The sequence below is a fragment of the Hippopotamus amphibius genome, chromosome 5 (assembly GCF_030028045.1).
Source record: "Hippopotamus amphibius kiboko isolate mHipAmp2 chromosome 5, mHipAmp2.hap2, whole genome shotgun sequence".
NCBI classification, from domain to species: Eukaryota; Metazoa; Chordata; class Mammalia; order Artiodactyla; family Hippopotamidae; genus Hippopotamus; species Hippopotamus amphibius.
Genome location: NC_080190.1, coordinates 47,921,609 through 47,993,697, shown reverse-complemented (window position 1 = coordinate 47,993,697; position 72,089 = coordinate 47,921,609). Strand labels below are relative to the sequence as shown.

General features: G+C 41.8%; 1 long non-coding RNA gene across 1 annotated transcript; it reads right to left on the bottom strand.

Annotated features, from left to right (window-relative positions):
• Positions 1-58,746: 58,746 nt before the first annotated feature.
• LOC130853719 (uncharacterized) lies at positions 58,747-61,204 on the bottom strand. The gene is made up of 3 exons (XR_009053863.1): positions 61,069-61,204; positions 59,338-59,516; positions 58,747-58,857 (listed from the first exon to the last, which is right to left on the bottom strand). It is a non-coding gene; the product is annotated as an uncharacterized LOC130853719 (long non-coding RNA).
• Between the last annotated feature and the right edge of the window lie 10,885 nt (positions 61,205-72,089).

Below are 72,089 nucleotides of genomic sequence, written 5' to 3'. Positions count from 1 at the left end.
GTAGGCTAGTCTGGTGGAAAGCCTCCACATGGTTCAGCTTAGGAAGCTACAGACCTCTGCCTCTACCCCTCCCAATCCCACTCTTCACTTTGGGGCATCACCAAGGACAGGCAAGACGGGACAGGGGCTCCTGGATGGTGGGAGCTCTGTCTGCTCCAGCTGCTCCAGGCAGACCCTCCTCTTCCAGCCCCTTCCCACACAGCGTCCACACACAGTCTTATTGTAGAAGACAAGACTACAGACTCAGACAAAAGCACCCGCTCCTGAGGGCTGGGAAACAAAAGATAGAACGTGTCTCCGGGAATGTACTCTTCAGAGGGAAAGCCAGAGAGATGCAAAAAGTGCTAAGTTCATGATCGGCAGGGGCCATTAGCTCGTCACAGTTTCTCTAAACTTCTTACAAGCATCCACCACCCGTTTTTGTCTTTCAGATCAAGAGATGAGCTGATTTCATAGCTGAGGCAATGAGATAGCAAGTCAAGATGGTTTGGTATCTGTTTGATTTGGAATCAGTGTAATTTGTCAATCCAGAAAATTCAGTCCACAATGGAAGCGGTGAATTTGATTGTACTGTCTCAACAACCAGGTATTGTAAATGCCCCTCATACTTTTTGAATTCTACTATCGAGGAACTGGGAAGGCCCATAAGGCCGCAGAATCCAACAAATATGGGAGAGCTCATAGGGGGTTTCCAATGGAAAAGACACGACCACACTGGGAGCCCAGACTCCTGGGTCCTGGCCATGCTCTTCCTTTAACCCCCATATGACTCTGTCCTGGTCCCGGACACCTCTGCACCTGTGACAGTGCACATTTATACTCGATTACTCTCAGGGTTAATTTCAGCTTTAGGATTTTGCAGTCAGGATTTGTAGTTATAATCAGCTCCATTTCCTTGGTTAGCTTTTCTTTGACAATCCTGTCTAAATTAGCTCCCCATCTTACCCTCTGTCACTGCACCCTACTTGTTTCCACCAGGCACTTATCCCAACCTACCTTGAACATTTGCTTCATGCTTTCCTTCTCTGGCCCCCACATCACATTCTCAGTTCAAAGGTGAAAGGGACCCTGGTGTTCTCTTTCACTGTTATAGCCCAAGGGACATAACACAAAGTAGGTACTCAAATTTGGTAAATTATTTAATTATAGTAACTACCTCTGATTGAAGAGTTGTGGCATAGGGCAGTTAATTCTTCACAAGGCTGACAGTACTCCAAGTGAACAACTACGATCGCTGCAACATCCAGACTGAGCCCAAATCTGCTTCACTATAGTTTCTAGCTCTTAGTCCCAGTTCTAACCCTCCTCAATTCTTGTTAACAGTTGTTCAAAGCATAACGTTTCTTTGGAACCCTGCTTTAAAACCCTTCCAGTTGGTAGCCTGGAAAATGAGGGAAAGGGCAACACCTGGCAGTGGCTGTCTAAACCATGACTCTTCCCCAGGGGAGAGGACAGAATGTACATGGAGATACAGCTCTGCGTGCCAAGGCTCTGAGTGTAGAAACAGCAGAACTGAGAAGGAAGTAGGCCACTCTTGCTGCTGTTTCTACGCTCCAGCCACTGTCCTGGGAAAATAAGCTTTGAGATAAGGCTTCAGTGAAAAGCGGGCATAGCTTGGATTTCCCCAGACCTTCCGTTACCTCTGCATCGTATACCACAGGGCAGCCTGAACAGACCGAGAACATCTCAGAAAAACAGGGCTTTCCTGGACAAGTGCACATTTTTGTGTGTATTGAAGCGTTTGGTTTACATATTTCAGATAAGTTAAAGTCATACTCCTCCCTCCTATCCTCCTAGCCTGTCCTTTATAGAAACCACAATGGCCCCACAGGACCTAAGTATGAAGAGATGGGGCTGTATAGGCAGGATATTACCTGCCAGCAACCCTACCTGCTGGGTGAACACAGGACCCAGTGTCCATAGTGCCCTGTGGCACAGCCCTCCACGGCACTGAGTGACCACAGGGTGTTCTCCTCCTGCTACGAGGCCAGCCTTGAACCTCTCCTCTCAACTCTGAGGCCGGTAAAGGAAGGGAGTCCACTTCAGCGGGAATGCTGAGGGCGTGGCCCTTGGGGAAGTCAAGGAAGGTCAGCCGAGTACACAGAGCAGCAAGTCTCCAGCGGGGCCATCAGGCAATTGGCAGGCTCCAGGCAGCACTGGCCGAGCCCTCATCCTCTGTGATCGCAAAGCACGTTCGCCTCACATGGCAAGCACGGCTTCTTTTGTTCTCTTAGGTCTCTACAGGGGGCTGAGCCTTTGGGAATGAAAATGCACAATAACAAGTTGCAAAGTCCTGAAGATTGTTCCTGTCAACAGTCCCCAACTGCATCTTTACAAAGTCTTTTAGATACAGACATAGATAAGTAATTGCCCTGTAGTGAAAGGGACATGAAAACAAAATGAGCCAAGCTAAAACTGTCATCACCATTCACCATCCCCTCTTGGAAGATGCTTTATGTTCTCAGTCCTCCGACGAGTCTCTGTGGAAATTTGTCCATTTGCATAAGTCACCCTCCTCCTGTCATGGGGTGGAGGGGAGGCACAGATGGCATCATGTGAAAGCAAAATCCAACTTTTAACAAAGCCCTTATTTCTACCACAATGGACTCTGCCTCAGAATGGGTATGGTAGATCATGATTACAAGTCCCCATATCTGGTTCTCAATCTAAAACTGTAAGGTTAGCAATCTACAGAGTAGCCTTTCCAAGCATTACCTATAAGCAAAGAAGGTGTCTAAAACCAAGATAAAAATGCAGCAGCCACATGGGTCAAGGTCCTCACCAGTCACGTTAAAAATCTGAACAGCTGTAGCAGCTCCGAGACCTGTGCCCCAGCCCAGGCTAACGAAAGCAGGATATCTCTAGGGAGGGAGTCACCTTTATTTTTTTGAACTCCCCAGATGAGTTTAATAGGCAGCCAGGGTTGAAAACCCTGGGTCAAGCCTTAAAGAGATACTTTGACTGAAGTGTGTTGCTCTTCCCACAGCCTGTCTGCAATTCTCTCCACACAGGTAGCATTACTGTCCTGCAGACATATCACAGGATGCCATATTATCTAGTCAGTGTTTCTGGGACTTTGACATGCTGTGAACCACCTGGGAGACCACAGAGCCCCCAGCTCCTTGGAGAAGGCTGAGATGTGAGCCTTGGGGCTTCACAAAGCTCTCCAGGCGATTCTGATGCCCCCAGAGTTCCTCCAGCACTGGCCTCGTCCTTCCCGAACATAAGATAGGTCATAAGCAAACACAAGTATTCCCATTCACGTTAGTAGCCGTTGGGAGAGTGCCTGTTGCCTATATAATAGTAATATTAGGTATGAGTCAATTGGCCCTCCTGTGGATCTGAGCCAAGTTCAAATCCCCTCTTTAAATTCCCCCTTCCCCACACACCAGATGCCATTCTGGAGAAGCATCCTGGCGCAGAAATTGGACTGCGGACCAGGGAGAGTCTTCTGTCCTCTCTACTCACCAACAGGGGAACACTGTCATGTGTGACACTGCCTGATTTGCCTGTGCCCTGTATGTTCATGAAATGCCAGGTCCCCAGCCCCTCTGTACATGAAACAAACAAAATAGGGTGAGTCTATGTGGTCAAACAAGAAAACCCTAACAAGAGTCACTTTCCCAAACCCACAGGTTGGCACTTTCCCACCAGGACCACTGCCATCTCCATTATCTACGAGGAGAGGGGCTTATGGATGGAGCTTTCTCCCTGGAAACCAAGCTTCTGTCCACAGCCTGTTAAGGGCTCCAAGACTGGTTTAAGTGCCAAGGAGAGAGCCAAGAATGGCTGGTTCACTGGAGAAAGAAAGAAGGACTGGACTCTTTGGCCCTCTTGAAGGTGTCTTTCTTAGCTGCAGTTCCCCTGACTGAACAAACTGAGAACAGGGAGGATGTGGTGTGGAACCATTACCCACTCAGCCTATCTCAAATCCAGCTGGCAGCCCCTCCCAGCACCTGAGATGTAGTAATGCCTGAATCCGGCCTGAATCCCAGGATGGAGGCTAGGGGAGAAGACAGGTATGAACCGGCCCACGTTGTCCAGACAGGCACAGGGCCCTGAAGAGCCAGCCCCATCCAGGTGCACAAACTGGGACTCTGTGTAAGGGCCCATCCTCTGCATCGACCTCACTTGCCTGCCTGCCCTGTCCACTCTGTGCCACCACCCTTGGCCTGCCTCTCCTTCCCTCTGCTGGATTCCTGCCTCTGCCCCTTACCCCTGCAGCTTTACTTTGTCTAGATGCAGTCCTTGTCTTTTATCTTCAGAACTTAAGCCACCCTGCAAACAACATTTATTTCTGTGTTTGGCTGCATACATTTATGACTGCCCTAGAAAATTTCTCTCCTGGTAACACCAAGCCACCAAGGGGCTGTTAGCAGGGCCATCCTCATCTCTCCAGGGCTCTCTGCAGCCAGGAGCCCGGCATTGTCTGGTCTGGAGGAGAGGGGTTTCAGGACAGAGAAAGAAGGGCTGGCTGCCCTGAGGACTATTTTCCAGAGAGGTACTAGGTCAGCACCTACAGGGGTGGAGTTTGAAATAAGAGCAAGGTAGGACTTCCTAGCTGGCACAGTGGTTAAGAATCCACCTGCCAATGCAGGGGACACAGGTTCGATGCCTGCTCCAGGAAGATCCCACATGCCACAGAGCAACAAAGCCCGTGTGCCACAGTTACTGAGCCTGTGCTCTAGAGCCCGTGAGACACAACTAGTGAGCCCACGTGCCACAACTACTGAAGCCCGCAGGCCTAGACCCCATGCTCCACAACAAGAGAAGTGACCAAAATGAGGAGCCAATGCACCACAATGAAGAGTAGCCCCTGCTAGCTGCAACTAGAGAAAGCCCGTGTGCAGCAATGAAGACCCAACACAGCCAATAAATAAATTAATTAATTAATTTTTTAAAAAAAGAAGCAAGCTAAGGCCAGGATTGTGGAAATGGGGCTTGGATCCTAAAAACTTAATGCAGAGACAGCTGTTTTCAAACCTTATTGTGTACCCGGAAGAAATGAAAATTCAGATTTCAAGGCCCCTACCCCCAGAGACTCTGCCTCAGCACAGAAGCTGAGGAAGCTGCATTTTAGCAAGCCCTGCTGGGCCCATGGACACACATGGTCTGAGGAAAGATGCTGAGAGACACGATTATAAAGCAAAAGCAGCATCCAAGGATGGCCTGAGGCCAAATGACCAGAGCCAGCGCGCAGCATATCAATCTGAGAGAAGCTGAGGTCCAAACCGGCAGGATGGGAGGGAGAAGCAAGAAGTATGTTGGTTCAGCGCCTGGTGCAAAATTTCCTTTTATTCTGGAAGTTTTTTAGTCCAACCCTAGTGCAGCACTTGAAATATGAGCAGGTCGTAAGGAATCTCGGGGACTATGAAATCTTCCTCCTTAGAAATAGACTCCTAATTTATAGAGTTGAGAGTCCACCCGAGAGCAAAAGCCTGGATTTATTGCTGGTAAAATATAAAGGATGTAACATGATAGCTCTTCAAATCTCCTTATATATTTTCATGGCCCAGGCGGTAATTGCCTCCAGAGGTGAGCCCCCGATGGGTCAGGGGAGGAATTTCCGCCAGGAGGGGGGCATCTGAGGCCAGGCAGGGCTGCAGGAGGGCTACAGAGTAGAACAGAGTAGCCCAGGCAGAAGACAGACATGGGTGGGTCCACCCAAGGCTGAGGGATCAGAAAATAAGGAAGCCACAGGGACAGACAGGTAGTGAGCAGGGTAGAGAGGAGCCAGGAACTTGCTCACTACAAATGCAGGAGCCCTGCTCCCCTTCCAGATGGTGCTGAAATCGTTCTGGAGGATAACTGTTCAGGCACAGCTTCCTCTTGGTGAAACAGGCCCAATGAAGGGCTGCCGGATGAGTCACCCTCACCACTGCCTTGCCTTTTGTCCACCTAGGCTGCACTTAGACAGAAAACTGTAGCCAAATTAGGACACTGCAAGCACCTAAAGGCTTGGTGGCCCTGTTGGCTTGAGACCCAAAGCCTCCAGATTTTCTACATAATTTGTGATGCTCCTTAAATCATTGAGCCTCAGGTTCTTCATCCATGAAGGATGTTTAGCAAAGCCATGATGGCTTGTGCGGGGGACCACTAAATGCTGTCTATATGATGCCAGAGCTAGGCTGGAGAAAGAAAGTGTTATTCTCTTAACTAGTGGTTAAGGAGAAAGAGGCATGACAGCATTGGGAAGACCTCTATTTATCGGGCATCGCACAAGTAAATATCATGCAGCAACTGTAGGAGGTGTAGGAAGACGACTCAGTACACCATGAGGCTATAGGTCCTGCTGCTCCAAGCCTCAGTCCAAGCTTCTCTAAGGAGCCACACTTGGACTGAGATTTGGAGGACAAGTGTGTGTGAACAGGCCAAAGAGCAGGGAAACAAAGTAACACAAGGAAGCCCAAAAAATAGAGTGGCTGGGCCAAGAGCACAGCGGTCCTGGTATGAGAACATCCTCAAGAGAGAAGCAGAGACCCAGCTACAAAGAGTTTTCAGTCTAGTTAAGGATTCTGCTCTTTGTTCTGAAAAAAGAAAAGAAAAGGAAAGGAAGAAAAATGAATGTAGAGCTACTGAAGGGTTTAGGCAGGGAAGTATCATGAAGAGCTTTGAAAAATATCACACGGTCCAGATGCAGTTGTAGGAAATGGATTGCAAGTAACAAGAGCAGATGCAGAAAACGTTTCGAGGCTATTTCACTGATGCAAGAAAGAGACACTGCAGCTAGGACTAAGTTTAGTGCTGGCTATGGATAAAGGTGGATGTGTCTGAGAATATCTGTCAGGCAAAATCAGCAGGGGGCAGACTGCATTTGGGGTAGTTGAGAGCACAGTGTCAGCCTGGTGACTTCCTAGCATGAAGGACACAGGAACAAGGGGTGACTTGGGACTCAAGATTCAGATTCTGTTTTTATTATGTCAAAACTGAGATAGCATTTACAGAGAAGTTTCAAGAAGGCAGTTCGATATGTATTTCTGGAACTAAGAAAGTTCTAGAAGATTCCCATGTCCATGTCAGCTCTCCACAGGAGCTCACTGAAGCATGGTCCTGAGTGAGGGCCCAGGACGTGAGCCTGGTGGAATGCCACTATTTAATGCCTCAGACAATGAACCTGCAAAACACCTGCCCAGAGAGATAGGAAGGAAACCAGGAGAGAGTGGATCCTGGTTATATTTAGGTAGCTTGAAATGGGGGGTGCGGAAATAGCTAGATATTCCAAGAGCTGGGTAATGCTACAGTCTTATAAGAACTAAGGAGGCCCAGAATGGGGAAGCAGGGACCACAGGGAATGGAAAGCTGATCAAGTTGTGGTCATTGAGTTCATGGTAATTGAATTAAGGGGTGACCACACAGAGTTGGAAAAGGGAAATTTAGCGGGACTTATTGGTTACGTAGGCTGCTACAAGGTGAAGGCACAAATAACTAGGAGGTTAACGGGAAAGAGAAGCACATTCCCCACTTTCCACATCAGAGGCTAGACCACCAGGAATTAGTTGGCTGCTGTTTTTGATCCCATTAGAATGTCACATGGAGATGTTCACTAGTCATGTGACTTGCAGAACTGGCACTCAGGAGGACTCGGGACAAGCAGATATGGGATCACCAGCAGGGACTGAAGAAGGTGGAACCTAAGGAAGAGAGAGAAGTGGACAGCAAGGAGTCATTTGGAGAGGGGCACAAGTGAAGCCCAGGAATGTCCCTGCAGAAGGACGGTGAGCCTGGTCAGCACTGTGGGACACAAGGGTCAGGGTGCAGGATGAGGCTCCAAGATCCTCTTGGTGTGGAGGCCATAGTTTCCACACATTGGTAAGAGCAGGAGCCAGATGGAAGGGGCAGGAGATGAAAGGAGGAGGTCAGAAGAAGCAGCAGCTGGTACGGGACCATCTGAAGGAGAATGCTGCCAAGAGGGTGTGGGAAGATAAATAGCCTGAGGGTTCAGTAGAGCCCAAGGAAGGGAATTTTGCACTTGTCTTGGTTGTGGATTCCAAGCAAGGAAATTTTTGCAATTGTTTTGTCCTGTAGTATGTTTTTAATAAAGAAGACTCGGGTATTAAAGAAACAGAAATAGCCAATAAATATGTGGAAAAAAGAGAAAGATCAAACACACTAGTTAGCCAAGATGCTAATTAAGACAATGAGACGTTTTTGATGAATATAACCAGTTTCTCTAGGCACACACTGGGAATTTAAATCAGGGTCAGATGTCACAGGACAGCAGTTTTTCTTTGCACCCTTAGGCCTCCTGGCCCTCGTTCTCGGCACACCCGGGTGCATTGTCTGGGCCCCAGGTATGGCCTGGTCTTCTGGTTTTCCCTGCAGGGCTGGCTGTTTCCCTGGCTTGGGCTGCAGTTGCATTTGTGCAGTGATCTGCTGAGGAGACCCTTGAAGGGCCTCCGGGCTCCAAGATTCTATGTCAGCACCTGCTCTTATGCCAGGCAGGAGGACAGGCACACCATGGTGTACTGGAGATTGCCTTTAGTGTCACAAAAAGAAAAGGGACCAACAGAGCCATATTCAAGGTGCAAAACCAAAGCAAAGTGAGCAGAGGAAGTTAGTATCTGAGTTAACTGACCTGACCCACTAACACACAGCTGGTAAGTGGCAGAACCAGGAGGTTACCCAGGCTGTCAGATCTCAAACCCAGGCCCCATCCACCGTGCTCCCCTCTCTCCCTAGGTCTATCAGTGCTCCCCGCCATTCCAAAGCCAGAAGGCAGTAGGAGGAAGTCAGCTGAGGGAGAGAGCGGGGGCAAACATAGCACAGCTGTGGCACAGACCTGTCCCGCTCGATCCCATCAGGTGTAACACATCCTGAGCATCAACCTTGTGTGTCAGCAATTGGACGTCCAGAGCATGCCACAGGCAACTGGTCATCAGAGCAAGGATGGACGGGCAAGATGAGTCGCAGGTGAGACGCCCGCCCAGGGTCAAGGCCTTGCCACCAGCCAGGCCACCTTTCTGACCTCACTCTCCTCCTTTGTACACGGAGGGGAGGGGGAGGGTAGAAGGAAAGAGATTTTTAGTCCTCTCTAGGCTCCAAATCCAAGTTATTAGGTGACAGTAAATTCTAGGTGGCATCATTTATTCTAAATTACAGGTGTCCTTAGAGGCTCTGTTGCTCAAGAGTAAAATGTGAAAATAAGTACGGGTCCATCAAACCACAGGACATGAAAGAAATACAGAGAATAAGCAAAGCAACATCTGCCTCGCTCAGAATGAGCCAGGTTTTCAAATGGGGAGATGAGCGAACAACTCCTGAGCCTTCCCCTCACTATATACAGGCTCTGAGGCTAAGGATCACGCCTGTGAAGGGAATAAGTACTAACAGCCTCCTATGAGGGCCATGATTACAATCCCCAGAGAAAGCAGGTAAAAGTGCTTCACCTTACCTGTACTGAAAGCATGTCACTACAGCAACCCCAAAGTTGTTATTCTGCATGACACGGAATAGGCCAGCAGATAGAAACTCCCTTCTGCCCAGAATTGGCTTATTTCCAGGTCTCTAGTTTTTTTTAAGCAAAAACAATGACAATTTTCTGTCTGTTGTCATTTCCTAAGAACACTATGAGACAACGTCTGTGCTGTAGTAAACAACCTGGGAAGCCAAATGTCTCTGCTCCAGCAAGCATGTTCGGCATGATTCATCTGGTGAAAATTCTCTCTCTAAAGAGGGAAAACCAGGTTAAACAAGGGTCTGCACAAAGTTGTCTTCCTGTGAGAAACAAAAGCCGTGGCCAGCCCAGCCTGTCAAGCCACGCTCAGGAGAGTTCGTCAACCAAGCCCATGTGTGGCGTACATGCACCTCTCCCTGATCAGACTCTTGGGGATAAGGTGGTGGTGGTGATGGTGATGGTGATGGTGATGATGGTAGTGATGGTGGTGGTGGAGGTGATGGTGGTGATGATGACATAGCATTCTTCCAGAAATGCCCAAACCTTCCCAGTACAGAATCTTCTCTGGGATGCAATATTATCCTGGCAAAGCAATGGGACCAGGAGGCCTTTCAGTCCCTCTAGGGCTGGCAGAGAAGGAAAAGGTAGCTTCAAGATTAACAAAGTACGATGAGCTCCAGAGGGAGCTGAATTTGAAATCACGGCCTGAAGAAGAACCTGAGGGTGTGGGAGTGTCCAGAACCACCGAGAGGACACACAGAGCAGATAGTGGAAGGGTGGGCAGCCTCATGATTTCAACATCCAGGGCAGCAATATCTGTGCATGACAGTTTCACTGAGGGCCAAGATCAGCGCTGAGCAAAGAGTTTATGTGTGGGGTCTGAAGAAGCCATCATTATCCTGCCTGCTCTCATAAGTCAGGTCTACCTGCCCTGACCATCCCACCCAAAACCACGATCACACCCTTCCCAGGGCACTCTAAGCCCTCTTAGTCCACTCAACACTTTCTTTGCCATGGTCCACATCACTTTCTGACTTGCTCTATAATTTATGGATTACATCAGTTATTTGTTGTCTACCCTCCACACATCCCCCAATTACAATATGCATCAGCTCCAGGAGGACGGGGAACTTGGTCTTACTCACTGATCGACCTCAAGCACCTAGAATAGTGTCCAGCACATAATAGGTGTTGACAATATTAGTGAACAAATGGGAGCTATAGAGTTACCTGCCTTACAGGGACCTGAACTGGCCCAGCTGGTGGTCCACTCCATCAACTACACCATTGTCTGGGTAATTTTTCAGCTGCAGCTCTGCATGCAGCTTTTCCTGCATAGACACAGACCCAGCCCTTCTGTCTAGGCATGGTGCTTCCTCTGCCATTGATTGGAACCAGATGGGGTCTCGCCTGCAACATGACTGAGCACTGATTTCAGTAAAGTAAGTGAATTACCAAAATGTAGTCATTACAATCTATCTTCATCTTGGTGACACATTTGGCCAGCTGTTATAAACCAAGACTTGAAAAGTAAATGCAAATTTATAGACCTCTCAACTCTGCCCACAGGACTCAAATCTGGCAGAATCGTCATCTCTATTGAGCTATTACAACTGGATGAGAGCCTTCTGCCCACAGATTTTTCTCTGAATACAACGGTAACCCAGCTAATAGAAGCTGCCTGATCATTCACCTTAGGACCTCAGATTTGGAAAGACCTTTAACATCACCTAAACAAATTCCATCTGCTTAAACCAATGGCAGTAAATCACCATCACTACTCTTTCTCACCATGCCAAGGCCCTGCACAAAGAACTCACCCCATTCCAACAACGGTCCCGTAAACAAAATAGATCATCTGCTTCTCAAAGCTCAGTAAGCCTTAAAAAATCTGAGAGACTGGGCAACTTAGTGCCCAGGCGGGACAAGTAACTGGCAGAACCAATACTTGAAACCAAATGTTTCTGACTCCAACCCATTGCCCCTGAATCCTGGAGCAAATTAACAATAGAAATGTAGGCAACTGGTGACTCCCAGGTCCACAACACCTGAACTCATCAATCAATCTTAATAACATAAAAGTGACATGAACAGACATTATTGTTTCCCAATATGATGCAATAGGAAGTACATAGCATTCATATCAAGTATTCTTGCCAAAAAAAAAAAAAAAAGCCTGAATTTAATTGAGCCTTGGATATAATCACCAATATGCAGGAAGCATGGAAGATAAAAAGCTTGTTCAATGAGAAGGCAAGTAGCTAAATCCAGAGCATAGTACACTCTACAGGACGACTCATGACCCAGCTTCTTTTTTTTTTAAGCTCTTTATTGGAATATAATTGCTTTACACTCTTGTACCAGTTTTTGAGGTACACCAAAGTCAATCAGCTGTATTTATACATATATCCCTATATCCCCTCCCTCCCACGACTCCCTCTCAACCTCCCTAACCTGGCCCTCTAAGGCATCACCCATCATCCAGTTGCTCTCCCTTTGTTATACAGCAACTTCCCACTATCTATTTTACATTTGGTAGTGTATATATGTCAATGCTACTCTCTCACTTCGTCCCAGCTTCCCCTTCGCACCCTCCCCAGCCCCATGTCCTCAAGTCCGTTCTCCACATCTACATCTTTATTCTTGCCCTGTCACTGGGTTCATCAGTACCATTTTTTTAGATTCCATATATATGAGTTAGCATATGTTATTTGTTTTTCTCTTTCTGGCTTATTTTGCTCTGTATGACAGACTCTAGATCTATCCACCTCATTACTTACAGTTCAATTTCATTCCTTTTTATGACTGAGTAATATTCCATTGTATATATGTGCCACATCTTCTTTATCCATTCATCTGTTGATGGGCATTTAGGTTGCTTCCATGTCCTGGCTATTGTAAATAGTGCTGCAATGAACATTATGGTACATGTTTTTTCTTGCATTATGGTTTTCTCTGGGTATATGCCCCGTAGTGGGATTGCTGGGTCATATGGTAGTTCCATTTTTAGTTTTTTAAGGAAACTCCAAACTGTTTTCCATAGTGGCTGTACCAACTTACATTCCCACCAACAGTGCAGGAGGGTTCCCTTTTCTCCTCTCCAACATTTATTATTTCTAGATTTTTTTGATGATGGCCATTTTGACTGGTGTGAGGTGATACCTCATTGACCCAGCTTCTTCAACAAATAAATGCATGAAAAAGAGAGGGGGTTTCCCTGGTGGCACAGTGGTTAAGAATCTGCCTGCCAATGTAGGGGATTGAGCCTTGGTCCAGGAAGATCCCACATATCATGGAGCAACTAAGCCCATGTGCCACAACTACTGAGCCCATGTGCTGCAACTACTGAAGCCCATGCTCTGCAACAAGAAAAGGCACTGCAATGAGAAGCCCACGTACCACAATGCAGAGTGTCCCCAGCTCTCCACAACTACAGAAAGCCCACGCACAGCAACAAAGACCCAGTGCATCCAATAAGATAAGATAAGGTAAATTTAAAAACAAAAAGAAAAGAAAAAGGGAGGGAGAACCATTACAGATTAAAAGAGACCTGAAAGACACATCACTGAAGTAAAATGTGGGGACTCTGTCTGGACCCTGAATCCAGCAAAGCATCTGAAAAAAATAGTTTGATGTAAATTTTTATGTGAATACCTATTAAAGTATTAATGATTGTTGTATGAGGTATGAAAATAATATGACGTGTGTTCTTAAAAAATCATTTTCTGTTAGAGAGGTATACTGAAGTATTTATGGATGAAATTATAGGATATTTAGAATTTGCTTCAAAGGAAAAAAGCAGATTAAGGGGTAGATGAAGTAAGAATGGCTAAGTTGATCATAATTTAAGCTGGGAGATGAATAAATCAGGTTTCATTATACTATTTGTTCTGCTTCTGTGTATGTTTAATATTTTCCACAATAAAGTTAAATTTGAAAAGAAGTGATGATGTTGAGGAATCAAATTTTTAATCCAAAAACAACAACTTGCTCCATGAGAAAATGGTCAAGATTTTCCTTCGAAAACCTTCCCATTATAGGAGATAAAGTTACTGACTTAGAAAAAAACCCAAGAGTTTTCAACACAGTGAGGAACTCCCCAAGAATGTACCACAGAAACCAAAAAAAATTGATTAAGAGATAAAACCATGTAAAAATTAAGAAAATATGTATGTTTAAAATTATTAGTTAAAACATTTAAATGCATGTGATGAACTGGAAAATATTTGTAAAGTACATGTCAGAAAAAACCTAGCATTATTATTAAATTAAGACTCTCATAAATCAATAAGAAAAAAATAAAATACTCCATCCAAATGGGCAAAAGATAGCAGAAAGTTTGAGGGGAAAAAGGAAAGAAAGGTATACAGATGGTGGATCTGTATAAGGGAAAAACTAGAGCACAGGTTCACTTGTCATAAAATCAGCACATATTTTAAAAGCATGCCAAGATCTACACATTACTGACAAAATTAACCTGTTAAAGAACAACCCATAACCCCCTTGTGAACAATGAGCTCAGGGAGACCATCCTTCCTCTTCACCTGCCGACGGGCCTGGAAATTGGTTCACACTTCCTATGTATATGTAGCAAAACTGCATTAATGCCCTCTGTCCCAGCAATTTCTCTTGCTGGTATTTATTCATCAAAAGTAAGAATCAGAAAGAGATTATGTTATCTACAGTGTTGGGTACAGTTTTCTCGGGTACTGCTCAGAACTTCAAGAAATGGCTAGAAGGCTTGGATCCTAGTGCTGACTCTACTCTGATAGTTTGGTTTTCTTTCTATCTCATGGGCTAAAAGTTTGCACTGAAGTCCATAGCTACGGAAAAACTGGAATGAATCTGAAAGACAAAGTGTTTATTTTTGCTAATATATATGTCACCTATTATAAACCTACTTATTCACTGTGTATCATTTTGTACATAACAAAACTAAATAAGAAGGTAAAAAATAAGAAAATTTTAATATGAAATAAATGTATAAAAATATATTTAAAATGTTTAAATAAAAATAGTTGTCTTTGGTCACATCACCTCTTGAGTCTCAGAATCTTAATCAGTTCGGTTTGGGGAGCCCAGTTTTAGACAACACACCCACCCACTGGTCAGTATTCCAGTTCTCGACCAGAGTAGAAAATGTTCCCTTGTATGATCCTACACCCAAAGGTAGAGCTAAATTCCCTAAGATGTATTCATGGACTTCTCCAGAAAACTGATTTTCTTGAGCCTCAGACTGCTACTGATAGACCTCATAGGTTAACAGCCGTAAGAGGGAAATTTACCAGTAGCTGAGAACCCATGAAACTGAGGGGCACAATGCCCAGCTGGCTTCCATTGCATGTCCCCTGAGAAGAGTGAGTCTGTGTGGGAGGGAGTTGCCCAAGGCTGCAGTTCTAGAGTGCCAGTGCTCTTTCGAGTGCAGTAAGAGGCCAGTTCCAGTGGAAAGAAGGTCAGTCCCACACCTCCATGGAAACCGCAGCCTGAAAACCTAAAGCTCTTGGTCCCTGGAAAAGTAGATCCATGGACAGAACAACAGACTGGGCAGCCCATCCCGTAAAATCAATGGGACGTGTGAAATAGATTAAGGAAGAGCGGCAGTAAACAGAATGACTGAGTCTGTGAGCTGATCCCAATGGTGAATTTTGAGGAAACGCTTTGGCTTATCTAAACGCAAATCTGAATGGAATGCTGCACTATTTCCAGAAACATGAGGCAGTGATTCGTCACCAGAATAGGAAAGACCGATGTTGACTTTTACGATGGGAACAGAGATTCCTGCCCCCACCCCACCCTCCTTTCTTAGAATGACACTTAGAAAATCTGGCATTAAAATAAAAGGCAAACCAAGAAGAAATGGAGGGTGACGGCTGGGGAAAAAATCTTGTCAATAAAATCTTGGATGCAGTTCTGAGCCCTATTCCTCAGGATGCATTCCAAATTTGGCACAATCAGTAATATCAGGGATGAATTAATAATCAATGAATATTTAGGGAAAGAAGGTACTTGATCCAGAGAGCCAGTTCTCAATCTGCACTACACGGTGGAATCACTGGCGAGGTCTAGCAGACACTGATCCTGATCGAACCCCCCAGAAATTCTGACTTATTTGGACTGGTGTGCAGCCTGGGTGGTGGGATTTTTAAAACTCCAGTGATTCTAATAGGCATCCTGGGCTGAGCATCACTGATCCAGTGTGACAGCCAGATGCGTGTGATCAGAGGGAGTGCTATTGGATATTTACTCAATCTCTCCATTCCTCAGATTCTCATTGGTATAAATGAGGATATTGACAGGCAGTAGCTCACATAATTGTCAGCCAGGTGAAACAGGATTATCTATGTAAAAGCACTTTGAAAATTTCTAAGCACTATATAAGTAGTTTAGGATATAGAAAAATTCTCAGTCCACATCTACTGAATAAGCTATTAACCGGGCACCAGCCAAATTATAGTAAAAGAAATGAGGCCAAAATTGGAGGTCTAAACACATGCTGCTTTATGAAATTGATAATTAAGGGAAAATCATGTAAAATATATGCTGAAAATCATGTAAAATATCCTCCAATTTGTGTGACATTTTTTAAGCTCTTTATTGGAATATAATTGCTTTACACTTTTGTACCAACTTTTGAGGTACACCAAAGTGAATCAGCTGTATTTATACATATATCCCCATATCCCCTCCCTCCTGCAACTCCCTCCTACCCTCCCTACCCTGGCCCTCTAAGGCATCACCCATCATCGAGTTGATCTCCCTTTGTTATACAGCAACTTCCCACTAGCTATCTATTTTACATTTGGTAGTGTATCTAAGTCTATGCTACTTTCTCACTTCGTCCCAGCTTCCCCTTCACCCCCTGCGCTCCCAACCCCTTGTGTGACATTTTTTCCAAAAGCATGAAAGTGAGGTGCATCTAATGGGATGTCCTGGGTATGTAACTGAGCAACTATTAAGAAGCTGCTCTCAAGGGCAGATGTGGATGCTGAGGGAAGGTAGGAAGAGGGAGCGGGGAGAAGAGGGGAGGGAAAGAGAGACACAGGACTAGAATTGAAGTCTTGATTACATTTGCTTACGTGGGTTATCCTTCTTCAGGTTAGTAAATACCTAATAGAATGCTGAAGTTTTTTTTTCTAATTTTCAATTCAGAGGCCAATTTAAAAAATATACTCTCTACTGATTTTTGCACACAGTTGATTTTATTAATGTATTGTGAATCTATGCCTAAAAGAGCTAAAAGTTTGCACTTAAGTATATAACTCCTGTAGAACAGGCATACATATGGCATAAACCTTTTTTCAAATATACAAATATGTCATATTTAAAACCCTGTATGTTCACTAAGCACCATTCGGCACCAAAAAAAAGCTTAAAAATAACCATTTATTAATATTAAAAGATCAGACTTATAGCCAACGAACGGAGCAAAATCAGAACCTATTTTCCAGAGCTAACTAGACGATCATTCTTTTTTTTTTTTTTTTTAACTTTTTTTTTTTTTTTTTTTGGCACACGGGCTTAGTTACTCCGCGGCATGTGGGATCTTCCTGCAGCAGGGATTGAACCCATGTCCTCTGCATTGGCAGGCAGATTCTTAACCACTGCCCCACCTAGGAAGCCCATAGACGATCATTCTTAAAAAGATTCTGCCGGGGGGAGTGTGGGGGAGAAGTATTTTATACATATATATATATACATATATATATGTATAAAATATATATATTTCTATATAAAGATTCTCCCCTGAGAAATTTCTCAGAAATGTGGTTCTCGTCCCTGAACACAATGCTTTGTGTGCTGCCTGATTTGACTCCAACTCTTCCCCACCACATTGGTGCTTTGGGGGTTTTGCTCTCATGATACAGAAAAGTTCTTATTTATTAAATGTGTTCAAAATAATATACAAACAGAAAATTTTGATTCTTTTCTTTCAAACTGATTGTCATGTTTCTCAGTTTCTGTCTAAGCTATATTTTCACAAAATCTTCAAAATCATCTGCAAAGAACTGAAGTGATGATCCCTTCAAAGTTTGTTTCCCAAAATCCCTGCTTTGTTTTCTCTTTGAAATTCAAAATTACCATTACCATACTATAGCTATATAGTGCCTTTCTCCAGAAAGTTCTAGTGGCCAAGCAGAAATGTTTCCTTTCAGATCTAGGAAATGGTATTTTATGACTAAATTATTTTGAGCAACACAGCTCTGTGTGTTTTATATTGCAGCGCAGTGATTTTCTAGTACTGTAGATGGCTGTGACATTCCTATACTGAGACCAGTTTTAGTTTTCCAACTTCAGTTAAAATCTTTAAAATGTTTGCTTCGGAAGGAATTTCTATACAAGGGAGAAAGAACCATAGGCAATACCTTATCATTCAGGGAAAATATTCCATAAAGAAACTGGATTTCATTATGGCCTGTTTTGTGTAACCAGGCTACAGGTTTGGTTGCTACACACATCGTTAGGATATTGCAAGTGTCTGCTTTTCGTTACCCTGGCTGCACAGCCCAGCCCCCTGCATCTGTGTGCATTCATGCTGTGATTCATTACAATAACAGGAATTTGCTGCTGTTATGATTGAGATAAATCAACTTTGTGGTCTGGGCAGCCTTTTTGATAACCACGGCTCCACCTCAAATTTGCTGCCTGGTCTTAAATCATCTATAATATAGTCTGACTGAAGAAGCAAACACATACTGCACTACCTAAAAAAAAAAATTTTAAGTAGTTACTGTGGGCCAGGAATTTAACTAATGCTTTTCCTATATTAGTTCATTTAATCCTCACAATAGCCTTAGGGGATTTAGCCATCTCTTATCTGCTTTACATAGATCAAGAGATTGCTATCCTCAGTTCAATAACTTGCCCAAGGCACCCCAGCTGGTATAAAGCTCAGGTTGGCCGCAGGGCCCTGTCTCTGAACAGCTTTTCTGATACACTGCTCCCTAGTCCTGCTGAACTTAGGGTGAAGGCTGGGATCCTCCGCTGTTCATTTCTGCAGTGGGTCCTAAAAGTGGGAAGGACAAGGCCTAGTCATCCACACTTTCCCCCACTCAATTGCCTATCTGCACTTTGGGCTGCATTCATCACTGGCCATGGGATAGACTGGTCTCTTCAAGGCTGAGGGGAGGCCAGGCAACCCAGAGGTTTCTACCTAGTCACCTCCCTCTAACTAGGAATGGTGTCTGTGACTTCTCTCTCTCCTTTCTTCTATCCATTTTTGTATCTACTTCCATGACAGAGAATTTTAATGTTTTCTGTGGGACATACTTATATTAAAAAAAATTATTTTTTGTTTATCTGAAATTCAAATTTAACTGGGTGTCTTATATTTTTATTTGCTGAGTCTGGTCCTCCTAACTAGGTGCTAACCAATAAAGAATGCCATTGGACTCCTCAGATAACGAGAAAAGGGCACAAATGTGGAGGGTCTAGAGACTGCTGTTCTTTCTCTTCTCCCTGGTGCACTTTTCCTTGGAGTCCAGCATCAGGGCCAGTTCATGACCCCCTGCTTATAACCTTGGACTGTGCTGCTCCCCTTGCTGTCATCTGGTCTCAACTCAGATGTCACCTCTTCATGCGCCTTTCCCCAACCAGCCATGTCTTGCCTATCCTATAATGCTACTTTGTGGTCTCCAAGGGCTCACCATATTTATTTAATTTGTATATTTGGTTATGCTCAATCCCACCCCATTAGAAAGCAGAGATCTAGACTCTTGGGCATTGGGACAGCCCCCCCTCCAGAATAGTGCACAAAGTGAAGTTCCTATTAGCAACTGAATAAACAAATGAATGAATCCCCCAAGGGGAACTTGTGCAGTCCTTGACACAATAAGGAGTCTCTAACACACCTTGCCTAGTAAGACTATGTGCCAGTCATCTTACCAACTACCCCTTCTGGTGTAAAATGCCTCTAGCCATGTCAAGGACTCTTGGACAGCACACTAACACTTCACGTTACTCTTGCTTCCACTCCAGGGCCAATTTGCACCATTCCTCTGTCACCACAACTTGCCTTGGGATTCCTTGTATATCTATATTATCTTCCTAGGCAGACAGAGTTCACACCAGGCAGAGACCACTTGCCCTAGCAGCATGAAGGGAGCAACCAAAAGTCGCCACCTCCAGAGCCTTGGGATGTGTTGTACAGGCACTCATGCATTCAAATGCTCCCTAGTGTCTCTGTCTAGGCCAGGCTGACTGGGATCAGGCCATGGGGGATGAGGTCCTTAGGCAGACACTACACAGTCACATGTGCAGGCATGGCCAATCAGGACAGAGCACTAATGCCTTGTAATACTCGGATGTTGTAAGCCAGACACGACAGCAGGAAGTAGGAGCTCTAGGTGCCACCCGAAGTGACACAGAAAGTCCCAGAGTTTGACATGGGACATAATAATCAGAGAAGAGCAAGGTAGTTGACGCATTTATCAACTCTTCCAAATATATCTAAGGATTGCCTACTTTGTGCCAGCTGCTCTACCAGTCACTAAAAATACAGGTGAATAGGATGTGTCCCTAACCTTGGGGAGATTTTCTCCCTTTCTCTGCTCAATCATGATGTTCTTGAGGAAAAGGACATGAGTTAGTTGGCCTTAGTAAGGAAAGATTCTGCTTGCTTCATGTTTCTCTAAGAGAACAAACTAGAACAAAAGGGAGAAAGACTTAGAGCAAAGGAATTTGTCACAATAATATAAGTGAGATACTTTTAACAGCCTCAATTCTCCAGAAACAGAATGGTTGAAAGGTTGCGTTTCCTTTTTCTGGACATGGTCAAGTATAGGCTGGGCTACCTCATAACAAGAAACCTCTGAAGGAAGTTCATCCCTGTTTGACATGACTGTCAGCTCTCTTTTGTCCTAGGATTTGCAATGCTCACTTGGTAATGATAGTGCTGTTTTCAGACTCTCTTTTCAGGGATTGGTATGGAGATACAAGGTGATTCTCTTAACATTTATCAATTAATTTGTGAAAGAAGGCAGGAGCATGGAATTGTTTTTTCTAGGTAATCAAAGTCTTTATTCATTGATACTGTACCTGGAAAGAAAACATCATCCAGCCATCTTTCCCTCCACTGGCTCAACTTCTTTCCTTTCCCTGCTCTCCCTTTGCCATCTAGCATCTATACAGTGGGACTCCAGCACCTTACAAGTCATAGCCATGCAACAGAAAACTCCACAGGAGCAGAAGACAGGGCTAGAACTTCTCCCTCTAGGAAGCAGAGCCTCATCACAGGCTGTGGTCGCATTCCATGCTGGTGACATGTGTATTTGGAAAGACATGTTCTTTTAGGCACAATAAAATTGAATCTCATCTCCACATCTGGAGCTAAGAAGGAAAATTACCTTAATTAAACACAGCAGAATCCAGATTTATTGCTCAACACATGAAGTCCTCTCAGTCTCTGAGGACCAAACCTAATATTCCAAAAAAACCATTTTCCACTGGCACTTGTACACTTGTCCATCTATGGCCTTCAGATGCATGGAACCAAAGAGAAGAAATGTGTTCCTCAATTTTTAGTATGGTAAAGAGATTTACAGTGTAATGAAAAACATAAGGCCAATACAACTAGTTGAAAAGTGAATACAAAGTCAAATAGTTGTTTAGGCCACATTTCCTTCCAAGCAAGTAGGTGAACTATTTGTCCCCCTCTCCTCTCACTGGAAGCATAGATGATTTTCTTTAACTTGTGCTTTGGTATCCTGCAGGTTGTTTTTAGTTTCAGGTAGTAAAAACTATTGGCTGTGGGAAAGAGATTAGAGAAATAAAGTAACATATCAACAGTACATAAAACTGAAGCCCTGAGAAATGAATTGTTTTCCCTAGCAAATAGGTCTAATCCGGAAAGGAGGAAACACAGAGTGCCCGGAACAGAGTGAATGGCCCAATTGTACCACAAGCAATTCAGAAGGGCAGGCAACAAGGCCTGCCCATCCAGCAGTTGTCATGTTGAGCTATATTTCCCTCTGAGTCATTTCTTTTAAACACCGCTAATAATAAAATGCTGGCATTTTCACTGAACATTATATAAAAAGCCCTTTTATAGATAAAGAAATACCTCAAGTGTGCACTAGATCCTTATTGTACTGGCCTGGACTGTGATCTTCCTTGGCTTGTTTTCTTTGTTTCAGCCTGAGCAATCTCACAGATTCCCATCACCACCAGAACCATCTCTTAGGCAAGGACCCAATTCCTGATTCCTCTTCAAGGCTCCAGTGCCCCATTTTTAGTGCTTGACTGGATGTCCCCACTTCTCTACCGGACATCCCTAAGAGGGGTCTCACAGTCACCTCAAATTCCACATGCCCCCAACTCAACTCAGTATCTTTTCTCCTAAGTGTACCCCTCCTCCTCTCTTCTCCATTCTGGTCACCTCTCCCCATGACTTCAGACAGAGAACTCAGCCATGACCATCATTCTTGGCCCTGGATCACCTCGGCACCAGAGCCGTGATGCTCCCTGTCACTGACCATTCTCCCGGCAGTGTCCCCGGCTCCCCCGCTCAGTGCTTTACCCTGCTTCTCCACTCATCCAGCCCACATCCTCCTGAACACAGGTGAGCTCCTTTGACCAGGATTCTGACCAGGCTCATCCAGGCTGGAGCCCATCTTGCCCTGCAGTGCTCTCCCAGCCTAAGCTCAGCTCTGAGAAAGGGGTCCAACAGCTCACAGGATGCCTCCTGTCAGTCAGCTTGTCTGAGTAGTGCCACCTCACAGCACTGTCTTTGCCCCTGAGGTGTATTCCTATATGTGTCCCAAATAGCCGATGTCTGTCCTCCTTTGCACACACTGGCACCTAATACGCCTCTGCAATCATGCTGCTGCCCTCCTGAGAGCGTTACATCATTCCCCATTGCCTGTTACACACAATCCAACTATTTCAGCAAGTAAGGCTCTTAAATACCTGGATCCACCCCCTCAGCTTGCTCAACAGCATACCCCAACACCTCCTTATATTCCAGTCACAGAAGACTTCTTTCCTCAAATGAACCCTGCACTTCCTGCCTCTGTGCCATTTGTCACAAATACTGACACCTTCATGACTTCCCAATTCCCTTCTTCCTCTGCTGTGTTGCTGCAAGACCAGGAGTATGACTATTAGCTTTTATTATCCTCTGCCTGGAAGCAACTGTCCCCCACAAGCCCCCACACTCCCAGGTTAAACACTGGTCCAGAGGAGATCCCACTGTGAATCGGCAGAATTGGCTTGGTGCTGAGCAGAAAAGAGAGAATTTTCTTACAAGTTTATCTGAGTAGGAATCCTGAAACACTCCACGTGGTGGATGAATTAAAACCCAGCAAACTCTTAAATCTACATTCTTAGAGCCTCATGGATTTTTTTTTAAATTCTAACTTTGGAATCTCTGGCTTAGCCCTCCTGTTGTGGCCAGCAAATTGGAAAGGGAAAAAGTATGAATCGGTGTCTGTTGCTATATTATCTCCCAACGAAGTCTATATGCAGATTTCTGACCCCAGTGGCAAAGTAGGACACATGTTTACTTCTTCCCTCCCCCAATCCTATTGAAATAAGCGAAAAAAATTAGGAAAATAATAGCAGATGTTTAAAAGCATAAAGCAGGAAATGTTCCCATCAGAGGACCAGAAACTCCAGGGAATTTCTGACTCCAGGTCAAGGAAGAAGTACAGAGGGGAGGTCTCAGAAGGCACTGGACCAAACAAAGGAGCATGGCAGTACCCTGGGAACATCACCCTGCCCTCATGGATACAGGAAAAAAGGGAAAGCAACATCTACCTGGGATAGTATTAACATCTCCCAATGCTCTCTGCCCCCAGACCAACACCTTCACTGCTGTCCCAATAGGAGGGGGCCCAGCCCACCTGTCTCCTCCTAAGCATCCCTCTCCAGCCAGGGAAGAAGAAACTCAGGTGGAGGGCATGGTGGAGAGCTTGGCAGGGGAAACTGAACTCTGCCTTCACAACCTGTATGCTAATGTGCAACCACTACCCAAAGTCCAATCTAGAACTTTCTTTGTAAGTGTGAATGGTAAATGGTCACCCCAAATTTGAGGAAAATCAACCCTAAAGGAGATACAACAAACTGAACCAGCAGAATAACTTGCCTTTGAGGAAACAAAGGTATTGCAGGAAACACAGAACTCAGAAATGTTGGTCAAAGGGTACAAAGTTTCAGTTATGAAGAGAATGGACAAGTTCTAGGGATCTAATGTACAGTGTGGTGACTGTAGTTGGTAATACTGTTTTGTATTGTACAAATCTGATGTGAGTAGATCTTAATTGTTCTCACAAAAAAGACGGCAACTGTGAGGTGATAGGTGTGTTATTTTAGCTTGATTGTGGTGATAATTTCTCAGTGTATGCATGTATCAAAACATGCTGCACACATTAAATATAAGCAATTTTTCTTTGTTAATTATATCTGAATAAAGCTGGGAAAGGTTTCAGCTAGTATCCTCAGAGAAAGTCAAAATTAATCACGTGGATTAACACAAAACCAAGGATGTTCTCTAACACAGCTATTCAACAACGAGAAGTAAATAACACCCAATATAAAACTCAGCAGAAAGGCCAAGCAATGCCGCAAACTAAGGGATAATATATAAAACATCTATTAAAATGCCAGGAATGAGACCAAATGTATTAGAGATTATTACACGTGGTTTAAATTCCCATACCACAAATCAAAAATTTACCAATGGAATGAGGGGGGGGGGAGAATCCAAGGTTAATATTTTATTTATAAGACCAACAAAAATGATACAAAAATATTGGTACCTGACTGTATGGGTTGTATGACTACATGGACAAATATGTGTATCATGTGAGTACCAACAAAAAGAAAACTGAAGCATCAATGTTGCTAACGTAGAAGTCAAGCCAAACACTAAATGAGAGAGAAGTGATTTCATAGTAATAGAAGGTGCTGTTCCCTCTGCCTGGAGGACTGCCGCCCGGCTTTTCGTGGGGCTGGCTCACCTTGTCCTTTGGCCTCCAATTCAACATCCCCACCACGGGCTGGGCTTCCTGACCATTCCACCTTGCTATCTTTAACAATGGTCCGGTGGTTTCCTTCAGAGCACCAGTCAGAATTCTTTCAAACTAACATTTACTTATTTACTTCATTATTATTTGTTTCCATAACTATACATGTATGAATCATGAAATGGAGGAAACTTAGGCTTTTTTTAAATTTGCCATTGTATTTCTAGTGCTTAGCACAGTGCCTAGAACATAACGAGCATTTAGTATTTTTTAAATGAATACCAATATACAACATCACAATTTTCAAGTACCCAAAACTTCAAGAATACCTTACTAAAATATATTTTAAATACAGACAAATTTAACAAAACTACATGATCAAAATAGAAGATTTAGTACAACTCTGCAAATGACATTTCACATAGAAATAAAACTAAGGATATAAAATTTTTAATTCATTCATCAAATATTTACTTAATTCCTACATGAGTCAGATCATGTTAGGTATTTGGGGCAGAGCTGAGAATGAAACAGACAAGCCTGCCTCAATGAATTTGCATCGAAATGAATCCAGAACTCATCTAATACAGCTAATCATCAGACTAAATATATAAATACGTGCACATGACAACGTGTATATGTGTGTGTTACTAGATCCTAAAACATAATATATAGTCCATTATATGTCTTTGGAACAGTGACAGAAATTGAGCATGTTCTAGGTCACAAAAAAAGCAAATACATTGTTAAAAAATTGAACCCCTTCAGACTACTTTCTTTAACCACAATGTAATAAAACCAGAAATTAATAACCAAAGAAGAGCCAATAACTCTAAGCACCCGGACATTCAAATAAATCTGGAGCCAAACATGGAAACGAAATTGTAATTGAAACACAATTAGGATATCTCATACAGGAAACCTAGGGGATTTAGTCAAGGTAACACCTAGAGGAAAATTTACAGAATTAACTACTTTTTAGAAGTAAAATAGTGAAACAAATGAATTAAGCATCCAACAAAAGGATATAGCAAAGTAATAAGATATACCAAGTAGATATGAAAAATTAGTAAACTCAGAAATTTAAAAAATGAAGAGGAAAATTACTTAATGGATAAGTAAAATGAAGAGCTTGTTATTTTTAAAAAATAAAAATAAAACAGACCTCTTTAAGTCAGGCCAAGAAGAAAAGGGATCAAACACAAATAGCATTAGAAATAAGAAAGGATAATAACCAGACCTGAGTTTGACTCTTACTGTTCCAGTGGAAGGAATTTCATAATAATAACCTAAAAAATACATATTATATTACATTATACTATATTACATTATATTAAAAATTATATCATAAAACTATTTTTATGCCTTTGAAGGAGAAAAGAACATTTTTCACTTCTAACTGAGCAATCATCAATAAAATATCAATAACACTGACAAATTTGGGAAATGTTTGATAAATATATTTACAACAAATGCAAAGGCTTTATGAGAAATTTAGCTACATTTTTTAGGTTGTATAAAATAAATGTTATTTTTCTACAAGGTACAATAGAATGGAATCTGGCATCTTTAAAGATATTTTTTTCATTGGAGAAATTATTAAAGATTCATAATGATGGGTATATGATACTTGTTATATTTACATAAAATATTTGCCTAAATATAATGTTCAGAATAAATTTAGAGTCTCTGTATTGCTATGTGATCACAGTTTATTTTTCAAATAACACCTTATTTTTTTCTGAGTACAAAGGAAACATGGACTTACTACACAAAATATGAATATTCTAAGAATGTATAAAAAGTTCTTTTTAATTCAATCACTCAGAGAAAAATGTACATATATGTCACACTTTCTTACATCTAAGTTTTACAAAATTCATATATTCTTGCATTGTTAATTTTTTACATAAGATTATATTTGATACATATTGAATCATTATGATGTACATCTGAAAGTAATATAATGTCATATGTCAATACCTCAATAAAAAAGCAAGGAAATGGAAAAAATATATTTGATAGATATCCTTAAGTTTCACTTAATAAAATAATATCCCTTTATGAATGTAAAAAAAAAGATAGTTTATGAACACAGACACAGTGGAGACTAAATAATTATGAGAGCACCATGTTCAACACTATACAATAAATGTTATTATATAAACGAACTGACCAGTTTTTTAAGAAATCAAATGTAAGCAAAATTAAGCCAAAATGAGAGAACTTGAATAGACCACAGAGAAACTACTGAGTTCAGTTGTGCCGCTCACACCACCAGGACTCCGATTTCGATTTTCAGACCCTGCCTGGAACTTCTGTCCCTGTTCTGGGTCACTACCTCCAGTCTCTCTAATGACGCTTCCAAAATCAATGCTGTGTGGCTCAGCTTTCATTTCAAAGTTCAAGCAGGTGCATCTGGTTCTCAAAATTTGGGTCACATGGCCACACCACAACTCAAAGAAGCCTTGTCACATCTTTTATGGAAAGGGGAGCTCTGCTCATAAAGACACAAAGCCTCTGCCTAAACACAGGTATGGGATTTAATGATCAGAAAAGACACATGGCCACCATAGTGGTCACAAAAATTCTTTATTGGAAAGTAAAGCAGATTTTAATTAGCATTTCAGCAACCTCATCTCGGTGCCCAGGAAGTTGCAAAATAGAATCTCATCTACCCTTTCAAGTTCAATACTACCCTCGGAGGGCTTACTTCCAAATTTATATCTCACCTCAATTTCATTCAACACTTATTTATAGAGTTCCTAATATGAGCAAGGTGGGATTCCAATGGTTTATTTCTATGTCTCCACCTAAATGCCTCCTATGGGTACCTCAAAGTCAACAAGCCTCAAATCTAACCATTGACCTCCACATACTCGTTTGTAAAACAACGATAATCAGAGGACCCACCTAATAAAGAGATTACAAGGTTTGAATGGGATCAGGCATGCAGCACTGTGCCTGGAACATAACTAGGGATAAATAAACATTGGTATGTTATCTTTATTATTATCCTTTCTTGCCTCCAACCTGAAATTTCCAAGATTCCCTCATCCTTATAAACCCCACTTGACCCACATGCAATTTTTAATCCCTCAAGACCTAACTCACACGCCACCTGCTCTGTGAGGGGCAGTGGCACCCAGGTAGAGCCCTCTGTGCTGCAGCACTCATGCATCCTTCCCAGGCCGCTCACATCACTCCTCCTACTCCCCAGTCACAGAGCTCCAGCCACACTTCCCTCCATTGGTTCCTTGAACACCCCAAGACCATACACACCTCAGGGCCTTTATCTGTACAGACCTCTCTGCCTAGAAGCTTTTGCCCCAGATTTTTACCTGGCTGCATGCTTATCATTCTTCAGTTCTTAGCTTATCCCTCCTGTCCTCTGAGAGAATCTCCCCAATCACTCTACCTGAAATGCAACTCCTTTCCGCCCCATGCCTCAATCCTCTCCTCATTTCTTTGTCTTATTTCCTTCATTATGATTGCCTGCAGTGATTCTTCTCTGTTAACCTGGTTATGGTCTATCTCTCCCCCATTAGAATGTAAGCTCAGTGATCTAAGCAAGTTTAGCCCCAGGACCTCAAGAGATGATGCATGGATGGATGGATGGATGGATGATGGATGGATGGATGGGTGGATGGATGCATTCATGAATCAATAGGCACTTCTGTTATTCAGTTATAATACTTAAAATCTTAATGACTATCTACTTAATGTATTAGAACGAGTGCTGAAAGACAGACTGGGTCCCTGTACACTTAGTGCCTAAAACCATGGTACAAGCCTTCTGCTGAGTTAATTTAACTCATTTCTTTGTCCCAAGGCAAAGAAAAAAATGGAACACTAGAGTACCATTCTAGAAGGCATCTATAATGGTAGGAACTTGGGTCTGCTGTAGAAACCAAGGTGCCAGTAATTAAGATGTGTCTGTTAGAAATAGGATGATGACCCAGGGTCAAGTAACAGGAAGGATTTTGTGGTTGTATTGTTTTGCTTTGTTTTGTTTTGGGTTTGGTTTTGGTTTTAAATAAAAGGCATGATGATGTTGACAAGTTGCTAATTACACAAGGGAAGGCTAGAATTCAGTGCAGGCTGAAGCCCTTTCAGCTCTGATATCATAATTCCAGAATTCTGAGCCTTCCTCTTTCTTTCTAAACCAGAAATCTGGTCATACAGCTTCCCTGCTGAAAATCTGTCAGGTTCCGATTGTCCACAGCAAAAAGCAATTTGAATCATGTGGCCCTGCTCCCCCCTCACTGCCACCACCTCTCACATCTAGAACCCCCTCTGGTTATGCTGAATCAGGGGTCCTTACTGAGGTGCTGTGCTCTTTCTCCCTCAGGATGCTCATCTCCTAGATAGCAGGGACCGAGTAAAGATGTGATGTGTAGGTTGCGTTTGCTGGCTTCTGTATTACTCCTGGTCCATTACCTGTTGAACTTCCCTGAACTGTACTGCCCTTGGACTAGGAAATGATTTGGAGCCAGTCTGTTTTAAGATTGCCCTTCCTTGGGGTAACAGCCTGACTTTGCATTGACTGTTTGCCATGCAGATTAGTTTTGGATTTACCTGATTCTTAGTGTACCTTCCTCAGACTTGGTGAACTTCCCATACCTCAGGTGACAGTAAGAAACCCCTTTCCCCCTCAGCAGTCCTGTTAGATGCTTCCCCATTCATCCTTGCAGACAGAACAATGAGCACTTTGCACGCTGCCAGGCACCTCTGCCCAAACGCCCCAGCTCCTCCTCCACTGTTAGCATCAGGAACACTTCTACTCACTCTCAAGTCTGTCTTTTAATGCTTCCTGTTCTAGGAATGAGCACTTAGCACAGAGGTCAGCCTTTAATAAGGAGTAGCTATATTTTACAACATTTCCCCATCCACTTTTTAAATGATATAAATAACTTTTGAATAAATAATACACAATACAAAATCAAAAGGTATTTTTGCTTAAGAGGCACAAAATTTGAAGCTTCTAACTGCACATTGATTTTATCCAGTTTCCTAGTGTTTGGCATGCACAATACTGAATCCCAGGTGGTTTCAAAAATACCCCCCCAGGAAACTTCATTTTCTCTTTTATTTGCTCAATAAATTCAGCATGTTTTTCTTTCGGCATTGCAAATGTATTATTCCCAATGTGTACATGAATATAAGACAATCAAAGGTGCGATGGAGCTTATTATGTTTTTATAAATTAAAAATATTCTGATTTTCAATGCAAAACAAGGGACTTCCCTGGTGGTCTAGTGGTTAAGACTTCACCTTCCAATGCAGGGGATGCAGGTTCCTCTGGTTGAGGAACTAAGATCCCACATGCCTTGTGGCCAGAAAACCGAGAAATAAAATAGAAGTGGTATTGTAACAAATTCAACGAAGACTTTAAAAATGGTCCACATCAAAAAAAAATCTTTTACAAATAAATAAATACCAAAATAACATAAATGTATAAAAAGTTTTATGATGAAAAGCCCTATCCATCCCATCTCTGTCCCCTGACCTACCACCTCCTTAATTTTTGTTATTAACATAATATATTAATCTATAGAGTTGATCATGTCCTCCTCTGCCGCTGTAATGTCATATATCACTTTACTTTGGGGCAGTAATTAAGATATTACAATTCCACATCAGTCTCCCCCAACTTGATGACAAGCATCTTGAAAGCAGGGAATGGGTCTCATTTATCTTTACTTCGTTAGTTTGTACTATGTGAGGAACAGTAAGACTTCAATAATGTTGACAAGTCTGTCCCAGCACAGAACTTAGTCACTAAGGAAATAAATAAACTGCACATCCTTGTGGAAATTTGGGGAACGGGGGGCTCAGAATCCACCATATCTACATCCCTCCTCTTCCCATCTCCAGAGGAGCAGTCAGGGCCCACACTGCCCCATTACATCGGTGTCAGATACCTCCGCTGCCATTCCCCACACTGCACGGTTCCTGTCTGGCAGGAAGTGCCTGAAGGGGAAGCACAGAGGTCAGAATGCTCTGACCTGAGGATCAGGCTCACTCCAGGCTTGTTTGCTGGGATCTTGAAGATTCCTTTTGATGCACTGGGATCTGGTGTGTCCAACAGCAGGGACCTCCCTTGTCTAACCACCATCCTTTCCCCGCGATTCTGAGTTCTCATGTAGCACCGGCCTCTGCCCACCAGCAGTCCTAAATACTGGCCTGACTTGTAGGTCCCTCCACTAGTTATGTTTTATACCACAATCCTTTTTAGTTATTCCGTCTCCTTACCTATTACAATATCTAAGATGAGGAAAACTGAGTCAGAGACAGTGTAAGTGAGCTGCCCTAGGTGACAGGCCAGGAGGAAAAACCAGTCCTAGGAGCAGGCCTCCCACACCCAGGCACTGGGCCCTTAGCCCTGGGGCAGTCCAGCTCTGGGGCCCGAGTTCTACCCTGCTGGGTGAATCAGTCACACACTGATCCAGTGTGTGACTAAGCAGAGGGTGGAAAGCAGACCCTGGCTTTAGAAATGATGGTTTAGGTTCTAATAGATAATAACCAGTAACACACAGATCCTGCCCCAAGTCACTGCTACCCCCTCATGCTCAGAGAGGTGACTATGCCCAGGGAAGCAGTCAAATGGGAAAAGCAATAGTGCTTACTTGCCAGCTGGGCTTTGCATGTGCTACACCCCGAAGCACAACTCCTGTCTGCGCTGGACAAGAAGGCCTGACCCCAGGTCTGAAGGGCCTGGCTGCACCATGACCCCATCACACCCTCCCACCCCTGGGAAAACCAAACCTCCCCTCACTCCAGCCACAAAAAGCAGAGGAAGTGACTGAGAAAGACATTAAGCAGTCAGGCCTGATCAGGGGCTACAGGCCTTGGTTCTGGTTATCCCATTTGCTTTGTGAGCAGACAATTTTATAGAGAGAAAGACAGAGGAGGCCACTGCTGGCCCTCCTGTGCTGGCTCAGGCAGGAGGAAGCAGGAGGCTTTCACCGCATGAATGAGAGAATAAGTGAGTGAGCGTACCATATACTCCCCAAGGACACTGCCCACTAGCAGGCACTGCTCCTCCAGAGCCCTGAAGGTGAACTCTGAGGCTATTTCCTCCTCCTCCTGGAAGCGTTGTTAGGGAGACAGGGTGCCAAAGAGGAATCAGCCAAGTGGAGCTTCTGGAAAGTTTCTAAAAATTGGCATTTTGCGTTTGCCCTTCCCTGTTCTCCCAAAATGTTAGAGAAGATAGACATAAAATAAATCACTACTAAAAGCATAGAAGGGCCTGTAAGTGAAAGCCCAGATCGTCAGTCAGAATGTGCCCATTTTTTTCAGTCCAGAGTGTCAGCCTCCCTCAGGGAACCAGGCACAGCCTTCTGAGGGTAACTGTTCAATCTGTCTCATTCCTACTATTTTCCCTGGCTCCTCTCCTAGACGGTCTCTGGGTGTACATGGGGAGGAGTCACATGGCCTTACAGCAGTGGAGAGAGGTAATGAGTTCCAGAGTCAATGCTCAGCTGCCAAGCCATCACTCTAGTGTCTGAAACTGTTTTTGGCCCCGTGCTAGGAACCAGATGCCTGTGTAGTGGTTGGAGGGGAAGTCTATCCTTCCTGAGCTCAGTTGGGCCCTGCATTCCCTCTCTGCTGATTTCACTAACCACAGAACAGTCCCACGACGCTGCCTCACCCGCTGTCTCACCTGAACCAGGGGATCACACCCAGCCTCTGATGTGCACTAACTGCTTCCCCATCATGATGAACCCACCGGCAGACCCCCTGGCTCTCAATTCAGCATCCACCCCAAACGGGAGCCCAACGTTGGATAAGGAATCCAGTAAGACCCTTCTCTGGCTGACCCTTCCTTGCATGGCAGTTGCCTACCAGAGCCCAAGCAGGGAGCTCTCCCACATACCCTAGGTGTCCCTCCCTGCTTGTCCAGCACATCTGCTTTCTGGGACAAAGCCAGGGGAGCAAACATCAGTGCACACATCTGCTCGTCTCCCACTCCTGCCCCCCTTCTTCCTCCAATCCTCTACCAACAGAGGATGCAAATTTCCCTTACTTGCTCTGTCTTCATCAGTGCACACTCCAGACTCATGGTTAATCCTTAATGGTGGGTTTCTTCTGGGCACTGTGGGAGGATCTCTGTCCAGCGCATGGATACGCAAGAGAGAAAGTTATGTGTATGGAATACATCATAAAAATAGCATATTTTTCTTTAAAAAGAGGATCCTCCCTTATGCTGTCTGGGGAATTCTGCACAAGGAGCCTCTTGTTGATGCTGGAGCCAGAATCCCACCCAGCGTGTCCCCACCAAGGGATACTGAGTGCAAGTGGACCAGCTTCCAAGTGGAAAAAAAGGTTGAGTGTGCCTGCAGGACCCCGGGCACCAGGAGGCTTTATGGACAAGACCTCAGCTGTCCCATCCTCTCTCATGGATGACATCTGGCCCTAAAATAGCCAACAAAACCACTGTCCCAGGGTCTAATCAGTAGGTTAATCTTAAGGAACTCAGTGGGGTATCAGAGGGTGACAGGGACACTGGTGACGTGCAGGTCTGAGTGCCCCACTTGCAAACAATGTGGGGAACTGGCTGCGCCTCCTCTGCAGCTAAACCACAGTCCTGGGCCATCAAGCTGATCTGACACCGCGGGGGAAACACAGAGCCCTGGAAGCTGCTGTTTCCAAAATAAAAGGACAAGAATATCTCCTGGGTGGTGAATGCTCTATCAGGAAAAAACACAGGGCCCTGCCTGCTAATTCTCCTTTGAAGACAAATGGCAAAAACAAACACAATCCTAAAACAAAGAATATAAACCACTAAAAAAAATTATTTCAAGGAGGGGTTGTGAAGAGACTACCAAGGAGGGTAAAAAAATGTGGCATGTGTTATAAATCAGCCACTCTTTTATGCACCTGCCAATGTTCCAGGTTACCAGGGAGGTCACTGGGGGATGCAATCATTCAAAGTAGACATGCTGAGCCCTGAACTGGAGTTCTGGCAGGAGAAAATGCCAGTAGGTTTTCTCAAACAACCTGTGGGCCCATCTTATTAGGATTTAGCTGAAATATTCAGAGAAGACCTTTGGCCTCCAATGACAAGAAAAGGTGGTAGGTAAAAGCCACACTTTCTATCAACACTGGGGTGGGCTTCCTAGGTGGTGCAGTGGTTGAGAATCTGCCTGCCAACACAGGGGTCACAGGTTCAATCCCTGCTCCAGGAAGATCCCACATGCCGCGGAGCAACTAAGCCCGTGCGCCACAACTATTGAGCCTGCGCTTTAGAGCCCGTGAGCCACAACTATCGAGCCCATGTGCTGCAACTACTGAAGCCCACACGCCTAGAGCCCGTTCTCCGCAACAAGAGATGCCACAGCAATGAGGAGCCTGCGCACCACAACGAAGAGTAGCCCCCAGTCACCGAAACTAAAAAGAAAGCCCGCGCGCAGCAAAAAAGACCCAACACAGCCAATAAAATAAATAAAAATTTAAAAAAAAAACAACCACTGGGGTGACTGTGGCTCCAGTGCACCCTTATTCCTTGCTTCAGGAAGGTGATGGGCCAAAGGAAAGAGCAGAGAGGTCTGAGTCAACAGAAAGGTGTTTGAATCTTGAGCCAGCCACTGCTGAGAACTTGGGGATGGGGCCTTGCAAACTGGAGAGAAGCCCTCAGGGCATTCAGCGTAGTTGTGGAAGAAGTCAAGAGATGAGTGGAACTCACTGCTGGAGTGAGGAAGACAAGAATTTTTCCTTCGGCTTTCGAGGATGGATGAGTAGATGCTGACCAGGGAGGAGGCATGAGGATTAGAAGTGGGCATCACATCTCCCAACGCCATGCCAATCCCCAGCTCCAAAAGCTGCATCCTTTTAGGGATTTCCCCTCAACAATCCTTTATTCTGCTCCAGGCCCCATGCTAGCAGTTGGGGGGAGAGGGGTGTACCCTCTTTGTCACTGTGGCCTGTGGGGCGGTCATCCTGCATGGATATGGCCAATCTTGACCTTCCTATACACTGTCCTTGTTCCAGTCGCTCCCTCGGCTCCTCTACCTGCACATGCCAATTCAATTCTATTCTCTTTTTGGTTCTCTCTTCGTCAGCTTGAAGGAGGCCATGTTCTCCTGTAACTCTCTGAGCACTTCACCTTCTAAGGTTATTTTCAGCTCTGTTCTATTGACTCATGCCCAGTCCAGAAACATAGGGAAAGCCCTTCTCTTCTCTGTGGGTAAACCTGGCGGCCAAGTGGGTGACCTGAGGAATGGAGGCTCTGCCCATCAGGACTAACTCTGGGATTGGAGGCCACATTCAGGGCTGACAGCAGTTGGGAAACTGGCAGTCATTGTGTGTTGCCCCATTTCCTAGTCCAGGAACACCACCCAGCTCCTTGTCTGCACAGTTCTCCCTCACAGACTCACAATGCCCATTGTTTTCTTTTACTTCCATACAGGTGACCTTGGGCAGCTATGATTCAGTGTGATTATGCACATAGTATAATTATAACTTGTGACTATTATTTTCCTTCCCTCCAGCTCCACTACCTTTAGCCTTAGTCCTCATCATCTCTCACACTGACTTTGCCTTCTTGAACTATCTTACTTTGGCTGGGGTGGGGAGGGGGTAGGATATATGTGTGCTATTCAGTGCAGGGGGGATTGCGGTGTTTGGTGTGGGGGGTGGTGTGTGTGGTGTATATGTGGTGTGTGTGTGCCCCTCTACCAGATTCCGATTGGTAGAAATCTTGTATTTACAGCCCAAGCTCAGCACAGTACATAAAACATGGTAGACGCGCTATAAATATTTGTCTGTTGAATTAAATTGAACCTTATAGTTTATAATTTCCAATCCTGGAAATAGAAGAGTAACTCAAATGATGGGCACCAGAACACTGAAATAAGTATGTTGTGAGAGAGACTACTAATGCTCCAGTCATCCCTGTGAGGATCTGCAGTGTGTGTGAAGGCGGTTACAGATAGAATAGTAGATATTTCTGCCCCTCTTCTCACCTGGTAACTTCTGTGACATTTTCCAGCCACCTCGATGAATGTAAAGCCTACAATGGTGCAGACTTATAAACTGCAGCCGTGCCTGCTCAGGAACAAGGATGAGGCCATGTGAACAGGGGCAGGGTTCAGGTTTGGGGGATATCTATATCTCCTGCAGAGGACGTTATTCTAAAGTTCAGGGGACATTAGGAAAATTCATGCATTTCAGGACTGGTGAATTTTAGGGACTGAGGAAGACCACTCCCAGGTCAGCATTTCCCTTTACGTAGCTATTTGACATGTGTTATGTGGGGAACATTCTAGACTCATTGGATCTCTTCCCCTTCTGGAAACACAAACTCCTTAAGAGACATCTATCTCTTCTTTGAAAATATCTATCATAAAGCTGTGAGCTTTTCTAATAAGTTTTACATCTATGTAGCTGTTGGAAGTTCTGGAAATTTGAAACAAAACATTGAGTATCAAACAAAAGAAACAATGAAATCATTTCTGGCATCTCATGGCCATCATAATCATCATCACCATAGAGTATGTACATGTGGTCTCACTGTATCCTTTCAACGACACCATGTGGAGTTATTATTATCCATTGCTTATCCACTGAAGATCTGAGGATCAACTCACCCAGGATCACAGGTCCTGGCAGCCAGGACTGCTGATTCCATACTTTTCTGTTGCATGAATACATTTGTTTAGTGCACACTAAATAAAAACTCCTTCGCTGGATGTGGTGGAGCCGGGTGGTAATTACATAGCAAGTAACAGGAGTGACAGCAATTTAGGCGCCTGTGAAACAGGGCTGGAAGTGGGGCAAGACCTGTATGGGTCTCTTTGGAATAATCTCCTAATAAAGGGAATGTGATGGCAAAAAAAGACATTAGATGTCACTCAACCTTACCTACCAAGCAATGCTTCTGCCTCATCCTGAATACCCACCATGAATGCATGACTTTACAAAGCAACTTAATCACATTACGTCTGGCCTAATAAGTGGGTGATTCTTCCTTCTATATGTTGGCCTCCATGTGGACAAGATACATTTAATCTCTTTCATATGCCAGCAGCCACAGATATTCTTGTTCAGTCATGGACTGTGATCCAACATATTTTCTATTTCTGTCAATTTTACATCAATCCCACATAAGGCAGGAAGCCGTCAACTGCCTCACTAGGACACCTCTGGAAAGTTTCCCTCCAACATGATATCAGTCCTTGGATACATTCACTCATCCAAGAACCTATCTTCTAGTTTACCATTTAACAAGTGATGGTCAGTGTCAAGTGTGTGCTAGTCGGTTGCCATGAAGGTGAATGAGATAGTTAACTGAGACAGTGAACAGAAACATTAAGGGTCCTTGTTGATGGCTTACAACCCTAACATTCAAACAAAATCCACCCCCCCAGACCAGTAATCCTGTCAAATAAAGAAAATTATTCATTTAAAATAACGCAGTCTTAATGGTCATATGAAACCCACAAAAGCAACTGATGATTACTACTTCATCTTATTGTGGCTTACAAACTATCATTTCTAAAAATCCATCATGAAATATTTCCTGAGGTCATTGTCACTCATTGCTCTGCTGTTTAAAGAAGTCATATTATCAAGTTTTGTTTTATCTTGTTGTAGTTGTGTTTGGTTTAGGTGGGGATGGATTTATCTGTCTAGTTTGTACTAACACATATCACTTTCTTCAAGCCTCTGTGGTAAACGCCTCAAGGCTAATGAAAGCGACCATTCTAGGAAGGCTGGGAAATACTTCTTAGCCAAATAAATGCTTGGCTCAAGAGACGAGGGACAAGAAGGGGCTTATGGGCCCGGTGTGTGGTAACAAGGGGGTGAGATTTATAGACAAAGGGAACAGCAAATGCAAAGCGTGCATAGAAGATGAGATTATGGCATAATGCAAAAGAAATTCCTGCAAATCCAAGAGTGTTCATAAGCAAACTATTAAGACCCATAAGAGAAAAGTTGTTATGTATAAGACCAATATGTGAAAAAATAAAATTCACCATGGACAACCAACTAGAAAATGGATTTTAAGAAAGAGGATTTCAGGGCTTCACTGGTAGCACAGTGGTTAAGAATCTGCCTGCCAATGCAGGGGACGCGGGTTCGGTCCCTGGTCCGGGAAGATCCCATATGCTGCAGAGAACCTAAGCCCATGTGCCACAACTACTGAACCTGCGCTCTAGAGCCCATGAGCCACAACTAATGAGTCCATGTGCTACAAATACTGAAGCCCACTGCCTAGAGCCCGTGCTCCACAGCAAGAGAAGCCACTGTAATGAGAAGCCTGCACACCACAGCAAAGAGTAGCCCCCGCTCATGACAACTAGAGAAAGCCCACATGCAGCAATGAAGACCCAACACAACCAATAAATAAAAATAAAATAAATAATAAATTTTAAAAAAAGAAAGAAAGAAAATTTCATTTATAGTAACAAGAGACTTTATGAAATCTGGTGAAAAATCCAACAGAAGGGACACAAAACCATTATGGAGAAAATTTTTAAACTTTTTTGAAAGGCATATAAGAAGACTTGAAAAACTGTATCAGACAACAGATTATGGTTGTAAAGACAATATCATATAGTTGTCAATTTCTACTCAAATAAATCACATATGCAATGAAATTCCCATCAAAATTCCAAACAGCATTTTTATGGAACTTGTTGGAGTGATCTTAAAGGTCATTCGAAACAGTAAAGGTACAAAATAGCCAAAACAATTCTGAAGTCAAAGAACAAAAAGAACAAGGCAAGAATCTGACATACAGTATCAGATGTGACTTCTAAAAAAGCTCTAGTGATTAAAACAGTGTGGCACTAACCTGGGGACCAATTTAACAACATAGAGAACCCAGAAATAGACCCTCACATTTACAGGAACTTGAAATATGACAGAAATGGCATTATAAATCAGTTGGGAAAGAATAGGCTACTTGATAAATGATGCCATGACAACTGGCTATCCATATGGACAAAGGCAAAATATCCCACTCTATATCAATTAATTTCAAATAAACTGAAGATTCCACCACTTATTAGAACCGTGATCTTCAGCAAGTTGTTTAACCTCCCCATCCACCATCTTCCTCATCTGTAAAATGGGAATAATACTACCTAACTCCTAAGGTTATCATGAAGATTAAATGAGGTGATTTTTGTAAAGCACTTAGAACAGCCTCACACACATTATAGTGTTCGTTAAATAAAGTCAAATGTTAAGAACAAAACTAAAAACTTCTGGAAGAAAATATATGCATATATCTCTATGACATTAGGGAAAGTGAGAATTTTTTAAACTAGATACAAAAATCATGAACCTAATGACAAAGATGAAGGAATTTGACTGCATTAAAATTCACACATCTCCACAACCTAAGATGTCATAACTGACATTTAAAACCAACCCCATACTGAGAGACGATCTATGCAAGAGATACAACGAGCAATATACAGAGTATGTAAAGGAATCCTACAAATAAGAAAAAGCTAAACAATCCAACAGAAAATATGGACAAAGGATATGAATAGACAGTTCAAAGGACAGGAAATTCAAAAGGTCAATAAATGTATGAATTGGGTTCAACCGCACTTGCAATCAGGGAAACACAACTTGAAATAACTACACCATGTCCCTCAACACCCACAGTCTAGCAATCCTTGTGGAGAAAGTAGAGAAATAGGAATGCTCATATCCTGCTGGTGGCACTGTAATTTAGACAATGTTGGAGGGAAATTTGGCAATTTCTAGTAAATTTAAAGCTTAGCATAGCAAAGAATCCAATATAACCACCCTCATTTCCATAAATGGTAATTTCATTTTTCCAGTTGCTTAAATCAAAGTCTTGGAGCCATTCTTGACTTCTCTGTTTCTCTCATTCCACATCTGGTCCCTCAGAAAGCCTATTCGCTTTATGTCAAAATATATCCAGAATCCTACCATGTCTGAGCCCTCAGGCCCAAGGCCCCACCATCTCCTTCCTGGACCATCATAATAACCTCTTACTGGTCTATCTGCTTCCACACTTTCTGCCTTTTAATGTATTTTCAGCATATCAGCCAGAGTAGTCCTATGAAAACTCAAATCAGATCAAGTTATTCCTCAGCTCAAAACATTCCCATGGCTCCTCATTTCATTCAGAATAACATGGTGTCAAATGGCCACAAGACCCTCTATGATCTGGTCCCCATTCCTTCTCTGACCTCATCTCCTATTGCCTCCCCCACCCCTTGCTCCCCTCTGCTCTAGCACATGGACCTCTGCACTGGTCTTTGAATTTAGGGTGTGCTTCCACTGCAGCTCCTTTGCACTTGTGATTTCCTGTAGCTAGAATGCTTTTCCTCCATAAATCCATACCTCCTTGATAACCTTACACAAATAGCACCTTCCCAATGAAGCCTTTCCTGGACCACTCAATATAAATTCCATCAACACTTTTTCACATTCTCCCACCCAAAAATATATACTCACATAATCCATAACCTTCTTCCCTGCCTTATTTTTTCCTGCTAGTCTTTTATCCTTTCTTCCTTTTTTTTCTAAGTCCTTCTCATCCCTTTCAAATGTAAGCTTTGGGAGCACATGAATTTTTGTCCCTTCTCTTCACTATCATATAGAACAGTGCCTAGTACATAGTAGGAGCTCAATAAATATTGGTTAAGTAAATAAATGACTATATAAATTATAAAGGTACAATCTTCCAGGCACTGTATTAGGGCTGGGAAATAGAAATGGAGGGGGGAACGAAAGAAAAGGCCTCATCCTCAGGGAACTACAATTTTCTGGAGGAAAAATATGAGCTAATGGACATATATATGGATATATAATTTAAAATAATTACAGATATTATGAAGGAAAATTATGTTGTTTCCACTCCACCGGGCTGGAAAATTTTGTTGTGTTTTTTGGGTGCTACATTAACTGCGAAAGTGTGTCATCTATCTCATAAGGATAAATCATTTCTTGGTATTCTTGCTTACTCCACTATAGCTATCAGCCAAATTTTGAGAAGTTAGAATATATATGTTTCTGTCCTTTGTTCTGATGTCAAAGGGGATCTCACTCAAATTTTTCATTGATGATTATATGCCTGAGTGACAAACTGGAGAACTCCCTCCTCTTTTTGTAAACACAGTTCAGCGTTTCAAGTCACAAGAATGCCAACAGCTATCTACCTGGTGGGCAGCTTTTGTAGGAGGTGGAGCTTCGTGTCTCCTTTTGTTCATGGAATTTTATGCGTTTTTCAGATCTAAAAAGGAGCCCCAAATTGCTAACTTTTCATCATTTCTTCCAGCCTAGCCCAAAATCCACACTTGGTTGCATTTAAAAAGTAGGTGAAAGATCTCAGGAAAGAAGCCATAGAATGCTTGAAGATTACAGTGGATGAAGTGAATTATCTTTATTGAACCCAGATATGAAGAGAGTCGCTTGCTCACGAGGAATTCCACCACTGGGCCAGTGTGTGTTCTCTCTTGGCATGGCGCACCCTAACTGAGCTGCTTATGTAACTCGAAGGTTGTGTCTTTTCACCTCCTTATTTGGCAGGCATGGATCTGTTTTCCATTGTCTTCACCACATGTTCTCTCCTCGGTGCCTGTTGTGATTGTTGACTCTTAGAGCATCAAAAAGAAACAAAACAAATCTCCAAACAGCAGAATTTGGCCAGAGCCAAAAGCAACTCATGGAGTTTGAGCTAGACATACTCCAAGCAGGGCAAAAAGAGGCCTATAAAAATGTCTTTTGTTTGCACCAAAAACTGAAGCCAAGGCATCGTGTCCAGAAGTTCTTGTGCATGGATGAAACTCCGATTCCAACCTGTGCGAGGCCAGCTGGACAAGGGAGGCTGGCTCTTGGCAGCTGAGTCCCAGAGAAACAAAGCAACAACCTGCCTTGTTTTAGCATTCAATTGTCTCCAGCCCCATGGAGCTTGGAGAGTTCTAACAGATTCCCTCAGTGAGAGCAACAGTTCTAGGCCTGGTTCTAAAATCGTGCTCACGTTCCAGGCACACTGCATCTATTAGCTCAGTGACACATTCTGTTATTCTACTAATTGCATCAGCCATAGCTTGAATTGCCCAAAAATGCCATGCCTGTCAGTAAGACTTCAAATTTAAATAATCTAGGCTTCCCCATGTGTCAGGCCTGAGGAGTCAGCATCCAGCTCAAGAAATGGAATGACTGGCACCAGAGAAGCTCCCCAAATGCCCTCCCAGTCCCTGCATTGCCAACAGCAGCCACCGTCTAACTTCTAGCAGCATAGATGAATTCCCCACTGATAAATGTGCAATCAGTAAGTTACCTATGCTGTACGTATATTCCCCATCCCCACCCTTCATTCATTCACCCATTTATAGGCGGTAAAACTGAGTGGCCTGAATCCAACTGCCAGGATTTGATTCCTGGCTCCACCATTGCTTACCCTGGTGACACCTCTATTTCCTCATCTTTAGAATGAGGGTGACAAAGTAGCATTACCATAAGAAGTAAATAAGATAATATGTGCAATATAGCTAGAGCTGTGCCTTCTGGCACACAAGAAACAATCCCTAAATTCCTTCTTCCCTTCCTTCCTCTTCCTCCATTCATTCCTTCAGTTCTTTCTTTTTTTCTTTCACTCATTCATTCCTTTTTGTTTGTTTTCCTCAGCAGCATCTCCTGGAAGCAGCTTCTGTTAGCTCCTCCCCTTGGCAGCCACAAGCACAGCCAGTTCCCAGAAAAGCAGGTGCCTGGAAGCTCTAGAGCGCTTGCCCTGTTCTCACACCATGCCCGCAGAACCGCTCGGAGCAGCGAGATCCCAACCCCAATGGGGTGTGGCGCAGCTGCAAGACCTGCAGCTTCCTCACCCCCCTTTTGTTCCAGTGGGGCGGTGCCCTGAATCCAGTTTATTCCCTTGCAGCCCCACCTGCCCTGATCCCCCTTGTGCTTCCTCCCTACCTAAATGGCACCATCGTCACCCCATATTTCATGGGCATTTCCTCCCTCAGCCCACCTTTCAATCAGTTTCCAGACCCTTTCAGGTTTGCCATTTTTAGATTTCTTAAGCCTTCTCTTTACCCACTTTCCCTGCCTCAATTCATTCCAACATTTTTCCTCTTGGATTACACTGATACCTTCATAACAGATCCCACCTCCAGTTAGGGTCCTCATCAGTGCATTTCCAAGCAGCAGAGCAGTCAAGGCCTTCTCAGGTAGCCCCTCCTACTTCCCCAGCCCCATCCACCCAGGCTCACTCCCTGAATTTCCTAGGTTTCCTCCTACTCTGGTGCCTCAACTCACACCTAAGATGCTCAACCTGAAGCTCCCACCCCTTCACTACTCCTGAGGCCTAGTCCACAACTCCCTGGCCCCCAAGCCTCTGCCCAGGTAGGAAGCCTTCTTACCACAGGCCCATGTGTCCAGATGGGAGAGGAGTCATGCAGTCTGATTCACTGCTTTTGCACCTGGAAATCCTGTGTTCTGTACAAAAGAGAGCAGATGACTAGGCAGTGCCCTTTTTCCAGGTCTCTCCTGACTCTTCTGTACCTATTGAGCTAGGACAGTACCACGCCAGGCAGGAGTGGAGACAAAGGGACATGTGAAAGTGTGAGGGATAGTCCTTAACATCTAGAGTTCATGGTCTAGCATCGTGGTCTTACCAACCAGGGCTGGAGCAATGGTTTCAGGGTGTTCTGTGGGCACAGCTATCTCCTTATTCCAAAACATCCCTCATCAGGGAGGTATCAGTCACTGCAGCCCCTATTAAGAGAGACTCTGTGTGCTGGAAATTTCAGTAGGAATCAGATGGAAACACCTTTCCCAATTAGGAAGACCAATTGGGCTGTGGCTGGATTGGCTGGAAGTTCATGGCAGGACAGTAAAATGGTGTGTTCTTGGCAACCTCAATGTGGGTCACCAGCAGCCTGTTGCTACCTCCTCTCCCAGCAACCTGTGATGCACCAGCTTTCAGAAAGTGAGCTCTTTGCAGGAGGCTCTGCAGCCCCTTCCACACACCCTATAGCCCTTTAGTCCAAAATGTTGCCTCATAAAGAAATAAAAAGAGATAGTATACCTTTTCAATGACCAAGAGAAGGATAACTCCAAAAAAGCATAGACCATTTAGTGAAAGAAAGAAAACAAAAATAACAACTCAAAGAAAAACAAAATAGAAAATGAGAGGATGGAAGTAAGAATAAATGTCTGTTACAATAGCATATGTAAATGAGGGACATTCGATTGGAATAAAAATACTCTAGGCTACATAGATGAGTGCTTCCTCAGCAAAGCAACTCAGAAATGCTGAGACAGAGGCAGGGCAGAGGTAGACCAGGTACGTGTCAGCAGAAACTGAAACAAAGCAGGGGCTTCCACAGTAACATCACAAAACCAGTGGAATTTAAAGTCTAAAAAGGCATTAAAACCATATTGTAATAATGAAATAGATACTCCAGAATAAACATTTGATTGTCATAATCCTGAATATGCCACATAATGTATCATTAAATATCAAGCAAAACTTTCTATAAATAGAAGACAATTCCCAACATCTACAATAATCCTGTATGCTAATCATTCAATGCATATTTATTGAATGAATCAATTAATCAATAACAAAATGAGAAAAGATTCCTCAAATTAGAAATGAAAAATGAGATTTTATTCCAAACACAAGGGATGTTAAAGCCATGTAAGAGAATATTTTGTTCACCTATCTGGTAATAAATGAGAAAATTTGGGTAAAATCAAAAAGTTTTCCAAGGAAAAGATGTTACAAGTATTAATGGAAATACAGGTTTTAAAAGAGAGGTATTAATATTTGGCTGGCCAGAGAGATAAATAGGTAGATAGACGACTGAGAGAGAGAGAGATGGTGACATATATTTGTCCATATATACATAAATATATACATGCGCAAAGGTCTTTGAATATTTTATATTATTAATTAGAAAAATATGATTGGAAAATTAACAGCAGCAATTCTATAAAATTTATACCCAGGAGACAAATTACCAGATGATTAGGTAATCACATATTCAGTTTTCATAGGTTGTGCCATATTTTTTCCAAAATGATTATATTATACCCCCACCAGCAATGCATAAGAGTTCCTATTGTACCAACAGCTGGTATGATCATACTTTCAATTTTTGCCTAGTTGAGGGATTTAAAATTTTATGTTGTGGTTTTAATTTGCATTTCACTGATAGCTAATGAGGTTTAGCATTTTCCATATGCTGGATGACTTTTGATATTTCTTCTCCTACAAAATAGATCTTCAGTTTTTCTGTTGGGTTCTTTTCTTCTCGGTTTGCAAGTTTATTTATGGCACTAAATACTAATCCTTTGTGGTTATATCTATTGGGACTATCATTTCTCTGTTTGTGGCTTGTCTGCTCACTTTCTGCATGGTACTTTGGATGAACATAAATTCTTAATTTTAATGCGGTTGGATTTATTAATCTTTCTATTTCTGCTGTGTGCTTTTTAAGTCTTGTTGAGAAATCTATCCAAACCCTGAAAGTCATAAAGATTTTCTTCTATATATGTTCTTCTAAAAGTTTTTAAATCTTGCCTTGCACACTAATACTACATACCAATTACTATGAGCCAAGTACTGGTCTCAGCATTTTGTATTATTCCTTTAACAAACATATCAGGTAGGTATAATTATTATCCTATTATCCCATTTTACAGATAAAGAGACCAGGGCACTGAGAGGTTAAATAACTTGACAAAAGTCACATAACTAGAAATGATGGAGAGTGAATTTGAACCTGAGTTCATGCCATTAACCACTATGCTAGTAAATTTCAAATTTATTATATTAATAATAATTACTAATGCTATTTTTGGTGCACAGAAATACAAATGGCTTTTGTATATGGATTTTATATTCAATATCTTTGCTCAGCTCTCTTATTAATTCTAATAATTTCCCCATGTATTCACCATATAGACAAGCATATCTGCAAAGAATCACATTTATAATTCTTCCATTCCAATTTTTATACCTCTTAATTAGTGTTCTAGTTTTATTGTGAACCTCCCAAAGTCTTTATTTAAGATTAAAATTTTCAATGCCCTGAGCATTCAGTCAAACTGCTTATAAAATTAACTGGGTCTAGTGTTTTCCTCAAGGACTGATTTTTTTTTTAACTAAGAATTCACGCTTTTTATGGACACAGGTTGATTCAGGTTTACTGTTGCTTCTTGAGTCAGTTTTGGTAATTTATGTTTTCAGTAAATACTTCCACTTCACCTGATTCAGATATATTATTGTAAAGTTGTTCATTACATTCTATTTTAGTTCTGTCTGTGACTGTGTCTTCTTTCATTCCTGGTATTGATTTGTTTTTAGCACCTTCTCTCTTTTCTTATTCTGTCTTACCAGAGCTTCATCATTTTTTCAGACTTTCCAAAAGAACAAATCTGACATTTTTATCTGATTTATCAGATGTTTGTTTTTTACTTCACTAATTTCTACTCTTATGTTTAGTATTTATTTTCTTCTATTAGCCAAAAAAGTATATTATTACCCTTTTCTTTTCATTTTAATATAAGCATTTAAAGCTATAAATTTCCTTCTAAATATTAGTTTAGCTGTAACATGCAAGTTCTGATACATAGAATCTCATTTATTTTTCAGTCCTAAATATTTCCATTATGACTTCTTCTTTGTCCCATGAATTATTTAGAAGTATATTTCTGAAACTATCAAACAGATGATTATTTTATTAAATTTTGGGGGGGGTTTAAGTTCTGATTTAAATACACTGTAGACTCAGAATATGGTCTGTATAATGATTTATTAGGTGAACCCAGGTTTAAAATATTATACCTTCTTGGAAATGGAATATTTTACCAATAGTTATCCTCTTTATCTCCAGTAATGCATTTTTCCTTAAAATCTTTCTTAGGTTACTACTGCAATTAGACCAGCTCTCTTTCAAATACTATATGCCTGGTGTATTTTTCCAACCTTGTTTTTCAAACTTTTAGTGTCCCTTATGTTTTACCCGGGTCTCTCATAATCATTTTATGGCTAGATTTTCTTCTATCCAGTCTAATATGAGTTTTGTTTTAAAATAAAGACAATATTTATATTTATTATGATTATAGATATATTTATTTCTAGTCTATTATTTTTGTGCTTTTTGTCTTTTCCTGTTTTTCTTTTTTCTTTAATTTATTTTCCTTCTTTTGGACTAGTAGAGTCCTTTTCTTTTTTTGTTTGTTTTTAATTTCTCATTTCATTTTTACCTATACCAGTTTGGAAGTTTTGTAGTTAATTTCTATACTTTTGAATTGCTATTCTTTAAATCTTTACAGATATATCTAACTGAAAACAATTTAGAGTATATCAGCATCTTTATCCTTCTCCCAAATCACTAAAGGACCTTAGAATATTTTAAATCTTCTCAGTTCATTTCCAGCTTTTTTTGCTTTTTGACAGTATTATTAGGTTTCATTTGTTCTCTTTCAACACTACAAACTGGACATTATCAATAGAACTTATGCTGTTTACATTTTCACTCATTTTTACTACTTTCTTTGTTCTCTATTTCTTCTTGCATCACAGATCTTCCTTACGAGATAATTTTCTTCCTTCCTGAAATGTATCTTATAGAAGTGTCCCATTGGTTTTGCCTTTATTCTTGAAAAATAACTCCACTGGGTATACAATTTTATCTCAGTTCTTTGATTTTCCTGTCTCTTCTTTTTCACTAAGACATTAACATATAGCTACTAAGAATACTGGGTCTAAAGCCATTCTACCTGAATCTAAATCTTAACTCTGCTTTAAGTCTTCTTTTCTATAAAGTAATAAACCTTTACAGTTTATACACCTAAGAGTAATAAAGCTTACCTCATAAGGTTTTGTGGAGGTTAAATAAGCTGACAATTTAGAACCACTTAGGACAGTGCTTGGCTTCTAGAAAAGTCCCGTCAACATTGTCTGCTGTTGCAGGTGAGAAATCAGCTCTCCGTCTAGTTGTCATTCCATTGTGGTTGCCATATTTCATCAGACCCAACATATAACCAGTTGTTGGAGATGCCACTTTTCTATTTATTATTGAGAAAAAAAAATACTGCCAATTCAACTATGACACAGTGTTTTCTAATCTATAGGTCTACAGGTTATGAATGTGAATACCTTAAATTGTTAAAGAAAATGTTCCTTTTGGATTTGAAGAAATATGGTGGTATTTTCTCTCTTGCTCATTTCTTTTTCTCCCTCTCTTTCCCTCTCTCTCTCTCCCTCTCTCTCTCTCAGCATGTAAGATCTTTTCTTTGTCTTTGATGTTCTGGGCTTTACTTATTATGTTTCTCAATGAAGATTGTTTTTAATACTGCCCCAGTTTTTCTGAGCTTTCTGAATCTGATTGATTTTTTTTCCCTTTATCCCTCCCTTCACTCAGAAGCAAGACCAAGTCAGGCAAGTATCTATCTCAATTCTGTTACTCGAGGCCAGGGGTCAGTAACATTTTTCTGTAGAGGACTAGGTAGAAAATATGTTCTGCAACATAATAAAGGCCATATAGGACAGACCCATAGCAAATATCATTCTCAATGGTGAAAACCTGAAAGCATCCCCTCTAGGATCAGGAACACAACAAGGATGTCCACTCTTGCCACTACTATTCAACATAGTTTTGGAAGTCCTTGCCACAGCAATCAGAGAAGAAAAAGAAATGAAAGGAATCCAAATTGGAAAATAAGAAGTAAAACTGTCACTGTTCGCAGATGACATGATACCATACATAGAAAATCCTAAAGATACCACCAGAAAACTACTTGAGCTAATCATTGAATTTAGTAAAGTAGCAAGATACAAAATTAACACAGAGAAATCTCTTGCATTTCTACACACTAACAGCAAAAGATCATAAAGAGAAATTAAGTAAACAATCCCATTCACCATTGCAACAAAAAGAATAAAATACCTAGGAATAAACCTAACTAAGGAGGTAAAAGACCTGTACTCAGAAAACTATAAGACACTAATGAAAGAAATCAAAGATGAACAAACAGATGGAGAGATATACCATGTTCTTGGACTGGAAGAATCAACATTGTGAAAATGACTATAGTACCCAAAGCAATCTACAGATTCAGGGCAATCCCTATCAAATTACCAATGGCATTTTTTACAGAACTAGAACAAAATATCCTAAAATTTGTATGGAGACACAAAAGACCCCAAATAGCCAAAGCAATCTTGAGGGAAAAAACTAGAGCTGGAGGAATCAGACTCCCTAACTTCAGACTATACTACAAAGCTACAGTAATCAAGACAATATGCTACTGGCACAAAAACAGAAATATACATCAATGGAACAGGATAGAAAGCCCAGAGATAAACTATGGTCAATTAATCTTGACAAAGGAGCCAAGGACATACAATAGAGAAAAGACAGCCTCTTCAATAAGTGGTGCTGGGAAAACTGGACAGCTACATGGAAAAGAAGGAAATTAGAACACTCCCTAACACTATACACAAAAATAAACTCAAAATGGATTAAAGACCTAAATGTAAGGCCAGACACTATAAAACTCTTAGAGGAAAACATAGGAAGAACACTCTTGGACATAAATCACAGCAAGATCTTTTTTGACCCACCTCCTAGAGTAATGGAAATAAAAACAAAAATAAATAAGTGGGACCTAATGAAACTTAAAAGCTTTTGCACAGCAAAGGAAACTATAAACAAGACGAAAAGACAACCCTCAGAATGGGAGGAATTATTTGCAAATGAATTAACAAAGGATTAATCTCCAAAACATATAAACAGTCCATGCAGCTCAATATCAAAAAAAACAAACAAACAACCCAATCAAAAAATGGGCAGAAGACTTAAATAGGAATTTCTCCAAAGAAGACATACAGATGGGCAAGAGGCACATGAAAAGCTGCTCAACATCATGAATTATTAGAGAAATGCAAATCAAAACTACAATGAGGTATCACCTCACACCGGTGAGAATGAGCATCATCAGAAAATCTACAAACAGTAAATGCTGGAGAGGATGTGGAGAAAAGGGAACCCTCTTGCATTGTTGGTGGGAATGTAAATTGATACAGCCACTATGGAGAATAGTATGACGGTTTCTTGCAAAACTAAAAACAGAATTACCATATGACCCAGCAATTGCATTATTGGAGATATACCCAGAGAAAATCATAATTCAAAAAGACACAGGCATCCTAATGTTCATTGCAGCACTATTTACAATAGCTATGTCATGGAAGCAACCTAAATGTCCATCAACAGTTGAATGGATAAAGATGTGGTACATATATATAATGGAATATTACTCAGCTATAAAAAGGAATGAAATTGAGACATTCATAGAGATATGGATGGACCTAGAGACTGTTATACAGAGTGAAGTAAGTCAGAAAAACAAATATCGTATATTAATACATATATGCAGAATCTAGAAGAATGGTACAGATCAACTGGTTTGCAAGGCAGAACTAGAGACACAGATGTAGAGAATAAACATATGGACACCAATGGGGGAGAGCAGGGGTTGGGGGGGTTGGGGTGGGATGAATTGGAAGATTGGGATTGCCATATATACATTACTAATAAGAAAAAAAATATCAAATCATACACCTTAAATTATGCAGTCTATTGTATGTCTGTTATATCTCAATAAAAGTTCTTTAAAAAATTAAAAAATTTTAAAACAAGAAAATATGTTCTGCTCTGTTGTCCATACAGTTCCCATTGCAACTACTCAACTCTGCTCTTCTTTTGCAAAACAGCCATAGACAATACATTAACAAATGGGTATGGCTGTTGACGGGGATGACAATATACCACTCAAAGTATGGCACTTTGACATATGGACTATTGTGAGCTGAAAGGAACTGAAAAACGGCAAATGCAGGGGGAACTCTCTACACTTCCCCTTTCTGCCTAAGAGCAGGGCATACATTTCCTTTTGTGAAGATGTCCCCCATCCCATCTCCTGTCCTAGGAAGAACTGATGACTCATCACTGGGATGGCACCAACCTGAGTCTGCACAAACAAATCTTACTAAAATAACCTTTATTTTCCATTAATTTCCCTGTATATTTACCTCCCCACAATTTGCCACCCCTTTGAAATGTAAGCCCCTTTCTCTTTGTCTTGTCACTTCTCTACAATTTGTTGCCCTTTGTTGAAATGGTATATAAGCCCCCAGGTCTGTCATCTCTTTGGATTTTAACTTCTTTCCTGTGATGCTCCTATGTGCATGCATAATAAACATTTTCTCCTGTTAATCTGTTTTTTGTCAATTTAATTCACAAGACCCAGTCACTAAACATGAGAGGATAGAGGAAAGGGTTTTTCCCCCCCCTACTCTGTGTGTTCCAATAAAACTTTAGAAAATCAGGTGGCGAGCTGGATTTTACCTTCAGGCTATAGTTTGCACATCCCTGCTCCAGACTCTAGAGCTGGATTGTTCAATATGGCAGCCACTAACTATTTAAATTTGTAATCATTTAAAGCTACAAATAAAAATTATAGCTTAGTTATTCAGTCACAGTAGCAACATTCAAGAGTTCAATGCCCACACATAGCTACAGATACAGAGCATTTCCATCAACACAGAAAGTTCTATTTAAGAGTGCTGCTGTAGAGAATGGGTATTTCCTAGGTTTATCCATTGAAGTTGTCATCTTTCCAAATCTCAGCTTTATGTGAAGCTCTCTAGTTGCCATGGAATCTTGATTAGATCCCAGACTTTCTCTTTTGTCCCACTGTGAAGCCTATAAAAAGCCAAGCTCTAGGTTCTACCCTTTATAGGGGTTAAATACCTGCCCCCACTGCATTCCCAGGGAAAAACTGGATGAAGTTTGCTCACATTTCCAGCTTTGAACCTCCTTGTTATTTCTGAACTCTCTAAGGATGTTCCTTATTTTCACATATGTTTAACCATGCATTTAAATTTTTTAACATTTTATCCAGTATTTTTAGATGTTCTGCACTGGTATGATTTTTTTCAGATATCTAGTCAAACTGCCAGAAATGGAAATCTCATTACTGGGTTTTCATCATAGGGCTCCTTTTTGCTTCCCTTCATTGCTTCTTTTCTTCTTTCCTTCTTCATTTCTTCCTCCTTCTTTCCTTTTTGTTTGCCTCCCTTCCTCTTCTTTCTTGCTTGCTTGCTTGCTTCCATTCTTCTTTCCTTTCTATTTTGGAAAGTAGTGGAATGGAGCAACTCTGACTCCTAACTGGAAAGTCTTCCATTCTTAGGCAAATACTAGGAAAAAATACTGTCTTGGTCAATAACATGAGGGATCCCACTTGACTGCAACAATTTGACACCACATTCCAAATACTGGTTTGCATTTGGAATAAGAATCATAAATGACTATTTCCAGCAACTCTATTTCTAATACGTTGATCCTTAGATGATTAAATTGGTCACTTCTAAGGATGAATTGGTCAGGGTTTAATTAACAACAATGTGAAAGAAAAATTCTATTACTCAGTGAGTAAACAGTCCTTTGGGAAGAGTCAAAGGAAAAGAAAATGGAAGCAATTTGGGGGGAAAAAAAAACTACTTTTCCCAGCAGGATCAAGGTTGGGATGTGGCTAATCTTTCAGAGACTGAACATGTAGCAAGAGTTGGGATACTGGAGCAGTGAAACATCTAGGAGCTAAAAGGGCTGAGATCAGTTAGGAAGTTATCTTATACCTGGGGAAAATCATGTAGACCCAAGCAAGAAGACCCCAGTTTTCCTTTTCTGATTTGGAAACTTGTGAAGGGTGATAGTTGTATGAAGGCATATGAAAAAACAACCCTTTACTTAAATTCTGGAGTTTTAAGACTTATTATGATTTGTATTAATTAAAATTCTTTATAATCTACTACAAGTGAAGAATTACCAGCTGATCAACCAAGTACTTACAATGGGGGGGGGGTAGAGGATATGCTAGATAAATTATGTGCTGTTTATAATAGCTGTTATTTTTATTTACTCTCCATCAGGTACTGCACTAAGCACTTTACATATACTACAGTAATTCTAATCCTAAAAAACAACAGAAAAGAATTTGCAAGGTGGGTAATATTTGCCACATTTTACAGAATCAACTTAGTGTCCTGTGGCAAGAATATTTCTAGTAAGATGTGAAGTCATGTATTTGCAATTTTTTACCTCACTTGTGCAGTCATTTGTTTTACTAGAAAATGCAACCAAATTACAGTTTCACTTACAGTGGACCCCCATCTGCAGTCCCTGCGCCTGCCTACTGTTTGGTCTCAAAGTCCTAGTGGCAGAGCTGGCCTAGGAGACACACCACAGCTCTCAGGCCCTGCTTCAAGATGAATGCTGCTGTTCACTCAATACTTCCTCTCCTTGGAGGAGGAACTTCCACATTTTTATTTAAATTGGAATGGGCACAGAGCTTCCCTGGTGGTGCGGTGGTTAAGAATCCACCTGCTAATGCAGGGGGACATGGGTTCGAGCCCTGGGCCAGGAAGATCCCACATGCCACGGAGCAACTAAGCCCATCTGCCACAACTACTGAGCCTGCACTCTAGAGCCTGCGAGCCACAACTACTGACCCCACGTGCCACAACTACTGAAGCCCATATGCCTAGAGCCCGTGCTACACAATAAGAGAAGCCACTGCAATGAGAAGGCCACACACTGCAAGAAAGAGTAGCCTCCACTTGCCACAACTAGAGAAAGCCCATGCACAGCAACAAAGACCCAATGCAGCCAAAATTAAATAAATAAATAAATAAATAAATCTAAAAAAAAAATTGGAATGGTCACATGAAAGCATAGCATTAGTGAAAGAGGTCTAAGAAGATGCATTTGACATGCCACATTCAAGCAGCCTCTTAGTGACAACACCATGGTGATGTCTATGGCACTGGCCAACTATGATGACTGACCAGGAGACTGAAGGCTGCAGTGCCGTCTTCCTGCGGCTCAGCAAGGGGTTGGCACCGGGTTTGTTTTATTGTGATACAGCGAGTAGTCAAGGGCCCAGACACTGGTGCCAGACTCCTGGATTTGGATCCCAGGAAATGTGTCAACTTCAGCAAAGAATGTACATCTCCCTGTGCCTCCATTTGATGAATATTAGGGCTACTTTGTTATCAGCACTATATTAAACAAAACAGAACCTGGAGAAGAACATCTGTGCTCAGCAGGTCAGCCAAGCTCTGGCTAAGAAGGTACTCACCAAAGGTAACCAGAGCCAGGGATCTGGGCACAGTACGCCCTGCACAACTCACACGTGAGAACAGTATGGATTTATCTGTGAAGTGCTCCTGTTCTCCACACTGGCTTCCAAAGAGCCTTCCCCTGCGTTCAGAACGACCGCCTAGGTGGTAAGTCCTGAAGCCGCGCCCTGAGCCAGACACACCGGCTCAGAGAAGGGGATGCAGTAAGAGTGAGGAGTAACGACCCCTGAGGAACACAGGTGTACGTTACAGGCCCTGCGCCATTTCTCCTCCCCTAGGGCTTTCTCGGCCCCCAGAATTTTCTTGTTTGTTTGCTTGTTGGTTTTACCAGTATCACAGTTACTATATATTTTCTCTTTCCTTTTCTTCCTCACAAAGTAGGTGAGCTCCCCCAGCAGCTATAAGCACCTTATAGCTATACAGTTAGAAAGCAACAGGGAAATTCTTTTACATTGCCAGGAAGAATCATCTATAAATATTATTGAGGGGAAGCTTCTCAGTGGGAAAAAACATGAGTGGTAGGAGGTAAGGAACTTTCCTGAAGAGTATTGCTGGGATGTGCTGGTTTCCAATTACTAAGAAAGCATCACATGGAAACAGCCCAGGCCCCTTCTAACATGCTGGAAAGGGCTCTGTGCAGTTATTACTAAGCATGACATTATTAGAAGGAGAAAAAGTGAAATCTAGAGTTTCAAAGGTGTCTAGAATTCTCTCCCATATTAATGAATGTCATTCCAGCCTTCTCTCCGCCTGCTCATTTAGGAGGTGTCTGCCTCTCCCATTCTGCTCTCGGATGCTCCCCCTCAGCTCCCTCCTCCAAGAGGTTTCTTTTTCGCCAGCTAGGTTCTTTGCAACTTTATTAACTCAGCACTTGGAATAACGAAATAACAGGGAAGAAAGGGACATTTTGGAAGGGGCTGGAGTTGTGTGGGGTTAAAGAGAGGTTTTCAAACAGCTAACCAACCTGAGGAAACCTAAGTAACAAAAAGGGGTTCCAGCTCCATGACCTCCTCCTCTTCTCCTGCTTCTCCTCCCCCTCTTTCTCCTCCTCCTCCCCCCTCTTCCCCCTCTTCCTCCTTTTTCTTCTTTTTTGAGAAACATGAGTAAAGAACTTGAACTCTTTTGAAATAGCTGTTGGTAGCTGGACTGTGTTCATTTGACCACAACACTGCTCTGGGACTGAACCACATGGGTCTGAGTTCTTTATAAGTGTTACATAATAATAGGGAACCCATGAGATGTTAAATCAGCTTCAAAACAAATTTCTTCCCATAACCTCCTGGACAACATCCAAAATAAGGTCTAGGGTGGCTCAAGGCCCTACCGTCCCCTGGAACCGCCTCCCTCTAAGCTGGCAGAATGAGACGAATGCTGCCCAATAATGTAAGACAATTCCTATTTATGCAGAAAAGTGAACCACAGGAAAATGTAATAGAGGGTTATCTTTGGCAAGTAGAAAGCCATCAAAAGAAAACCAAAACAAATTAAAATGTTTCCTTTGAAGCAAATGAACCAGAACATATTGGTGAAAAATTGATATATAATGGCATCTAGAACCAAACTTTCAGGATAGTGCTTGTTTGAGAAAAATTGTTGCTTCTGTTGTCCTTTAAAATTTCTAATGGGTGGGATGTGAATCAAAGAACGTGTCCACATAGTTTTAAGCATGTGAGTAAAGCAACTTAAATCAGTTACAAAATTCAATTTTCATAATAATGTCACTTGTCTAGATATGCGGAAATCATATTTGTTCAATCTGAGTTTTTTCATTGAAAGTAGGGAAACATAGACAAATTTTATATAAGGTGAATTTTCAGTCTCAAATGTTAACCCTAATTCTTCCACAGTCAGATGAGAGCATATCCAGAGTGGTATTAGAGAAAGGCCTTTTAAATAAAATCATAGAAATAATGCTCTGTGCTTTTGTCACAGTTATTCTTAACAGCTCCAAATATACAAGATATTCTCATTGTGTGCTAAAACTTCTTTGTCATGAAAGACCGGGTTAGCAAATAAAATTAGAAAAAGAAAATTCAAAATATAATATATTGTCAATATATTTATAATAAAAGTCAAGTCTGTGACTCTTTCTTTATAACATTCTAAAATATAATACATTTCTCAAAAAATGTCACACCATATATATGTGGCAAAAAACACACCAGAAACAGCACTCTGAGAATACCAGTGACAACTCTGTTAAGACACTCTGAGATTATGCATTTAATAATCTCTATTAAGGCCTCTTAGCTCCCATAATTTCCCCCAAAAAGCATTATGAAGTCATATAAGGATAGTGAGAAGGAAATAAAACTATTGAAAATATCCTCCAAAAAAATGAAAAGATGCCAAAAATCACACGAGGACTTAATAACCATAGTATTTACAATGGAAAATAATGCTTCTGCCAGAAACAGTACTTTGTTTTTACTAGCCAGGCATTTTTTTTTCATGTTTAATTTTATACACAGGCTTTTTGCCTGGATTTATCATTAAATTTTCTTCTCAACCTCCCCTCAGTTTTGTTCCCCTGCTTTTACTAATACCAAATTGTTTGAATTCTGAATCAATAGCAATAAAAGTAAAAATTAACTTCTATATAGTGCTGATTGGGTCCAGTTCTCCTCATTGAAACAACCCTAGGAACTAGATACTATTATGTCAGTTTTTACAGTGTGAGAGCTGAAGTACAGAGAGGTTAAGTAATTGCTCAAAGTCACACAGCTGCCAAGTGGCAAAGCTGGGATTTGAACTCTGGTGGGCTGGCTCCAGAGCCCATGCTTTTATCACTATTCTCAACTGCCTTTTTATAGCATTTACAGAACTTGCAGAGCAGCAACTCTGTGATTTTTAGTCCAAATTCATCAATTTTGCAAGTCACAGAACCTATTTTCCCCTTGGACAAATCTTTCCTTAGCATAGCTGGATTCATATTTCAGCATCTATACACAAAGCACAAAAATAGTGATTCTAATCTGAAAGATTCAGACTCCTTGAGTAAGATAAAGAAATTCCAACTGTCATTTGACGAGGGGAGGAGCTGCGAGATCTTCTCCGATTGCTTCTCTCTGCTCCATTGTGCTCTGGAGCCCCACCTCTCCTGCCCGGGGTCTTGCCCCAGGACCACCCTCACACATTAACTCATCACCGTGTCTCTCGTCTCTGATGTGGCAGGTAGAGCTGCCATCAGGTAGAACATCTTCAGTCTCTCCTGTCTGACTCACGGGGGAAAGTCCCAGACTCCTTAGGCAGCACTGAAGGCCCTAAATAATCTGCCACGGCCCCAGAGTCAGCTCCTACCAGCTCCTCAGGACCCTCTGCTCTCAGCTCACAAGCATCCCCAGGCTCTTCTGCCTTTGCTCATGTCATTGTCTTTTCTTCTCTCCCGCTCCTTCTCGACTCCTAAAATCACATGCATCCTCAGTGTCTAACTCATGTGCCATCTTCTCCACGAGGCCGCCTTCACCACTAACTCCTTTAATCAGAGGTAAGAGATTCCTCCTTTCTGTGCTCCTGGGCCTTTGAACCTGCCTCTGTCAGAGCATTCATAGCAATTTTAGCAGCCTTCTGGAGCACAAGGGATCCTTCCACAAGTAACCCACCTCTGTGCCTGTGTCCCTCAGGATTCATCACAAAGTGCTGATTGAACTTTGGAAAGCCTCTGCCCTAGGGCAGAGTTCGCTGCCTGCTCCCCGGCCTGCAGGCTGCACCACGGAGGCAGCGCTGCCCCGGTGGATACCTGTCTCTCCAGGGAAGCCACTGCCCCCACTGCCACCTGCCTGCCAACCTCTGTGCACACAGGATGGGGAGCTGCAACGCGCTAGGACACATGCACTGCTGAGAGCGGGTGGTGGGCTCCTCTGAAGGTTAAGTTTGGGCTCTGCTGACAAACCTACTCCCTCCCTTCCAAAGGCAGGTGGAAAAGGTCACACAATGTCCCCTGAAACACGCCAACCCCACATGCTCATCTGAATGACTCTTCTCCAGTTTCCCAGATTTTATTAGTTTCTCTATGTGCAACACCCAGAAGTGAAGGAGCATGTCTCTGAAACTAGAGTTCAAACAAGCTTCCGAAGGTGCCCCAGCCTGGGGTCAAGAGGTGTACAGGTGAGCGGCCTCTGGCCAGGCAGGTGGGGCCTGGTCTGGGCCACTGTGGCTCCCATCCATTGAAGCATCTCCTCTCATATCCTTCTCTACTCCCACATCCCAATTGCATTCATCCATCCCTCCCATCAATACCTCATGCTGTTGTGAACAAGATGGATCAAACTTAATTCTGGCCTCTTAATATGCTCCCAACTTAGGTGAAATGAGACATAAATTAACATTAAAATACAATGTGGAAAGCAATGTTATACTGTGATTTTTTAAAAAGCCCCAAAGGAGCAGGAAGGATCTGTCCTTGCCTGGGAAATCAGAGAAAACTTCCTACAGATGGTGGCCTTCTAATTGAAGGATGAGGTCAAGATGTGACCTTCTATTCATCCCCAAAATGCCATCCAGAGCTAAGTTTGTCTCAATCCATAGCATCAACTCATTCACCCCATGCAGAGCCCATAACGTACAAAGAACTCACAAAGGCCAACGAGACACAGGCCTGTGGAGGCATCACCAGGTAGTGGAAGAGGGAAGCATGGCACACAACTTTAACTGAAGCTGAAGCTCATTATTCTTCCTTCAACAACACTGACTGAATACACAGTGCCCACCTGGCATATTAAGGCCTGGATGATGAGCAGACCTGAGAGCACGCCGCCTTCCCAGGCTCAGGGGCTGGGGAGGGGAACAGCCGTGACCTGAGATGCATGACCACCTGCCCACAGTGCTCTGGGACAGTGGGGCCTGGCCTGGGCTGCACATGAATGGGACAAGAGGTCAGAGAGGGCAGGCCTCTGCAGAACCAGCAGCGCCCTGGGGAGGGGAGTACCACAGGGGCAGTGAAGGGAGCCTGGGAGCCATTCTAAGCTGTAGAGTGATAAGGTCACGCTTCTGTGTCACTCTCTTCCCCAACTAGAGGAGTAGAAGAGGGATGGGTCAGCTTGGAGCACGGGGTGGGGAGTGGGGCAGGACAGTGAAGGCAGGAGGAGGTGGAGATAAGAGACACTGAGGAGGTAAAATGAGCAGACGCAGACTCAGGAGGAGAGGGGAGGGCGAGAGGAGGCTCCTGGAAGACTCTGATATTCACCTGCATCACTGAGCCCACTCTTCATCACGTCAGCTTCTCATGCAGTTTCCTGTGACTTGTCCTTCAGCTGGGCACGCAGGGATCAAGAGAGATTGTAAAGGAAAAACTTTCTGGACTCGCGCATATGTGAGAACCTTTTCTTGCATTCTTACGACATATAGATGTCCTATGGCAGAGGGAAGGCTAAAATTAGCCCAGCTTTTGTAGAGATTTTCTTTTCCTAATTTTAATGTCAGGGTGCTCGTAAGATTTATTTTTTATGCATTTTATCCTTGGTTTTTCTGAAATTAACAAAAGCTTTTCTCTCCTAATTTTTTGTTTGTTCTTTTCTAATCTAATGGATAAAACTCCCTCTACCCAGGTAATGCCTAATTTCCACAATGCCCCAGAATCTCCTCCCAGGACACGCAGTGCACTTTCTTTTTCTCTTCATCCACCTTTGAGGGAGCATGACAGACAAGGCCTAGGTGTACAGTAACCAAAATGTCTGGATTGTGTATGAGTTATCTAGTGCCACATGACAAATGTCCCACCGTCAGTGACATAAAACAACTACTTTACGATGCTCTCAGGCTCTGTAGCTCAGGAGCTCAGACAGGGCACCGTGGGAACGGCTTGTCCCTGCTAAGCGTCTCCAAACACATACCTGGGTCGGTCGGCACTCGGATGACCTCAACAAGTCTGTCAGTTGAAGCACCTGCATGAGGCCTCTCCATGTGGCTTCTCACAGAGGGAATGTTCCAAAAATGAGGGTTCCAAGAGGATCAGGTGGAAGCCCTTTGTGATTCAGCCTTGAAAGTGACATGGCTCCCCTTCTGCCACATTCTATGGGTAGGAAGAGTCAACACCCACCCAGAGCAAGATGAGGGCTCAAAGACCATATTTCTTTTTTCCCATAACTTTTATTTTTTTAAGCTCTTTATTGGAATATAATTGCCTTACACGTTGTGCCAGTTTTTGCTGTACAACAAAGTGAATCTGCTGTATTTATACATAAATCCCCGTATCCCCTCCCTCCCGCAACACCTTGATGGGAGAAATGTCACAGAATTGGGGCCTGAATTTTAAAACTGCCACAGGAGGGCACTGGTCTGATATGGACACCACTCCTCACAAATGCAGCCAAATCCCAAGTCAACCCACCACTGTGTGTCCTGCTCCCTGGGCTGGTCTGAGGCCAGGCTCGGCCCCTTCACAGACCCAGCCCTTCAGCAGCTGGAGTCCTTCCTCCTTCATCTGTGGTGCATGGAGTAGGGATGAGGTGGAGGAAAGGGTTAGCTACACCCATCCCTGCAGGCCCACTGGAAGTCAGCTAAGAAGCAGAGGTTTGTGTGCACGGCATGTGGCTTCATTTCTGTGCTGAAGGGACATTTGTTTGTTGGAGGGCTGCCGGACTGGCTTATCACATTATTGCAATAGTCATGCTGGCATTAGTCTTATTCTTAGAGGCCTTTAGAAGCCCCTCTCTGCTCGCCCCTGTGCCCCTGTTCTCTTCTTTTCCCTTCTTACCTACGACCTTTTCCTTGAAACCTCAGAATGCAGGACTCCTAGCCGTTCCCACTCCTGCCAAATTAGAGACTAACAGTCCCTGGCTTGCTTGCTTTTCTTTGGGAAAATTGTCCAGGAAAAAAAAAAAAATTATCCTCTGGTCTTCAGGGGTGGAGGAGGGGGTTTCTAGCTCTCTGCTTCTCTCTATGATGTTTGTGGTTTCAAAGAAAGCATCTCTTAGGAAGTTCGGGTGATACCACTATGTAATAGTAAAATCTAAGTGACAATATAAGGAAGTAGTAAAGACCCTAGAAAACTCTAATTCCTAGTCAACATAAATGAGAAAAGTAATTTCCCCTTGCACGCTAGTGATAATCTCAAGATTCATCAGCAAGTCAGCAATTTCTTCATAGAGAACTCTGTATTTATGGTGTGTCATCCAACGCTGGGCTACTTCTAGAAAAGGGCAGAGCTGGGCTTATTGGTATCACTTTTGTCTCTTGAGCTAATGCAGCAGGCTTTGAGGTGGCTCTGGCAGGGTGATGAGGGGCACTCCCCAGCTGGCACTGGGCAGTAGTGATCTCTGGTGATGCTGGTATTCCCTGGGGCAGAGTGGCTGGAAAGTAAGGACAGAAGTGGGCCCACTGCATCTGTGGGATACAGTTTTTTACAAAAAGCGATTTTTCCTCTTGGTCTAGCTGAAACTAACACCATCTTCAAGGTATGATTCAAGTGCAGCTTAGTCCAAGAAATTGTCCTTGGTGATGCCAGACCACAGGAATGTCACCTCTCTCTCCATTCAAATTGCACTCACAGTCAGAGCACACAGATTAATATCTAGTTGTTTGTGTTTACACATATGTCATTTGTCTTCACCCCATTTCCTTACCTGGATGGTGGGATTCTTGAGATGAAAGATTTAGTCCAGTATCATCCAGAACTACCTCCTGCCAAGTGATGGAATTTCATTAAAAACTGTTATGAAATAACAACAGTAGTCCTAGGCTGCCACGTCTGATGGATTGACTAATTGGTTGATTAAAGGCCTTTTAAGGTGACAAAGCTCCCAGGAAGAACAAAAGGTCCTTCCTTGGCTTGCCCAGGGTCCCCACTTCCAACTCGTTTTTCATGCTGAATGAGATACTCCTAGTGTCCAATTTATGTGACACATGACCTTAGCCATCCATCTTTCTTTTTTTGAAGCCCCCATTGGGACTAAAATAGAATCTTACTTCAAGCTCATTCTGGGGCACTTTCCAGTCTGGGAAGAATTCCTTTCCTGGTTTTAGGAAGACTGAGAGCACTAAAGGGTCCACTAACCCTTTAGCTATGGAATGTCACGACCAATGGGAAAAAACAGATGATTGCTTCTGGAAGTTCTGTGATGAACCGCAGAGCCCCTCCATACATCTTACAGGCTCACAGTGCACCAAATAACTCCAACTTCAGAGGGAAAGCCAGAGGCAGCAATGTTTATAGTAAAGGCCAGCTGTCATTTTTAAAGAGAAGAACAGTAATTTCCAGAAAGCTAAACCCAAGATATTTGATAATGGAATCATTAATCTATTCTTTGGTGACTTCTCCAACTCACTTTCCTTGCCTATAAATTATCTATAAGCTCTGTGAAATTGTTTTTAACTTCAAGGTGCCTTTTGCAAATGGCCTTACCTCGGCCTCCTCCACATCCTTTTGGACACCATCAAAGGGAGCTGTTCCCACAATGAGCCTCTCTGCTGTGCTTCTGGCCACACTCTCTTTATGGGCCCCTCAAATCACAGCTGCCCTTGGGGCGGCCAGCTCCATAGAGGAGAGCCCACGCAGAGCTGACTGGCCCTCAGGGTTCCCACTTAAGCCTGAGATCACCTTAGGTCTGGGCCAGCTATGGCTACTAACTCTAGTCAGGGCACTCAGACTCAGAGGGTTTCCTTCCCAGTGACCACATGGTGGCCTGAGCAGGAGAGCTGGGTTTTCTGATCCTCCTCTTTGAGCCTAACTTTCCTCATCTGTCTAATGAGAGTAGTGGCCTCAATCATCCCTAGACCCATGCCCTCTCCCAAGTTGTGACTTTAATTCATTATAGGCTCTGTGATAAGTGCTACCTTATAACTCAGCACAGGCAGTTTTATCCTATGTGTTCTGGGGAAATAATCCTTTCTTTGTACAAACCTTCCCTGTGAGACCTCCCCTACAGGCCCCCACCTAGACATCAGGGGCCTCCCGCACAGCCTCACAGGCTCTCAGCTTCTGTTCTCTGGCATCCAGACTCACACATCTTCACTCCAGGCCCAACTCCACCTCCCCCAGACAGAAGGTTCTTACTCGCCATGTCACCATCACTGTCACCAGATGCAGCTCTGGCACCAGAGAGCTGGAGCACTTTATCAGGAATGCAGCTGATATTTGGGTCTTCTGGTTCCAAGAAGACTCACTCAGTGGTTCAGGACCTTCCCAACATGGGAAAACTATGCTACAGGCCAGACCTCACTTTAATTCTTTTCCTCACAAGGAAATGGAAATGCCAGGACAAAGGGGCTTTAATGCACCTTTAATTCTTACAAAATTGGTGACAAAGAACACCTGGACATCACCCTCAGTGGTCCAGAACCAGATCAACTTGCCTTCTCTATGGGGTAAAGAGCAGATGGGGGTGCCTGCTACCAAAGCCAAGCCTCCACAGAGGGTAAGCCAGTGAGCATCCCAAACAGGGAAGAGGGAGTGTCTGAGGCCTTTTATTACTTTTATGAGGACCGTACTGTGGGGTCAACAGTGACATCCAAACACAATTCTTATATCATTTGGAGCTGGTTCAGTAGGCACACCCAATCAAAAAATTCTTATCTCATACGGGAAACAGGTTTTTCTTTCTATTCTTCCAAAAGCATTACAAAGGGAAGCATAAATAATTTCTAAACAAAAAGGGACTTCTCCCAGGGCACCTAGAAACATCGCACATCCCTCTTCTTTCCTGTGTCGCAGTCTGCAAAGCCCATCTTCTATGAAGAGGTACATACACACACCCCCCACTCTTTCTTGCTTAAGAACGTGGTCACTGCCTGCTGCCCACATTTTCTTCCCATGCAAAGGAAAGACTGTTATAGAGGCATTCCAGAGCCTCCAAAGGGTCTCCTACAAAAATGCCAGAACATTTATCATGTACATGTGCACGCGCACACACACACACACACACACACAGACTTCACTCTGGCATTGGAAGAATTCCTGGAATAGGAAAGTCTTAAGATGAATCCTGAAACTGAATCCATTTTCACAGGCAAAAAGGAAGGACATAGGGGAAAGGAAGAACCACATGACTTTGACGTTTAAGGACCTGCCTAAGGGACTGCTACCAGCTTAGGCCAGGGCATCAGAAGATGTTGGCTGAGGCTTGGCTGTGCCCAACACTCACTGTGACCGTACCTGTCACTTAATGCCTCAGCCCTCAGTTTCCACATTCACCTATTGGGGACCATATTAATCCTAGCCCAGCTGCATCAGAGGGTGCATATGACAGAAAGATCTAGAAGCCTGTGTAAGGAGTAATTTGCCAAAGTAATATCAGTTGTTTCTATTATCAAAATCAGTTGAACATTCAGAAATGTTAGTAATTTACCTTTGTTCAATAAGATGAGGGGTTCAGACGTGGAAGACTTTGAATGCTAAGCTGATTCACAAGTAGTACTTAGACAAAAGGAATCCCCGAGGGATAAAGAGAACTTGTATTTATTGAGCAACTGCTGTGTGCCAGGCACAAGATTTTGTAAAGCTGGTGCTAAATATTTACATTTCACTGATGAGAAAATCGAGGTTCTCAGAGAGTGAGTGATTTACATATTGACATACACCTGGTGAGTGGAGGGGCCTTACCTGAGAATCACGTCTCTGTGCCTCCAAAGGGAGTTACTTACCGGGAAGGAGGAGTAGATCATATCCCCACGGCTCTCGTATCAAGACCCCCCTGACAGTACAGAGGCCCCAGGAGTACCTCACACATGTGTTTCTTACCTGGTTGGGCCTGTTAAATTAAGAGTTGTTATCCAGTCCCCCATACCTATCTGCCTTCTCTAATTCTGTCCTGTGACCATTTCCCACTTAGAGAATATCTCCTCGTCATTTGAGTCCTGCCCAGTCTCCTTCCTTTCCTTTCCCATAAACCCCGTTCACATCACTGTACTGCACCCCTGCTGTGGGGAGATGAATTTGCTTTGTGCATTCTTTCAGGAAAAAAAATTACTCATGTCTTCCAAAAATATGGAACCAACGACTAATTATTCCACATCTGCTTTGTTTCAAAAATGAGCATGGACAAGGCCATGGTATTATCTCCAAACTATTCTAAAAAGCTCTCAGCACTCTCAGGACTCACAAAGGATATATGAGCAATCGTTCAGTTAATAGATTACAACCTATTTCTGTATGACTCCCACAGATAGCCTTACAGCCAGGAATCCGGAAAGATCCAGCAAGAAGAAATTGACTCTAACCTTGATCAGACCAAAGGCCAAGGAAATAATCAAAATTCTTATGCCAAAGAGGGTTGAAACAAAAGTCATACTCAGGTACAGAAAAAGAAAGCAGAATAGTTTGATAATGCATTTCCCCTAAGAGGATGAACTAAGAGAAAGCAAAGGCTGAGCAAGTTTCAGCGTTGTGTGTAATATTAGCAAAATCCACCCCCGTCATTTTTGTTTCCTCTCCCCATCACTATGTCAATCTTACCTTCTCTGTAAAAGTTCATCTCATGCTAGCTAATCAATCTAAACCTCTTTTCTTTTAATTGAAATTGATCCCTGACACACAGTTCCACTCATACCAGGGTCTCAAGCCACCTGCTCTCAAAATTCAAAAGCATAATGGGATGGAATTCAAATTTTCACAAAACTTAGGAACTCATAACTTGGCCAATTTTGCAAATTACAATTGAGTTCGGAGAGAGATAATCTATACTATTTGTTTGCCAAACATTGATGATTCATATCTCAGGTTCAGTCTTAGGTTTTTAATCTAATCCTCTTTTATTTATTTATTTATTGAAAGGTAAGGCAAGTATGTGTTAGAAAAAATCCAAATACTACATAAAGGTAAAAAAAAATGAAAAGCAAATCTCCCTCACAAACCAGACCCCCAAACTCCTGGCAAGATATAACCATCATTCATAGTTTCTGTGTGCCTCCCCAGTCCCCTTGCATGTGGCCACCCCTGTGCTCATCTGTGTATGTTTACATATACTTCTCATGTCAAATGAGAGCATCAGAACCCACTCCTCTGCTTCTAGCTCTTCTTTACGGCAACAATACATTTCAGCACATACAGACAAACTCATTCTTTTTCAAGACTGCATTGTATTTTATTTTATGGAAGAATAAGAAAGCATTTTACCATCTCATCCATCACCAAAATACCAAACCCCTATAGCTTGGCATTTAAGCGCTTTCCATCTTTGGCCTTTACAGATAATATCACATCCTTGTTTAAGTGCCTTTTTGGACATGCAGCAGTGTGACTTGTAGAATAAATCCTTAGAGGGGCAATTGTAAGATCCAAGAATCTGTCTTTTGTTCATTTGTTAGGAACTGCTAAATCACTCTCCAAAGGCAATGCACAAATTCGCACTCCTGCCAAAGCGTAAGAGAGGCTCTTTCCCCTCCTCTTCCCAAACAAGGCAATTTACTCTTTGCCAGGCTGATAGGTGAACAATAATATGCTATTGGTTGTGTTTCTGTTGTTGTTTTTAGCCTTTTCTTTGTGGATTGCCTTGCATGCTGTCAGTTTTTCTATCGGGTTTTGGTATTTTGGTGATGGATGAGAAATTCCTGGTTTTACACTAGTGACATGTTCTTTTCTGACATGTGTGGCAAATATTTTTCCAGTTCAACCTGTCTTTTAATTTAACTTCTGCCGTTTTTTCTCTTTGGCGACTATTTTTTTTTTAATGTGTACTGATATCTGTTAGTCTTTTCCCTTATAATTTCTGGGTCTTTTTTTGTTTTGCTTAGAAGGCCTCACCCACTCTCTTGAGAGACATAAAATATGACTCAAGTAAACAGAGAGACATGTTTTTGTCTGCGAGAGGAAGTCTTAGGGTATGTCATATAATAATAATTAATTTAATGCAATCATAATAAAAATTCAAAAATTTTTCTTTTTAGAAACTTGGTTTTTAAATGTTTTTTTCAGTATTAAGACTAAATACACAAGAGTAACCAAGAAAAATCATAGAAATTAGTAGTCGGGAGGGAAAAGGTAGCGAGGTTTGCTCTGCCAGATGTTAAAAGTTAGAAAATAATTAAAATTCAGTGCTTTAGCCACTAAAAAGAAATGACAATTATGTAACATGATAGAAGTGCTAATTACTGCTATAATGGCAGTATATATTACACTATATAAACTTACCAAATTATCATGTTGTACACCTTAAATTTACACAATGTTATGTCAAATATATTTAAATTGTAAAAATCCAGCAGTTCAGATGCAGAAATAAATGAATAGAATAAGACAGAATCAAGAAATGCAAGCGAGAATAAATGTGTATTGAATTTCATAAATGTGACATTTCAGTAAGAGAGGGGAAATGAGCTACTGAATAAGCAGTACCATAAGAATCAGCTCGATGTGGAGGGCAGGGCCAGGAGCAGGAAACACAGGCTCCCACTTAGATCCTCATACCAAACTTATTTGCAATTGTGGCAAATATCCAAACATAAATGAAATTATAACTGAACCAGAAGAGAATATATTTTTATAATGCTGGGATATATAAAACCTTTCTAAAAATGCACAGAATTCATTAATGATAAAGGAAGAGATGGACAAATTTGACTATGAAATGTAAGTAGTTCTACAAAATCACCATAATCAAAATCAAAAGACGCTTTAAAAACTTGGGAAAATATAATACACGTGACAGAGAATTATGTATCCACAAGAGACAGAGAATTTTTTCAAATAGTTAAAGGATAAAGATAATGATAGAAATTAACATATTAGAAAGTAATAAGAATATGGATACATAAAACCAAGAGTTCAGATTTGGCATAAATACATTAAACATACTATTTGCTTGCTGAGCAGTCTTTTTTCATTTTTACTTTCTCCTCCTTTCTTCTTTTTCCTCTTTGCAGTCACTTCAGCCTCCAAGCTCATGTCCCCACACTCAAGGAGTCCATGATTACAACCAGTCATGTCTACTTCCATATTGCCCCCTGCTCCTTTTTTTTTATCTTTATTGGAATATAGTTGCTTTATAGTATTGTGTCAGTTTCTGCTGTACAACAATGTATACATATATCCCCATATCCCCTCCCTCTTGAGCCTCCCTCCCACCCTCCCTATCCCACCCCCCGTATCCCACCCCTTTAGGTCACCACAAAGCATCAAGCTGATCTCCCTGTGCTCTGTAGTAGCTTCCCACTAGCCATCTATTTTACATTTGGTAGTGTGTATATGCCAATGCTACTCTCTCACTACATCCCAGCTTCCCCTCCCCCTGTGCCCTCAAGTCCATTATCTATGTCTGCATGTCTATTCCTACCCTGCCATTAGGTTCATCAGTACCATTTTTCTAGATTCCATATATATGTGTTAGCATACGGTATTACTCTAGGTCCATCCACCTCACTACGAATAGCTCTTATAATCATATACAAATGTATACTCATCTTTGGTGTTTGTGCATATAAATGTACAATACTTAAATATTAGCATGGATGGTAGATAAATAGACAGATATAACTCTTCAACAGTTGTTTGATTACTCAAATGGAATCATATTATATGTGATTTCTTCATTTTGCTTTTCTCACTCAACAATATCAGATGGAAATTCCTCTAATTTAATTTCCCTCCCTGGTGCCTTCCCTACCTCTCCTCTTCCCCTTCCCCACCCCTCCCACCCCCTCCTTTTTCTCTCTTTTTATCTCTCTGTCTCTACTTTTGTCAGCTGCATAAGAGTTTATGATATAAACAGAACTGCTGCTCCCTAATTGAAAAATGTTCAGCTTGTTTCCAAAGTTTAGCCCCTATGAACAAAGCTGTAATAAACATCTTTGTCCAAAGATCATTATATATGGTACTTTCATTTTATGGCACATGGAACTTATCCATATTTTTTAAATCTTTCCATATTAGTATTATAGGAAAGGCCATAGATTACACTACAGGAGTTATTTTTTTCTGTTTATTTGAAATTTTCTTTTCATATCTTTTCAGGTGACTAACAACCTGAATATATAGAATTTATGGGTCACAATATTTCTCTCTCACCCTCTGTAGGATTTTCCTCCCTAAATACAGTTGGGATAGTTTGAAGCAAGAATTATCTTTTTCCCCTTATAAATGATCATTTTCTTCCTGGATGCTTATAGGATTTATATTCATTTTTAAAGTTTAGTCACTTCAAAGAATATGTCTTGCTTAATGATTACTTTTTATGTATTTTTCTTAAGATGTGATAAGCACTCGATCTAATAATATGGTTTGTCATTTCAAGAAATTTTTTTAAACCCTTAAAATTTCCTTTCTAAATAAAATTTTCTGTTTTGTTATATTCTTTATTTCAAGTACATCAATTAAGTTGTATGATAGAATGTATTTACCTGTCATCTGTACTTACCAAAGTCTCCAAATTACTCTTCATCCTTCACATCCTGTGTAATTTCTAAAATCTCATCCGTATTTCAGCTCCATTTTTTTCTTGCTTTAAGATCTTTTTAAGGGCAGTTTTAGATGTACAAAAAAAATCGAAGGAGTTACAGAGATTTCCCATATAACCCCTGCCCACATACATTCATAACATCCCCCATTATCAACAATTCCCACCGAGTGGTACATTTATTTCTTACAATTGATGAAACTACATTGACACATCATAATCACACAAAGTCCATAGCATACCTTAGGGTTCACTCTGAGTATTGTACATTGTATGGGTTTAACCAAAGTATAATTTTATGTATCTATCATTATAATACCAAGTAGAGTATTTCCACTGCCCTAAAAATTCTCTGTGCTCCAGCTATTTCTCCCTCCCCCTCCCCCTCCCCGGCAACCACTGATCTTTATATTGTCTTCATAGTTTTGCCTTTTCCAATACATCATATAGTTGGAATCATATAGTATGTAGCCTTTTCAGATTGGCTTCTTTCACTTAGTAATATGCATTTATCATTCCTCCATGTCTTTTCATGACTTGATAGTTCATTCTTTTTTAGTGCTTAATAATATTCCATCATCTGGATGTACCACAGTTTACTTGTCCATTTACCTACTGAAGGACATCTTCATTGCTTACAAGTTTTGGCAATTATGAACAAAGCTGCTATAAACATTCATGTGCAGGTTTTTGTATTTTGTGTTGACATGTTTTCAACTCCTTTGGGTAAATACCAAGAAGTGCAATTGTTGGATTATATGACAAGATTATTAGTTTTGCAAGAAATCACCAAACTGTCTTCCAGTGTAGCTATACCATTTTGCATTACTACCACCAATGAATGAGAGTTCCTGTTGCTTCACATCTTCACCACCATTTGGTGTCATCAGTGTTCTGAATTTTGACCATTTTAATAGGTGTGTAGTAGTACCTCATTGTTGTTTTAATTTGAATTTACCTGATGACATATAATGTAGAGCATCTTTTCACAGGGTTATTTGCCATCTGTACATCTTCTCTGGTGAGATATCTATTAAGATCTTTGGCCCGTTTTTTAATCAGTTTTTTTTTTTTTCTACTGTTGAGTTTTAAGAGTTCTTTGTTCATTGTGGGTAACAATCCTTTATCAGATATGTCTTATGCAAATATTTTCTCCCAGTCTGTGGCTTCTCTTAATTCTCTTTATTTTGTCTTTTGAAGAGCAGAAGTTTTTAACTTTGATGAAGTCCAGCATCATCATGTCTTTTGTATTATATCTAAAAATGTGTCACCAGATGCAAGGTCATCTAGGTTTTCTTGTATGTTATCTTCTATGAATTCATAGTTCTGCATTTTACATTTAGGTCCATGATGTATTTTGAGTTAATTTGTGTGAAGTGTGTAAAATCTGTGTCTAGGTTTTTTTTGTTTGTTTGTTTATTTTTGCCTGTGGATGTCTAGTTTTTCTAGCATCCTTTGCAGAAGAGACTGTCTTTGCTCCATGGTATTGCCTTTGATCCACTGTCAAAGATAAGTTGACTGCATTTGTGGGTTTATTTCTCTGTTCTGTTCCATTGATCTATTGGGTTGACTAATAAGTTCATTTGGGTTTTTCTGTTACAGTCTACGAAAAACCCGAATGAACTTTTTGGCCAACCCAATATTTGTCTGTTCTCTCACCAGTCTTGATTACTGTAGTTTTATAGTAAGTAAGTCTTGAAGTCAGGTCATGTAAATTCTCCAGCTTTGTTCTTCTCCTTCAATATTGTGTTGGATCTTGTGGGTCTTTTGACTCTCTATATAAACTTTAGAATCAGTTTATCAGTATCCATAAAATATCTTGCTGGGATTTTGGTTGAGATTTCATTGAACCTATAGATCATGTTGGGAAGAACTTACATCTTGACAATAGTGAGTCTTTCTGTTCATAAACGTGGACTACCTCTCCACTTAGTCCTTTTTTCACTTCCTTCATCAGAGTGCTATGGTTTTCCTCATATAGCTCTTGTACATATTTTTTAGATTTATACCAAAGGTGTTTCACTTGGAGGGTACTAATGTAAATTGCACTGTGTTTTTTAATTTCAAATTCCACTTGTTCATTGTTGGTATACAGGAAAACAACAGACTTTTTTATATTAACCCTGTATCCTGCAACCTCGCTATAATCACTTATTAGTTCCAGGAGTTTTTTCATGGATTCTTTCATATTTTCTACATAGACAATCATGTCATCAGCAAAGATAGTTTTATATCTACCTTCTTAATCTGTATACCTTTTATTTCCTTCTCTTGCTTTACTGCAATAGCAAGAACTTGCACTACAATTTGAAACAGTGTGAGAGCAGACATCCTTGCCTTAAACCAGATCTTAATAGGAAAGCTTCAAGTTTCTCACCATTAAGTATGTTAGCTGTAGCGTTTTTATAGATAGTCTTCACCAAGTTGAGAAAGTTGCCCTCTATTCCAAGTTTACTGAGAGTTTTTATCACAAATGGGTGTTGGATTTTGTCAAAAGTTTTTTTCTGCATCTATTGATATATTCATATGATTTTTCTTTTTTAGTCTGTTGATGCAATGGGTTACATTAATTGATTTTCAAATGTTGAACCAGTCTTGCATACCTTGGATAAATCCCACTTAGTCATGCTGTATAATTCTTTTTATACTTTTTTTGGACTTAATTTGTTAATATTTTGTTGAGAATATTTGCATATATGTTCCTGAGAGATATTAGTCTGTAGTTTTCTTTTCTTGTAATGTCTTTGTCTGGCTGTGGTATGAGGGTAATGCTGGATTAAAGAATGAGTTAGGAAGTGTGCCCTCTACTTTAATCCTCTGGAAGAGGTTGTAAACAATGATATCATTTCTTTCTTAAATACGAATTCACCAGTGAACCCATTTGGGTCTGGTACTTTCTGTTTTGGAAGGTTAAGTTTTTGTTCAACTTCTTTAATAGATATAGGCCTACTCAAATCATTATTTCTTCTGTAAGTACTGGCAGGTTGTGTTTTTCAAGGAATTGGTCCATTTCATTCAGGTTATCAAATTCGTGGGCATGGAATTCTTCATAGTATTCTTTTATTATCTTTTATAATTTCTATGTACAGTTCCATTTTTTACAATGTTGATCTTCAATGTTATAATTGTTCTTTTCCACTTACTAATTCTCCTTCCATTTCATTCTTTAAGCTCTAGGTTACAGAGCTCAAGGTTGTATTTCCTTAAAAGTCTAAGTATTTTTTTTTAATTATCTTATTAGGTAAGATATTTAGGTATCT